This window comes from Vigna radiata, chromosome 5 (genome assembly GCF_000741045.1).
Source record: "Vigna radiata var. radiata cultivar VC1973A chromosome 5, Vradiata_ver6, whole genome shotgun sequence".
In the NCBI taxonomy this organism is placed as follows: domain Eukaryota; kingdom Viridiplantae; phylum Streptophyta; class Magnoliopsida; order Fabales; family Fabaceae; genus Vigna; species Vigna radiata.
Window position 1 is genome coordinate 27,574,189 of NC_028355.1, and position 67,043 is coordinate 27,641,231.

A 67,043-nucleotide genomic window follows, 5' to 3' on the forward strand; every position below is an offset into this window, starting at 1 on the left:
GTTGATTCATGAACACAATGACTTTTTACCCACTTTGGTAGAGCCAATGATATCATATCGCTTGATTCAAGATTAAGGATAATTTAAATATAACTTCATTTCTTATCCTTTAAAACATCGTTTAGTAACCTTTGTTTATTTTCAAGCATGTATTATACATGTGGAAGGAAAAGCGAGTGACCAACACATTTGTTTCAAATGATTAGAGATGATTTTTGGGCATGGAAATGTGAAAGGAAATGGATGGAGCTCCCTCATACAAGGTAAGAGAGATTCCTAGAAAGAAATGTCAACAACTACGAAATGACCTAATTACTCTTCATAGGAGAATCAATTCGTTTCCCTCTTTTCTTATTTTAATTTGTCTTCAAAATCGATTTTCATTGTTGAAGATGATCTAAGAAGGCTCATCTTGGATCATAAATTGGTGGAGTGTCTTGACTTAAGTCACTGAGTCATTGTTACTAACGTCATTAATGAGTTGTCGTTAATACATAAGAGATAAGCCTAGCCATAAAACAATTGATTCTCTTGTATCTAAATTTATTTTAATTATTATCCAAAATTAATAATAATAATAATAATAATAATTTATGAACGTAAAATTGTAATCATCCAAATTTATGAATTAAAATATATTATTAAATCTATAAACCCATCATTAACTCTTGTAAACTTCCTTTTTAATTTTTTATTATTTTTTCTTAATCCAAATAGTCTTATTTTTTACAACTTTTCTTTCAAATTTACTTTCTCAAGTCTCTCTTCAAATCTAAACAAAAGTTAAATTTATGATGAAATTTCAAACTTTAAAATAAATAACATCTCAAATATAATGATTAATCTTAATAATATTATTTTGACCTACTTAAAATAAGAGCATTATTATTTCATTGGTTCTAACCTCTTTTTGGTCTCTAAGTTATGAGCTGATATTCAATTTAGTCACTGCTTTTAAAAATGTAAACCTTTGATTCCTAATTTATAAAAAATGTATCAAATGAGTTCTTTTTTTATGTTCACGATCAAAGTACAAAAAGCAATCTACAATGTTGTTATTATTAAGAAACAAATGAGAACAATCTAAAGATGTAGCATTTGTTAAGAAACAACCAAAAACAATATTTCAAGTCAAAAAAGGACTTATTTTATACATTTTTTTTATAACTTAGGGACCAAAGATTTATATTTTAAAAAACGGAGACTAAACTGAACATCCACTTATAACTTAGGGACCAAAAAGAGGTTTAAACCTATTTCATTTTAAAAATTTAAATAAATTAATTAAGTTTTTTAATGTTTAAATAAAATTAAATAAAAAGTTAACTAATATAGAAAAAAAAAAAGTCTTTTTCTTTTCAAAATGAATGGTTGAGCTGTATCGTCTGTATCATCGTACCGGGGCCACCATACTCTGCTGTAAAGAATCCAAAGGCAAATAATGAAAACATTGAGACCTTTCATTTCCCTTTTTACTTTTGTCTGACAATGAAACGAGGATTATTGTCCTAGGTAGTGGATGATGCAGGAGTGGCTCTGCCTGCTCTTCCACGACTTTCAATTGTACCAGAAAGCTTACGACCACGTTATTTCTGTCCGTATTCATAATAATTGCAACTATGGATGCAACGAGTCCGGTCTGATACTATCTATGATGCGACAAAAAAATAAAGTACATATATTTGTTTAAAAAATATTTATAAATATTTTAAAATATGAAATACTCACTAAAATTTAAAAAAATATATTTTTATAAATTATTAAAATAAAATTATATAAAATATAATATAAATTAAATGAAATATAAATTAAAATTTAATTTTAATTAAATTTAATTTTGTAAAATATAAATTAATTTTAATTAAATTTAACTTAGTAAAATATAAATTAAATTTTTATTTTTACGGATAACAGATATTCGCAATACGGATAGTATAATATCTATACCCGATCTGTTTATAAGTCGATATTAAAATATTCGTTATCTGTGAGTTATAATATCTACGGATAACAACTATTTTTCACGAATTTTATCTGAAGATATTCGCTGCACGGATTTTCTTATCATGCCTAATTGCTGGACAAAACTAAATCTAACTGTGAAGTACTTTTCTTTTCTCTGCATTGAATTTCTATTTTTTATTTTATTCACTCTTATACGCGAAGATGAAATTGTGAGATTTTACATGTTCGTTTGACGTAATTTGAGAGCGTACGAAAACGAAAATTTGAAAGAAGAGAAAGATTTGGAATCCTTCCTGTTTGCTAGAATTTTCAGTGATTTAGGATGAAATAAAGAAGCCGTGTATTTATTTCACAAAATTGAAGTTCTACAGCGTGGAGGTTGCAAGTGCAATCGATTTCTAAGACAACGTATTTGATTCCAACTCTGCAAAAAGAAACACAATGTAACATGCATATCACATGGTTTATTCAATTCCAAAAAACATATTCGGTTCCAAAAAAATATGGTATTGGGTTCTATGTTTATCTAAAAATTATAATTCGAGATCAAACAACAAGAAGAATTAATAATAATAATAATAATAATTTTTTCTCTTCTTATAACAATTTTTTCAATTATATATAATATTTAAAATTATCATTTTATATTATTTATACTACTAAGGATATTTCTGTAATCTTAAATTTCTATCAATTAAACTATTTTTTTTATCTATCACATCGGTTAAATCCTACACTAATTTTTACAAATCTTATTTTCAAATTCATTCTCACTCAACTTCAAATCTTTTTTTTAAAAAAAAAAAACAATCAATTCACTCTCAAATTCCTTCAAATTCATATATTTTCCGTCTCTCAAATTCATATTTCAAAACGAACCCAACCTTAAATGATATTATTTAAAAAAAAATGTAGTTTAAAATTGTTTATAAATTGTTTTGAGTAGGTGTAGTTTTTTATTTTCAACTTAAAAGTATTAGATAAATTGTTCCATAAAAGATTCAATATCTTTTCGACATCATACTACATTGATTGTGAAATTAATCTAGCACATACTTTAAAATTGATCTAATAAACCTATTTTACACTAATAAATATTTGTTATATAACATGTTAAGACCTATATTAGAGTTAGTTTTCTATTAGTAGTTGTTTGGTTTTTCGAGTGTTTTCCCGTTCCCCTTTCCTAACCTTTAAAGGTTAGGTTTTCCCCTTTTGTTCATGTGATTTAGAACTCAGTATAAACAATAATTGTAAAATCATTTTCTCAAGATATGAAAAGTTGATGTTACTTACCTTTCCTTGTTCCTCTTCCTTCGATCTATCACTTTCTCTCTTCCAGCGTCTGCAACGGAGGCCCTCAGACGCATCTACGTCAACTTCTCTTTCTAGCTCCAAGGAATCACACTTGCTTTGCTTCTCTCTCTACCATCATTGAGGTCAGACTGGGTTTGGTAACTTCTGGAGGAATTTTTACCTATGTGGATATTACTCTTTTTCATGTTTTTGGTAGAAAAGAATTTTGGGCCTTTATTTGTTTTACTACTGGCCTATTTCAATATGGTGTCAGAAGTGCAACATGTTTCTTGAGTGTTCTTGGCATCTTGTTTAGTTCTTGCAATGATAGAACCCAACACAGATCCCACCACTAATCCCTCAAGCCCCTATTATCTTCATCCTGGAGAAAATCCAGGCATTTCCCTCATTTCTTAGATTCTTAATGAGTTTAATTACTCATCATGGAGCAGAAATTTAAAATGTGCTTTTCTATCAAAGAACAAAGTCAAATTCATTGATGGCAACATCAAGAAGCCTGCCAAAACAGACAAGTTATTTGAAGCATGGGAAAGATGTGATACAATGGTTCTTTCTTGGATCATCAAGACCCTTTCACCTCAGATTGCCGAAAGTGTTTTTTATGCTGATACTGCTCAAGAACTTTGGAAAGAACTCAAAGACAGGTTTTCTAAAGGTGATTATTTCAAGATTTCAGACCTTTTACAAGATATTCATTCTATAAAGCAAGGAGAACGAAATATCAGTCACTATTACACTGATTTAAAAATTCTTTGGGAAGAACTTAAGTCTCTCACGCCTATACCCACTTGCACCTGTGATCTATCAAAAATCTCTCAGATACAGAGAGACTGAACATGTCATTTGTTTTTTAAAAGGCCTCAATGACACCTATCAAACTGTTCGCACTCAAATCCTTCTCATGGAGCCTCTTCAACATCAGGACATGGGAGGTCAAAATGACACCTTCAAGATTTTAGCCAGCACATTTGACAAGACAAATTGGAGAGGTCAAGGCCGTGGCACTCACTCCCGTGGCCAGGGTAGAGGTACAAGGAGAAATCCCAATTTTGGGAAAGAATGTTCCCATTGTCACAACCCACACATCAACACGAGGCTATCCAGTGTGCTTTGTCCTCACTCACACACTTTCCAAGAAAACTTCCCGGAAGGTCACCCATCCCATAATTACTCTAGGCTAAGCACGCTTTATCATGGAGTTTTTATGAGTTAGGCTACCGAAAAGCAAATGCATTTGTTGATATGAGTAGCCAAATCAATTCCTTTAAGCTATCCTTCAACTGTATAGTCTCATACCTATATAGTCTCTAGATCCCTCTCATTTCGGTGTATGTTCGATTCGTCCACGTGTCTCTTCCACTGTTAGTAGTTGTTTGGTTTTTAGAGTGTTTTCCTGTTCCCCTTTCCTAACCTTTAAAAGGTTAGATTTTCCCCTTTTGTTCATGTGATTCAGAACTCAGTATACACAATAATTGTAAAATCATTTTCTCAAGATATGAAAAGTTGATGTTACTTACCTTTCCTTGTTCCTCTTCCTCCGATCTATCACTTTCTCTCTTCCAGCATCTGCAACGGAGGCCCTCAGACGTATCTACGACAGCTTCTCTCTCTAGCTCCAAGGAATCGCACTTGCTCTGCTTCTCTCTCTACCATCATCGAGGTCAGACTAGATTTGGTAACTTCTGAAGGAATTTTTACCTACATGGATATTACTCTTTTTTGTGTTTTTGGTAGAAAAGGCTTTTGGGCCTTTATTTGTTTTACTACTGGACCTATTTCGATATATATGTTACTTATAATATGAGATGGCCTATTGCCTAACACCTAAATTGTAATAGTTAAGTTGGTAGTGTAAATATTTTAAATTTAAATGCTAAAATTAAAGTTTAATAAACAAATATTCAAAATAAAATGAAAGTTAATTGCTGGTTTTAACTTTTAGATTAATTAATAGATAGTTAAAAAAAAGTGAGTGAGAGAAGGAGAATAAAAAAAATGAGACATGCGAATTTAAAAAACTTTACAACTTCATATCAAAACGTAGAGTTATTTAATAAGTCTTTTAAACTTTTCCTCTACTTACTTATTTTATGTCAATTTATGAATTTATTGATAAGAAATAAGATTTTAATTTTTAATCTACCTTTATTAGGTAGATCACCCTTTTATTAATTCATGTTAACTTAATTTAGAAAAAAAAAACAATATCCACTACTTGCAACATGTTGATAGTAATTATCTGCACATACTAATTATTTATATGTGGATGCGGATTTTACTAATATCTTCATAAATACGATTACAAAGAATTTATTCATTTTAATAATTTAAAGAAAAAACTCCTTTAATAAAAAGAACAGAAAATAGGAGAGATGTTTTCGTAAACAAAATTCATAACAAAAAAAAAATAATATATATTTTTTTTCTTTTTTCCATTCAGCTTCTTATCTGTGTTTCCTTCCACTACTATCTGAAACACAATTTGCAATTTCTTTTTCTTATGTAGGGACAATTTAATGTTTCTTTTCCGAAAAATATCACGTAATTTTAATTAATTTTTGTGTGTTGAAAGATCAACAAAATATATAAAATAAACCAATTAAAAGTTAAGAAAAATAAAATTATATTTTTTATGGGGAAGACACTAAATCAGTTCCTTTGTTGTGTTTGATAATAACAAGACAAGTAGAGACATGTAAAGTTATTCCGTTATTTATCAAATTCTTATTCTTCACGTTTATTTTAATTTTCTTAAAAGAAAAAACTAAACCTACCAAAATAAAGTAAGCATAGGTGAAGCATGATTACGTATTCAACACCATGATGATAATCTTCACTTTCTTTTTTCTCTTACCCAAAACTACGTATTAAGAATGAAGATATCAATTAAACAATGGTATCAATACATATTTTTAAATTCATTTAATATGTGTTATAAGAGTAAAATTATTATAAAAATATATATTTTTATATTTTCTAAAAAATATAAAATGTAAATAAAAATAATATCTAATAAATAGAAAAAATTTACCTGTGTTATATTATATTTTTCATTTCAATTATCTCGAGACAAAGATTTTTGGGGCCCAAGGTAGAAATACAAATAGGATATTTTGTTCCCTAACGTATGAACATTTATTTAGATTTTATTTTTGTTAATTTTAGAAAATAATTATACACTTAAATCTAAAAATCTACCTATTACATGAGGTTCTTAAGAAACATGAATGTATATATCTACTTCCGTGTCCCACGCAATAACTAAGGATGATTGGGACAAAAACGCGAGATCTGAGAATACCAGTATCGTTGAGCCACGTGTCACCGACCTTATCCATTTTCCATTACTCATTTTATTTAGAGTATATTTGGAAAAGAAAAACTAAAGTTTTTTTTTTAATTTGAAATCGTTCAACCACATTTTGACACGTGTGTAGTGTCAAAATAGTATAAAAAAGTTAGTGTTAAAATATCATTTTTCTTTATTTATATTATCACATTATCATTAGAGTAATAATATATAAACAACATTTCATTTGAACATCATCACGTGTGTCATTGTATGATTGGTTCAAATGACACATTGATACCATCATATACCAATTACACAATAACACGTATAATAATATTCAAATGTTATAAAAAAATATTCTCTAAGTATCTTTGTCCTTGTCATTATTACTCTCATGCAACCAGCCAAACTGCATTGAACTTCTGACGTCAATCACGATTCACGGGTGCATTATTTATCATCTTTTCTACAACTAAAACGTGAATCACGAGGGTTCCCTATTTACACTTTTGTCCTTCTCATATTATGTATAAAAAATATTTTTTTTTATCCATGTAGTTTTGATTCTCAGTTTGGTTCGGCATATGATACGAAATTTTCGCACCATTTAATAGATAATATTATTAACGGTTAATATGCTTTTAGTCTTGAAATTTATAGAATTTTCTTTTTGTGAAACATGTTAAACTTATTTTATGATAAGATTTAAGTAATTTAATTTATATTTTTATTTCAATTGTTAATTGAAAAATGTATTTAATATATATCAAACCCTCGTATTCTTCTCCTTTACTCCTTGAAATTGCACCTCTCCTTCTCTTAATCTCTCTTTCCGTTACTTCCTCTAAGCCTCGTATTTCCTCCTAGCCGCACTCACAATTCTTTTTTTCCCTTAGGGCTTTTTGAAAAGGATAAAGATACTTAGACAATATTTTTTGATAACATTTGAACATCATCATACGTGTCATTGTATGATTGGTTTATGGTAGTATCATTGTGTCATTTGGACTAATCACACAATAACACATATAATTGATGTTCAAATGTTGTCATGTCTATATATCATTACTCTTTTGAAAAAAAAAAAGAACACAAGGATAAGGAAGAGAGAACTAAGGAAAAAAAAAAGGAAACAAAGAAATGATCTTCCTAAATTTGATCCTGCCAGCCTTCACGGCTTATGGGCTTCAAAATCTAGCCCAAAAGAAAAATAGGTACGTGCAAAAATGCAATAAAAATAAAAATAAGATATATGTTAATGACATTATTTTCAATGAAAATTTATGCAGAAACTTATCGATCATGATAAAAAAGAGTTCGAAATGAGCATAATGGATGAGCTAAAGTTAATTAGAGTCTAATTATATTTCAATTTTTAAAGATCATAAAAACTAATTTAGAAACTGATATTTTCAATAACTATAACAGGTTCTATATAATCTCTCTTGCGAGTAATACCGTTTCTGTTTCCAAATCAATTATTGCACTAGTTGAAGATATAACTTATTCGGTATTTTAAACACAAATTCCAATTAAAATGACACTATTTTTTTTTGAAATAGATAAATTGTCATTTTACATTTAAAATATATATAGAAATTGAAACTCTTCAATTTTTGTTGTAATAGCGTATGCTTTCTTTTACATCGAAAAAATCATACTACTACCTTATAGTTTATGTGACATGGCAGAATAGGAAGAAGGAAGGTTACAAGTTACTCAAATAATATCTAATGTTAGTGTTAAACTAATCATTATATTTATGTCTCACTAATTCCAAACATTTAACTTATAATTGAGAAGAAAAAAAAAAACAGTTACAACTTTTTCGTGTTCTAAAGTAACATATAAGTAGTGACAAGCATACTTTGAAAATAACATGAAAGTTAAAAACCTATTTACGTGTCTTAAACCATCTAAAACTAATTATTTCTGTCTTCCACCTTCTTTCAGTTTTTCTTTTCTTAATCTCTCTAATAAACAGTAATGATTTTGTTTGTTTATATTTCTTTTCTCCATTTTCAATAGATTTCTAATCCTATTTTCATAACTTAGTTTTGACATCTCACAAATAAACAGTATGACTAATATATTCTTTTATGAAGATTTTTATAGAAGTAAAATAAGTTTCCCCCATGTATAGAAACTAATTTTGTTTGTCATGTTACTTGGATTACTTTTAATTTACTTATATTTTCACATAATATTAAGAGTTGTAATTAATTTGGAGTTTAGTGGTATGCATAAAAAAAAGATGTTACATTAATGTTATTCGAACTATAAGTTGTGTCTTCCCAACTACAGTTATCAATACTTGAGGTTTTGTAAAAGATTACTAAGTACTCTCTCATCACTTTAATTAGTTTTGAATTACTAAGTATCTTATCAGTGTTTTAATTTGTTTTGAATTACTAAGACATTCATAATTTATTTGATATAGTATAATTGTATGGTTGTTAATTGGCAGTAAAGATAAAAAGATTGTATGTTCTTTTAATATCGATAATATAGTCTTTTCTATATATGTGCTTTGATTTTTATTTGTATAAGAAAATTATTCATTAAAAAGCAAGACACAAATTTTATATTCATATTGAATCATGATATATATGGTAATTGATTTTAATAATACTCTTTAATAAACTTGATATCGCAATAATAAGATCATGGAGTTCAAAATTATATAAATAAAATTATTGACTAAATATTAATTATCTTATACATTTGTTTTTCCGAACGAGAGTTAGTGAAAGAAAAATAACAAAAGATATTACTATCTTACAGAAATATTAAACATGTTTAAATTAATTCTTTTAATTCACAAAATATTTTTCTCAACTTGCAACTATTTTTATTTTTATATGAAAAAAAAAGTTAACATTAGAACATTAATATTCGATTTGAGATATAACTATATATTATAAATCAGTATAGAATGAAATGTTCAAACGACTTGGTTATTAAAAACTATTTAACACAATTTGCTTCAAAATATTTGATAAATAAAATGAATATGATAAGTTATATTAAATTGAAAATTTTATCTAGCCCTCATATTGTAAACATTCACTTAAAAAAAATTGTTTGTGAGAAAGTGAAAGCAAGTTATTTGGTTGTTTGCTTTTATTGATTTGGGTTGATTTGTGAAGATGGATCTAAAGAAGATTGATTTAATTATCATCCTTACATGCTCAAAGAATAAGATAAAAACAACTGCTTAGAATATATTATTTTATGGAAATGTCTTTCACTTTTATTTAAATTCCTTTCCTGATCAATAATAATATTATTAATAATATAAATTATGAAATAAAAATTATTAAAAAAATTAATAATAATGATAATAATTATTATTCTTATTATTAATTAATAATATTACTAAGAATAACAATAATATAGTAACTATAATAATAATAGTTACATTTTATTTTATATTAATTTTAATCATAAGAATAAAATTATAATCTAAAATTTTATTTATTAAATATTTTTTTATCTATCATATCTATCATATCTATCAAATTATTTACACATTTTATTTTCAAATGTCTTCACTTTTATGTCTTCATCTCTTAAAACAAACAACTTAACTTCCTCCTCAAATCTCTTAAAATAGTTCAGCTAAATTTTGAAGAATGTTTTCATTTCAGTTTAGTTTTTTTCTTCCCAAACTAAATTATGAACTTATAAGAAGTTGAGACGAAAATGAAGAACAGAAAGGACATTATATGGGGATGTTAGTTTCTCAAACTCATTAACTATAACCTAAAAAAGAATTAAATGACAATGTTTCAAGTGAGTGAGTGGAGATGATTGAAGGGTACTGTATATTATTTCTCATATTATGAACTGTGATAACGAGCCATAGAAATTTAACAATTGGACAAAAAATCTTCAATTTTCATTTTGTAGGATCCATGCATTTAATAAAAATTATTGTTTTCATTAAATTATAACAGTTGAATGGAATTCAAAGGGATTTTCTTCTACAATCAATACTCTCCAGAACCTCTATATATACAGTGTTCTTCTAAATCCATCCATACAGTTGCATTCATCACACAGAGATGGCCCTTCATTCTTACATTTTCTGCATCTTCTTCCTCTTGTTCAAATTCTCAACCACTTGCTTTTATGCAAGATCACTCACTGAGCCACTCAAAGGAGGTTTCAGTGTTGAACTGATTCACAGAGACTCTCCAAAGTCTCCATTCTACAATCCCACCAAAACCCTTTTTCAGAAACTCAACAACTCTTTCCACCGTTCTTTGGACCGTGTTAATCACTTCTACGCAAAACCAAAAGCTACCAAAAACACACCACAGTCTGTGATAATCTCCAACCAGGGAGAGTACCTTGTGAAATACTCCATTGGAACACCACCGTTTGAAGTGATGGGCATTGCTGACACTGGTAGTGATCTCATTTGGTCACAGTGCAAGCCTTGTGAACAGTGTTACAACCAAACCAGTCCATTGTTTGACCCTTCCAAATCCAAAACCTACGAACCTGTCTCTTGCTATTCCATGGTGTGTCAGACTCTAGGTCAAACTTATTGCTTATCTGATGCTGAACCCAATTGCCAATATACCATCTCGTACGGTGATGGATCTCATTCTCAAGGAAATCTTGCCTTTGACACACTCACTTTGGGTTCTAATACAGGTAATCAAAATGTACCATTTTATGTCATTATCTGATGACAAACTTTTTTCGTTTCAGAAGTTAGAGTTTGTTAATGTTCATTATTTAATTGTTGTTCATTTGTTTTGATGTTTCTTATTAGATTCCTCAGTTGCATTTCCCAGTATTCCCATTGGTTGTGGTGTGAACAATGCTGGTACATTTGACAGTGAAGGGTCTGGCATAGTTGGTTTAGGAGGTGGTCATGTCTCACTTGTCTCCCAGATAGGTCCTTCAATTGATTTCAAATTCTCCTATTGTTTGGTGCCATTGTTTCATCCCAAAAGCTCAAGTAAACTAAATTTTGGAGAAAATGCTGTTGTGGGTGGCCCTGGAACAGTTTCTACACCAATCATACCTGGTTCTGTTGATACATTCTATTACCTTAGATTGGAAGGGATGAGTGTGGGGTCCAAAAGGATTGAGTTTGTGGATGATTCAGTGTCAGATGATGGAAAGGGTAACATTATAATCGATTCAGGAACAACTCTGACAATTTTGCCAGAAAAATTTTATGCGAAATTGGAGTCAGAAGTGGCTGCTAACATAAACCTAGAACGAGTGAATATCACAGACCAAATTCTAAGTCTTTGTTACAACTCTGGAGGACATAATGCAGTTGAGGGTCCAACTATTGTTGCACATTTTAGTGGTGCAGATGTTGTGTTGGATTCTTTGAACACCTTTGTTAGTGTGTCTGATGATGTTTTGTGCTTTGCTTTTGCACCAGTGGCAAGTGGTTCCATCTTTGGTAACTTAGCACAGATGAACTATTTAGTTGGATATGATTTGCTGAGGAAAACTGTATCCTTTAAGCCCACTGATTGCACCAACATCTAATGTCGTAATCTCTCACTTGTTCACTCCTACAAACTTCTACGTTGAATAAATGACTTTATATTTAATAAGCTTAACCATACCCTCTGTGTTCTGATATTTTGCATTCAGTTTACTATTATAATTTGTTCGTATGCATGAGAAATTATATTTTGTTTTGTTTATGATATGAAAATGTAGTAGTTTGTGGTCGAAAAAATGTGCAAACTCATAACTGTTTTTAGAAGGAAAAAGTTTTTTTAACAGTGAAGATTTGTGATAGATCCTTTTATATATTTTTTTAAAAGTAAATTCATGTAGATTAATAAAGTTATAATAAATGTGTTCTGTTGTAAAAAAATTATTAAAAAAATTATAAAATAAATTATTAACATGTCATATTTTTTTTAAAATACACGTTATTGTTTTTTCGTTGATAATGTTTGTTAACCAAAGTCTTACTATTGTATAGTAAAATACAATTTGAACTTTACGAATGATGTGAAAATTATAAGTTAATCAAAATTTACTAATATAATCCTTTTTGTTACTATTCCCATATCCTTATTATATTAAAGCATTTTAGGACAATCTATTCTAGTTTACTGATACTTTAAATTTTCATTTTGAGTTTATAAATATCTTAAATTTATATTTTTACACTGTTATTTAAAATGATGATGTCTAGAAGTACTAATATAATACAAAAATAGGTATATTAATTGTTATAAGACCAAATATCTTACATATTTAAAAATATATTAAATAAAATATAAAAATACTGTATTATATTCTCTTGATGTTATTGAAGGAATATTTATATTAATCTCTGTTTATATATTTCAATTAGAAATTGAACAATCAGTCTACAACTAATTAAATATTTCTTTTAGACCGATAGCCACCAAAATCTTAATTAGTCTCTATAATTATATTTTACTTTTTTAACGATCCTAAAAACTAATTTAAAAAATTGATATTTTCAACCATTTCTGTATTAAATTATTTTTATCAATTTGTGAAAGAATCCCAAAAGATGAGTATAAAGAAGATTTATTACTTTAAAGTTTTTTAAGAATAAAAAAAAAAGAGTACACACACCTTCAAAACACGAGTTCTATTACAAAATCTGTTTTAATGTTCAAAAATGATTTCCAAAGAAGCTCTAACCCTTATTTTAATCTAATTAGAAATAATTATCTTTTATCTTCCAACTTTTAATTCTCTTCTCAATCTCTCTTAAAAAGTAATCTTTTTACTATTTCTTTTTGCCATACTTTATATATTTATTTTGTCGTTTTCAATAGATTTCTCTCAAATCCTATCTATATAACTTAGTTTTTGACATTTCACATATAAATAAGCGGTGTGACTAATAAAATTTCTTCATGAAGGTTTTTACAAAACTAGAACAAGAAAAAAAATGAAATTTGATATTATTTTTCTTATTTCTTCCGTTTATTTAATTGTTCCAACGTTTGTCATGTTACTTGGATGAATTCTAGTAATTATAAATTAGTTTATGCTCAATTATTAAGAGTTGTAATCAATTTCAAGATTACGTTAATGGTATGCATAAGAAGGATGTTACATTAGTGTCATTCCAATCAAAGTTGCGTCTTTCCAACGGCACTTATTAAATGATTGAGGTTTTGTAAGAGATTATTAGCTACTTTGCACCTTTTCTTTTTTTTTCTTTTTCAGGTAACTTTTCTTAGATTCCAAATCATGAAGTTAAAATTAATATTGCTTTTCTTGTGAGAAAATTCACTTACACAAATGAAAACTTAAGATTTTTTATATCAATTTTTATTTATTTATCTAACTAACTAACAAAATATATATACTCTCTACTGTACGGTCAAATTCTCAAAGGATATAGTACCACTTAGGTCGACCAACAAGACCATCAAGCCGACCATCTAAATCGAAGTTAAGCACTTAGGCCGACCATCAAGCTGACTACTGAGGCCAACCACCAAGACTGACTACCTAGGCCGACCACCGTTTTGACTACTCAGGCCGACAATCAAGCCAACCACCATGTTGACCACCAGGCCAACCACTCGAGCAATATGGCCAAACAACATAAATTATCATATTATCAATAATAATGACTCATGAAACCCCTAGTGTAGATTAAGATATCATTAGGTTATTATTAGGTTAATGACATGTAAAGACTCGTTACAACTACTATAAATAAAGGATCTAGGAACCCTTCCACATATTCTAGATGAGCGGAACAAAATGTATATAAGTTTCCAAACAACTCAACCAATCTCCTTAATAACTCATACAGTATGCTACAGTGATTGATCAGTCTCTTGTATGTCCTATCCAGTCCTACTACAGTGTTTGGTTAGTTTCTTGTACATCTTACTCGATTTGTTACTGTGTTCGGTCGATCTCTTGCATGTTTTATCTGATATGCTACAATGATCCTCAGCCATTTTAACTTAGAATTCAGCCTACAAACCCCACTCCCGAAACATACTCCATTTTAAATAATTTGAATATTTATTTTTGTATTTTAAATATGAATACAAAACATATAGAATAACTTTTATTGATTATTTTCTCAACCTCTTTCTCTTTGATTTCTCTTCGTATAGTATGTCTCCTACTTCTCTCTTCTTTCCAACTTCTCTTATTCTTTTCTAACAGAGTGTTGTTTATATTGGAAAGATCTATCAACATATAAGGATTTGAAGCAAAAGAATTCTTCAAAAACTCTCCATGTTGCTCTTGGCCAAAGTTAAAAACAAGAGAGACACAAAAAGTATAAATGATAAAGAAAATGGATCAAAATATGGAGAACATACTATCTTAAAAACATCAAGGATAAGAGTGACATTGAATAATCTCTCCACAATAAAACCCTAAAGTTAAGAGTATCAAACTCTCTAGACACAAATTTCACAAAAACTCTTTATTTCATATAATTGTAATGTGTCTTGTTCAAAGAAAAAGAAAACAAAACAACATAAATGAGACAGTGACTCAACTAAAATATTAATTCTTAAAGGGAAGGGTATTTACATAAAATGAGTGTTTGTCTAACATTTTCCATTTTCTTTTACATCTAGTGTGAGTTAGAACAGGAACCGAATTGACAAAGCAACTTGAGTTGCTTTTAAGAAGTCAATGGAGTTAAAACACTCGGATGTACTTTTTTTTTTTTCTTTTATAAGTTTTGTTTTCACCGGTGAGAGTGTAAAGGGTGAAATAAAAATACCCCTTTGAAAAATGTCATATTTGACAAATTAAACAAGAAAAAATCTAGCAAGTGAAAAAAGATAAAACTAAAAAGAGAAGAATTGGGTCCCTTTGTGGCCCTTGTTTACAAGCTACTTTTTGCAAGTTCGCAACCCCTAATTGGCAATTAAAAGCATTATGTTATAATAGCTATTGGTTTTTCTTTGTGAAAGAGTATAGAGAAACACTATATCTTATCCAAGTCAGTAGTCACCACAAACCTGTAATCAGTTAAGTTAAAAAACTATAATTATAATTTATCCATGTAGTAGAAATACATAACGTTTGAGAATACGTCAACGTAGCATTTGTGCAGTGCAACCACTCGTTCAAATTTGTAGCACAAAGCTTTAAATTCAAGCTCTGAAGTCTGAATGAATGGGTGGGAGTACAAGAGGGCGCTGGTCCAATCAGACACTGGCCAAATAACACAGAATAAAAAGTAATGCACCAATCTTGTAAAATGGAAAAGAATACCGTCACCCGAGAATGGTTTTAGTCCAAAGAAAAACGTACCATTTCCAAGCATGATCCACACACAAAAAAAAAACAAAAAAAAAAAAACAAACGCATCAATTTAAAATACATAATATATAATGGTTTGCATTCATTTTACTTCTCAGTGTAGACCAAAAAAAAAAAAGTTTCGGTGCAATCACATGGTATAGATCCTTTAGAACTTTCCCCACAGTTAAAAACCAGCCCAGCCAGCTGGTTGAGAAGTTGGTTTGCTCTCAAAGGTCTTTGCCTCATCAAAGCCCTGAGACTTACCTCCGGCACTGCTAGATCTTTGCATCTGTGAGCTGCCAGTAGGTACAGCACTGAAGCTATCAGTTCCAAAACCCCATGAATCAAAATTAGTAGCCAGTTGAACAGGTTGCTTGTTCTGCCTGCCATTATTTGACCTGACTGATTTGGTAGTATTTCCTGCTGAAAGGGACTTTTGTTGTTGGGGTTCCTCAGGAAACGCTTGCCATGACTTAGGTTCTGAACTGGGAGTTTTCCATTCAGTTCTATCCTGCTGTCGCAGTGTAAAACATATAAGCATATATACCAGGAACACAATCCAAAACAAAATCGACAAGAAAAATTATTTGAGAGGAGAGCACCAATTTTTATTACCATAGGTGCAGATGATGTAATTGCAGTAGAGGTTTTCAAACCCTCTCTGCTTGGTGAAGGAGTCCGACCTGCCAGTGCTTGCTTGAGATCCTGCAATTCTTGCCTTTGGGATCGGCAGATAGCAGAAAGCTTTTCAAACTTTGAGGTTATTTCAGCTTTTTCCACGTTAGCTTCCTTCAGCTGCTCTTTGAGTTTCTCCACTTCAGCCTCCAATGTTTGTTCCCTTTCGGATTTGTTATTAAGTCCAGTGTTGAGCTTAGTGGTATCGAACTCAGCAACAAACGAGTTAAAAGCCTGGTTCTGAAAGTTAGCCGTATTCTCCATTCGATCTTTATCTTGGAATAAGTTTATTTCAAAATCCTTCGAGGGTTTGGTATCAGGCTTGTTTAATTTTCCATGTGTACTGCTTTTCACAGTATGAGTTTGTGCATTAACCACTTTGCTAGTACTAACATTTTTTGCTAATTGTTCATTTTCAGGACGAAGTCTATCATGTTTCAGTGGCATATGGTGACTGGATGGTTCTTCATCAAAAATTGGCTTGCTCTTGTCCTCAGTGACAAGTGGATCCTTTGCGTGCTGACTGGACCAGAAAGCACCAAGCTGCCCCCCACTGCTCCCTCCCCTAGAAGCAAGGGATGGCTGTGGTGTAGTCTTCGGTTCTCCGGATAAAGGCGGAGGAGGTGGGTTCCTACGAGGCATTGGAGGTGATCTGTTTGAGGGCATTGAGATACCTACAAAAATTTAGAAACAAATCAGTTTTCTGAGAAACATTAAGGCGGGAAATTGTATGTACAATCCAATCTTCTGCAAAGAAATTTTGGCCTCTAATTCATCAAGGGTAGCATTATGACCTTCATGATTGTTGGGTGAGGGTGATTCAGGTGGCCTGTCAGGTAATGACTTCTGTAGATTAATGGGCAGTTGCTCGTTAACACGAAACCAGACCTGCCACCATGGAAGAAAATCCAAAGTCAGCGATTGATTGCCCTAATTCTAGTACCTATGAATGCTATTGATGGATGATCTATGACCAACCTAAACTGATGGAGAAGAATGGCCAATCAAGCAAAGCGCTTGCCTGCGTGATATCTGGTCTGTCATCTGGTCTAGCTTGGAGCATGTCTCTTATCAAGTCCGTGATAGATGAATTGTATTTCGGTAAATCAGGAATACGGTAGTTTCCATTTAAGACTTGAAGCTTTGATTCCCCATCAAATGCACTTTTGAAGTAGCATATTCGAAAAAGAAGACATCCAAGAGCCTAAATATTCAACCAGAAGCATTATTTCTAAATTAGAATAAAATGATTTGGCAAATAATATATTGAAAACAATGAGTTTTAGGCATGTATGACTTACCCATATGTCTACCTTCTCATTAATGACCTCTCTCAGGAACAGATCCCACATCTAAAAATTCACAAAACAAAATGAACATTTCTATCACACTTGACAATTAATTTTTAGATACAACAAAAACTAAAACATTTGTGTATCATTCACAACAACACATGCAACCTACACCCAACCATTAGCAGTGGTGTCCAGGGAAATAGGTACACACTACTTAACCTAAGAAAGAACCAAGATCAAACCCGTCTGGTGTCCACCACATGGTCAATCCAACGATAGAACCCTGGCACATAACTTGGCATAGGCGGTGGAACTTTCACCACAACCTTCAGTTGAACCCTAATTTTATCTACTGAAGACAGATCTCAATTTACCTCAGGGGCTCTGTAGGCTGGAGTTGTATACTTCCGGATATTGTCTTCCTCAATCCCCATTTCTTCTGGCTTTTCAAAACGTTTGTGATTAGTGGAAGTGCTTCCAAAATCACATAACTTCCATATGCCATCTGAACTTAATAAAAGATTCTCCGCTTTCAAGTCTCTACGTAACACAAGAAAATTAAAAGCAGTTTATTAATGATAAAAAAAAAATAAAAAAAAAAACCACGTATGCTTCCGTTAGATTTGCCAAACATTTCTAATGATGTTATGAACAAGAAGACAAAAGTCAGTACCACGAAATAGAAGGGTTGAAATAAACATATAAATCACATGTGAATAAATTACGATTTTAATAAAACAGAACATAAAGACAGCATTTGTGTCTGAAGATGTAAAAGTCATTTCGTTGTCTGTAAATATATCTGAAGCATCGGGGCTATGGGCATACTATCTAGCACATACAAATGAAAAACAAAATTAGCAAACAATGATCTTGAAGAAATCACTCGTGGTAGAGACACACAACATCAGAGTTTCGTAATAGAAAAAAAAAATATGAAATTTAGAAGATAAAAAAACAGAATACGAACATAAAACTTTACATGTTTCAAATGATTGGACGCAACAAAATAAATAAATAAACAACTTAGAAGAATACAAAGAGAAACATCATAAATTTGAACACTCATTAAATCTTTTAGCTGTTGTTGTTTACCGGTGTGCAATAGGTGGGGACAGGCAATGCATAGCAAAAACTGCATTACAGATATCCCTGAAGATCAAAAGAACCTGTGTCTCATCAAAATAACCAGCTCCGCGGCTCTCCAGCACATTGACCAGAGACCTTTCACAAAATTCCATCACAAGGAATGCCTCCTTTGTCCTACCCATATCAAAGATGGAATGTGCATGAAGTGTGACAACATTGGGATGTCCTACCAGCATCTTAAGCACAGATATCTCCTTCTTTACCAATCCTAGTGATTCCTCATCATTGCATATTATGTGCTTCAAGGCATATTGCTTTGACATATGTACAGCATCACGAGCTAGGTAGACACAAGAGAACCCTCCTTCCGCAATGGCCTTAACAATGTTTATTTTAAGATTGCCAACATCTACAGTGCGGCCTTCAAGGCCAGTCTGCTCTTTGTGGCCGAATGGCTTAAATCTCCACATATTTTAGGCAAAATAGAACAAGAAGCTGCATATCCAACTTATACAATAAGTTATAACTTCCACAGTTGTAAAACAGAACAGGATGCTGCATATACGCATGATAAAGTTTATATTCCCATGGAGCCGACAGTACAATTTGACTTTACCATCCATATTAAATGATCAAATTCATTCATACTCAAAAAAGAAAGAAGGAAATATAACAAAACAAACAATGAATGAATGATCTCTAAATAAGAAAAGAAAAAACTACACTTAGGCAGAAACGCTTTCATAACAATAGCAATGCAAAACGCAATTTCAAAGCACTGTCCAATACGGTAAAACTAAATGGTTAATCAGGGTTACATGTATTAACAAAAATCAAAGAGCTTTCGTAGATCATGACAATACACTTGCAAAAGGGAATAACATCTAATAATTGTCGCACCCAGATGAAACTTATCTACCTCAATAAAGCAGTTAAGAAAATATAATTGCTAAACTAAATAACCACACCATAAGATCCAACAAGAAATAACGCTAGGTCATCATTAAATATTAAATCATCACCTCCGTATCCATAAGATCCAATCCAATCATAACAAAATGGCAATCAACAGAAGACCAAAAAAGAAAAGCAAGCATTATAAATAAAATCTAAAACAAAAAAGCACAATCAATAACCTTACCTAGAATTTTCCCGCTTTATTGCTCCAGAGAATGAGATCCTTCGATCAGAAATTCAACTCAAATAAAATAGACCACGCCCTCGATCTGCAACCAACTCAAACACCATTGAAGATCAATAACTCAAATCCCAAAAAGAATCACAATACGAATCTTCCACAATTCATGAAAAGAACGAACTTTAAGAAACTCACTATCAAATCTTGGGATTCTACCTGTTCACACCAGAGTGAGGGATCGATAATTTTGTCGAGAATTCGAATCGAATCTAACAATCCGCCACTGACTCAAGGGATTGAGCTTTAGCTTCGGCTGGTAATGTTGCTTCTTCAGATTTGGCCAACTGAAAAAGAAAAGCAATCTGTGAAGGATATTTATATATAAGAGGCGAATAAGGAAGGCTGAATGAGAAGATCTGTACCGTGAAAGTTAGGAGATTGTGGGTCCTGAAAATGAACGGTAAAAGATGAGGTTATACGATGAGCTGACCGCAGAGAACAAACAATCCTTTCATTCCTCTTTCGGTGAAAATTTACGTGGGGTACACGCGATTGTGACTTTACTGCTATATGCAGATGCAGAAGGTTTTATTCTAAGTGAAATATTAGTCACATTTTTAACACATTTTTAAATATATTTTTTATCAATTTTTGACAAATTTACTTTTTACTTAACTGTTACTGTATTAGATTTTATATTTTTAATAAATTCTAACTAATTATTAAATAGAGTAAATGATCAACATGATAGGTAGGTATGTACTAATTTAATGTTTAAAAGAAGGTGAAAAATTTTCAGATTAAGTTTAAATATTACAGTTTAATGATCAAATTGGCTAAACCCTAAATTTAAATGTTAAAATAGTCTAAAAAATCTAAAAGTGACAAAACAATTTATTTATTTTTCATTCACTCATTTCTCCATCCACAAGTAAATTCGTCTATTAAAAAGTATAAAATAATGGATCTTATCAAATTAAATCAAAATTAATCTAACCAAATTTTTCATAGTTAAATTTTTCTTAAGCTTACCTTATAAAATATTTCCTTTTAAAATTTGTTTTACAAATTTACTTTTGAATTCTTTTTAAAACTATTTTTATGAATGGATTTAATCCAGAATAAAATTACTAAATGGGTTATATTTTTTTATTAATGAATAGGATATTTTATTAAATTATTAACCTATCAAAATAGAGTAACAGTGTTTTTCATTTGTAATCTAATATAAAATTATCCCATTCGTCCATATAGTCACCCTCAAAAAACTAATAATATAATTTAACGACATGTCTTTTTTCCACATTTATGAACTAAAATAAGTATTTTATTTACAAAAGACTAAATTACTATGTGTTTGACAAATTTAATGATCCAGTTGGTTATTTATTTTATTAAATGTACATTAAAAATAGTCTTAATCACTTTTTATCTCATTATTTATTTATTTTACTATTTAGACTGAAACAAGGACATGTTTGAAAGAAAAAAAATCAAAGTTTTTTTTTAATTTGAAATTGTTTACCATATTTTGATACCTGTGCAGTGTCAAAATGGTGTAAAAAAATTGGTGTGAAAATATTATTTTCCTACTATTTATTTAAAGTTCCATCAACATTCACTATTTTTCATCCAATTAATGGAGAAATCATTAATAAATACATATTAACAATTTTAATTTCCATATAATGTAATTTATAACTAATTTAACATCATTGATCATATTTGAGCATATCAAGAAAGGATTGATCAAGTTTCCTGTTGAAAAACTTGCTGAAATACTCTGCATTTGTGAATTTCTTGTATACAGCTACCTTCCCTTCACCTATAAGTTGGTCAGCAGGTCCAATGTTCATATCAGGGCTTGGATAGCAGAATGTCACTATAGAAAACCTTTCCTTCCACTTATTTACTACAGCTCTGTGCTCAGGTGCTTTGTATATCCCATTGCTCACCACCTGCATAATGGAAAAACATGCAACATGCAACATCAAACTCAGCTTTTTTATTTTAATGTTTTGGTATATAATGTTATGGTAAGTTTGTTGATTTAGAGTTACCACTTACAAGTCACAAAAACAATGATTTCTGATCATAGTGTAAATTTTTTTTCTTTTGAGCACAAAATCTGATGTCAATTATTGCTCAATATAATGCAGACTTGTTTATCCATGATTGAATGTGCTGTCTAATGAGTCACAAGTACAAACCTCAATAATTTGGCCAATGTTTACAACAATGGCCCCTTCTATAGGCTCAACATTGACCCATTTTTGATCTTTGAGGAACTGCAACCCAGAAAAATCAGCACAATCAAGCAAAAGAGTGATCCCAGAATTGTCAGCATGGGGCACAATCCCTAGAACTCTTTCAGGCTCTGGACAGGGTGGGTAGCAATTCATCCTTATATCATATAGTCCTTCTCTGAAACTTTCTGATATCTGTGTATCTTGAAGCTCCAAAGACATAGTAATGAACTTCATAATTGCAATTGTAACTTCCCTTATATCTTCAGAATATCTCTCTAATGTTTCCCTGATAATCAAGTGCAAAATGACACCCTTACAAGCATCAGAATACAAATTCCACATTAGAATTTCTTGAATGAAACAAACAAGAGAGGAAAATAAGAACAAGGAAACAGCTAAGTAATTAATGTAATGTAGATCCTCTCTAAGTATCATGATATTGATATAAACTGATCAAATATCCCAAGGTCATCATGCTGTATTATTCATGTACCTAAACTCAGGAGGGTTTTGTGGCCACAAATCCAATTTTCTGTTCTGAATGGGGAGGCATTTGAGAAAGATCATGTCATTCCAATCCAGCTTTTGATCTTCTGAGGTTACAAATGCTTGGCCATAGCCTTCAAGGCTTCCTGATCTCTGCGCCGATCGCTTCTTCTCTTGCAAAGGAAGCTCAAAAAATCTCCGAACTTGATTCTCCATATTCTTAATTGAAGTATTTGAAACTCCGTGATTTACAAGCTGGAAGCAGAAAAGAAAGAAAATCAGGTACCAAGAAAGTACAAGAAATGCTGATAATCTCTCCCTTACCTTTTGTTGTATAAGCTCTTGATATAACGTATGAGTCTTTTCAGAGGAGAATTACCAAAGAGGAAGTTCATTGGATAGAAACAACACAAATAAAACATGAGCTTAATCTATGTAAAGATTGATACTATTTTCAATCCAACGAGTACATGAGTCTTTCTTACATGATGCTCAAATTTAGACATACTTGAATTCCAAAAATGTTCGGTTCAATTAGCTTTCTAATACCCAAAATGGGAAAGACACGAACTTTCATACCATCAACTAGAGAAAATTCTGAATTTACTATAAACAGCATGAATGCTACAAAAGAAATATTCTGAATTGAAATCAAAGGTGAAGGTTTTGTGGTACCTGAAAAACACCCCAATCTCTGCATGCGAGGAGAAGCTTTTGAAGCTCGAGTTGGTGTGTGTCGGCGTTGACCAACTTTGCCATGTCTATCAAAGGTACACGAAGAGATGGATCAGAAGGGTAAGGGCCAATGACGTCATCACCATCTTCATCTCTTACGTACCTTGGTGGCACTTTCTCTGGCCTCTGAAATGCTAACTCTTGAACACTTGGAACTGAAACGGATGATTCAAGGTTCATTGGTTTCGAATCAATCGCCAAAGTCCCTTTGGGCTAATCAAGGGAGAAGATGAATGCACCACTCCACGCAACCGCCATATAATAGGTCCCATTTTTGACAAATTTAATATTTGATTATCATTGTGTGTTTTTGTCTTTTTCTGTTCACTGTGCAGATATGTTTCAAGCTTTTGAATTTTTTAGATGCATCTCCCCTTAGTCTTTTATGGTTCAAGCATGTGCATTTTCAACTTTCTTCCTGTTTAATCAACATGCTTTCTGCAAAAGTAGGGTTTTTTTTTTCCACATTGCAGAAAAGTTTGAATCTCCAGCCTCAGATTCAAAGTTTCCAATCCAATCCAAATTGAATCATATCTTTCGGCTCCAACAAATAAATCTAGCAAGTAATAACTTAGATGTAATGGTTAAACACGTTTCACTTATAAATGGATAATATAATATGAGAAATTCATATTAAATTGTAGCTGTGTATAAAATTCTTTGGAAGCAGTACTTGTTATAGTATCCTTTCTAACAGGAGAATTATCATAATAATTAGTTGTTTCATAAGTTATGGAACATATGTTATATGTAAGGTTTAATTGAAACTTTTTAGGTTTGTGGAATGATATGGTATAAATTTTGTTTGTAATTTTCATCATGTTTTTAAATGTATTTGTTTTTTTTAACATGATTTTCATGTGAGTATTAAAATGGAAAAAAAGTCATTTCACAGACATGATAGTATAATATTTAACATTTCATCATCTTTACGATTTTTATTTGTCACTTTAATAAGAAAATAGAATTACATTCTATAGGTTGATGTAAATCCTCTATAAGGAAGGAAGAACTTTAATAAACTTAAGAGGTAAATGAGAAACGAAACTATATGAAAGAAAACAATAAATTGTAAAAGGAAACAAAAAGTAGTTTAAGGAAAAAGTTCAGAGAAAACTCTACTTTTGAAAGAAACTCACAAATATTAAGTATAAAAAGCATTAGCTATTTGAAAAACTTTTCAAAGATAAAAATCAAAGTAAAATACTCTAAATATTCTCAAAAGTTGTCTCACACAAAGTAAAGTTTAGTTGATCTTAAAAGGTATTTTTCAATAGAGGTTAGACTCTATTTTATAAACTACATGTCATGAATAAAGAGTGGAAAATACACTTAAGCATAGGCTAATCAATAATCATGATTAATACTTATTTAACTTTTAATCTAGTTTAACATATAAGTAGTTCCTTACAATTAAGAAAAAGGTACATGGACAGTTACTAAATTTAAGAAAAAACACGTTGAGTTAGTTAATACAAACATATATAGTTTCTAAAAGAAAAATATATTGTGCAACAATTATATATATAGAGAGAGAAATAGCATATTTCAGTGTCAAATTTTAACTATAGAAGCTATACTTGAGAGAGCCACCTACAATTTCTTTTATCTTATGTTGCGTTTATTTGTGGATGAATTACTATTTATGAAAATTGTCGCACACAGATTTGAAAGCAAGTGAAAGTGATGATTTGCACTCAAGTGTGATGATTTAAGGGCATTTTCAATGAAAATCTATTTTTACCTTGAGCTTTTGGTTGACATGTGTGGCCAACATTGCTTTGAGCTTCCCAAAAGTGGTGTCGAGTTATTAATATAGCTTTCACGGTAGTCAAAAAGACGACGAGGTTGAAGATGAAGGAGAGGAAACCAATTCCATATCAAGTGTAACCAGAAAGCCTATAACTGATTCCAAGACTTATGGAATTGATTTTCAGGAGTTTGGAATCAATTCCATCATGTGTGTACCCCATTATGCTATGCTTTAAGTGAAATCACAAGAAAACACTAGAAGGGGATGAATAGTGCTTTTAAAATTCTTTCATAAAGCAACATCTAACAAGTTGTAAAAGACGTATAATTTAAGTGAGATGTTTAGACGTTGGTTTTTATAAAGTGCGTGTATGGAAAACGTTTCAAAGAGTAAGATAGTAAAGCACATATTTATACTGATTCACTTAACCTAAGCTTTGCCCAGTTCTCCCTTAAGAACTCTCAAAGGGTTCCACTGATCTTTCACAAGATTACATGAGTTTTACATCTTCAAGTTTACCATGAGTATTAGCACCATTCTTTGTTCACCTAATCAATATGACTAGTCTGAGTTTAACCATTCTTGATATCCAAGTATTTTAACTATTTCTGGTCTCAAATATTCTAACCACTTATGATCTCAACCCTAGACAATTATATAGACTATTTAACTCAATTGAACTAAACACTAAGTGTTTTAATTCTCTTTAGAATATACAACACAATCAGTGTTATGAGCAAATACAAATTGGTAACTCTTAAAGAGAGGATAAAATCAATACAATGAAATTTGAGATATTGCTAAGGTTTCTTTCTCTAGAAAATTTTGGATCAGATGATATATGAGCAGAGTAACAACAAGCTTGTTAAAGTGTTCAAATGATCTCTCTATTATCCTTCTTATTTTCCCTTCAAGCTTTCGTCTACTTATAGCTTTTCTTGAGAGATGACACTTAGACAAAGAGGTTGACTTCATGTAGAGTTGGTAGCCTTTCAGGTGAGAAGTCAAACTCAAGTCTACTTTGTAGAGGTACGTGCTTTGTCGTAGCCTTTAGCAAAATGTAGTTTGTACGATGTGTCAAAGCAGAAGTTTTCAACGGAAACATTTTCAAAATGTTCTTCATCTCTCTCAACATCTTTTTCATAGGTGTAGTGATTCTGATCAAGTCTTTTTGCTTTTGTGATCTACACAAATATCAAGAATAAGGTATACAAATATCGAAACACTGTATCATACATGCATTAAATATTTTGAACATTGATAAACGTTAAGATATGTAGTGTGTTCAAAACAATTTATCATATGTCAACTCTTTAATAAATGTATCGTTTGGTAAAACATTTAACATATGTGATCATCATATGGTGTATGACATTACATGCTTTATCAAAATCTGTTTGTAAATGATAACGTTTAACAATCATTCTTTAGACAATTCATTTCATAAGATGTTTGCTTAATTTAACATTGTTTTTGAATAAAACATGCTTTAAGCTTCAGTATTAACAAATAGATAGATGCTTTTGTTCATAAAACGCTTGCTTGTAAAATTGTTGTTCATTTTGTTGCATATACCGTCTATTAAATGATTCATTAAGAAAAACATTTTCTTTTATTGGACATTGTTTACAAGATTTTGTTTATAAGACGGTATAGTCTAAAAAATGTTGTTATAAGCTTGTCCTTATCTATTAAAAATGTTTCAAAATTTTTTTTTTTCAAATGTTATTTCTTTAAACAATATTTCATACCGAATATTTCGTTTAATGTTTTTATTAAACTTTAAAATCTGAATGACTAAATAGTCTAGTCTCTAAACAATCGTCTTAATGTTAAAATATTACTATGATAAATAAAGTTATTTTAAATTAAGTAATACTATAATGAAAATATTTAATTATCATTTTTCTTTAACTAAACAATCTTTATTTTTCACATATTTTTCTTTTTTCCTCTTTTTAATTCTTTTTTCTTTTCGAATAAAAACTTAAGTAAATATAATTTTTATTTATTTTAAATATTTTAAAAGATATTTTAAGATGTGTTTTTCATTTGAAAAAAAAAATATAATAATTGAAATTAAAAATATAGTTAAAATCATTATATACTAAAAAAGTATTATATAAATAAAAGAAATTCAATCCTACTTATTATTTATTTATTAATTTTAAATTATAACTTTTTAAATAACTTTTCCAATATATAAATTATTCATAAATATTATTATATAATTAAAAATATTACTATTATCATCAAAGACAACTTAATAATTTTTGTTTTATACAAATTTCATTTCCAAATTTGATCACCTCCGATCCAACTCCTCCTAAAAAGCACATTACAGACTTTAATCTCTAAATGACTCAAATTCGATATAAACAAGTGAAGACAACCTTAAACTTTTCGTTCCTCTATTCCTCGCTTGTTGTCGCCCACTTTGCTGCGATATTTGCTTCTGCGTTTTTTCTCCTGAATCTTGGACCTTCGATTTCGCTGCAAACTGGCTATGGACTACGAACCCTACGATAGTAGTGGTGAGTTTCAAGTTTCGTACTTTTCTCCTATCTGTGCCAAAATCTTTAAGACTTGTTTTAATTATAGATTTAGGGCGTTGTTTTTATTCTCACTTGACCCATTTATGTTTTCTTCTTTTTGATGAGTGTGGAGATTTCAATTGGCGCCAAATTGTTGGGTTTCATATGCTTGTGGAATCGGAGTATGTAAAAGCGAGTAACTTTAGAGCAACTGAGCGTGTTTGATTAATGGGTATAGCGCCAACGCTACGTGTTTTGTGGCTTGACCTAAGGGAGAAAAGGATTAGTGTTTTAATTTAATAGGTTTGTTCCATTGTGTGTTCTAGGAAATATTTTTATGACATCGATTGAGGTAAAGAGAAGGTAAATTGGTTAAGGTGGTTTGAGAGCATGTGTGAAGGGGGCCACTGAAAGGACTAGTGAGAAGAGTAAATTGCATGGTTTGTTTGTGAAAAGGGGGAGAGGGATACCTATTAAAGGAAATTTTTATGCGGGATTTCATGGTGAATAATATTCTTGAGAGTTTGGCCTTTAATCAGCCTCACTTAGTGGGATGCAAATTTTTTGTTGTGTTTATTCCACGAAGAAGGTGGAAATATTCATGTCAATTTACTTGTTAGCTTGTCTTCCTATGGACTTTAAAGGAAGAAAAGGGTGCCCTCAGAACCTGGGCATTTTAGTGACTCGAGAGGCACAGGAAAGCAAGCCTTTGCCTCAATTAAGAAACGCATTAGAAAGAAGAAAAGAAAACAGGAAATAATTTGGTTGTTTTGCATTAATGTGCCATGTAAATTTAACTACTTAAATTAAGCCTAACATTTTTTATAAATGTAATAAGATAAAAAATGTCGTATGGAAATGTCTATCCATTTGTTTATAAGGACTTCAATTTTTTTTTTTCTAAATAAAATGTTTATGCTCTTAAGTTCCTTTATTGCCAACTCTTTTATACTCCCTTTGACATCCTCTTTTTTTGGAACTATTTGTACACAATTCTCTATATGATACAGTGTAATGCTGTCATGTATAAGTTGCATTATTCCCATGAGGAAATTTTGGTGCTTTTAATTATTTATCTTCTCCCTTTAGATAGTGTCTCTTATCAGTTAATTGTTATGGTCAGTAATTTAATATTAATGGATTGTGTCATAACTTTTTCGAATTAATAAATGTATGTGTGCTACTATTGATGTTCAGAATTATACTTACAGGCTGTTTCTTGAGAATCAGATAGATATTTCACCAATACCAAAAAAGTCTGGTCGATACCTATTTCAAGGATTCATTTGGCCTCACATGTTATACTTACATTGCATGCATTCACTTGATTGCAGGAACTGATGATGATCTTCCACCAACTCACCAAAACAGAATCCCCAGAGGGGTACATCCTGCAAGGAATGGAAGATCTGCAGGAGCTTCATACCCGATGACATATGGTGAAATTGATATGGAAACTCAAATTCACATGCTTGAGAAGGAAGCATACAGTTCAGTTCTACGAGCCTTTAAAGCTCAAGATGATGCCATTACTTGGGTATATTCTGTCATTTGATTTTCTCGTATGTGATATATTTATAATTTGTGAGATGATTTGATCAGGTTTAAATGAATGCTAAATGGCGTGTATTTCTTCAGGAGAAGGAAAGTTTGATTACAGAACTTAGAAAAGAACTAGGATTATCAAATGAGGAACACAGAGAACTTCTAGGTCATGTTAATGCAGATGATGTAATACAAAATATAAGGTCTGATAAAAGTTTCAAACATGGTTTCTTTCTGAACTATGCTTCAGAAGTGAGATTTCCATTGTTTTTTTCCATATATCCAATTTTATTTTCTTAATCAACACCTTACTGAACATTATTTTAGGGACTGGAGACAGGCAGGAGGCCATCAGCCTAGTATGTTGAATATTGAGCAAGCTATTCATGATTCAATTCCAAGTCCCACTGTCTCTGTATCTCGTAAGAAGCAGAAGATAATGGCATCCACTCCTTTAGAATCTTTTGGTGGACCTTCTCCATTTCACCCCCAACCACCCCTTCAGCCATCTTTGGTTGCAAAACCAGGATCTGTTTCTGGATCCAAGGGCAAGAAGCACAAACCTGTAAGCAAATGATAAATTTTCTTAGTGCTCTTCCTTTCTGTATTGCTTTACTGAGTTTGGGTTTGTCTCCTATGCAGACATGGATTACACTTTTTTGTACTAAGGAATAATAATTAAATAATGTTGCCCTTTACTTGCAGGGCCAAGTATTACTGGGTGTATCTTCAATAAAGAAATACCCTTCATCAGGACTTAGTGGAAGGAATCAAGTACCTAATAGAGCTCCTTCTGGTATTGAAACGGGTGAGCTGGCTAAGGAAGCATCACTGGTTTCACTAGTTGGTAGGAAAGTGCAAACACGATGGCCTGATGACAACAACTTTTATGAAGCTGTTATATCTGACTACAATCGAGCTGATGTACTCACATTCCCCCAATTAACTAAGATTTTGTTTCAGGTAGTATATAGCCGAGATGCCTATGTTTACTTCTAACTTTTCAGGGTCGATATGCTCTGGTATATGACATGGGGACTGCAAATGAAACGTGGGAATGGGTTAATCTGTCAGAGGTATTTCTGCTACTGATTACTGTTGTGAAAGTCTTATGTGTTTATGATTAACACATCATCATCACAATGTTATAGCTATAAAATTATGGTTGAAAACATGTTTGGGTTAAGAAGTTTGAAATGGCAATCAAGCAGTAAGAGAACAGTCAGACATTATTGTTCTCTTCACACCCCCCACCCCTAAAAAGGGTTGCTGATAGTGTTCCATTTCTTCGATAAAAATAAGAGGTTTATAGTCTTCTCTAAAGGTGATAAAGCAAGTATGTTGTGGCATCAAAAGGTTCATCTTTAATCAACTAAAGAACATTTTACCAGTGTTAATATTTTATATTCATAGAAACAAATAGTTTAGCATTGCCAAAACGGTCTATTATATTACTTAGGAATATAAACAGATTCCTTTTTATGTCATGGTATTGTTATTTACATTTTGGGGATATCAATGTTTAATTTAATATCTTTGACTATAGTTATAAAGAGTTTGATAGGGACTTAGGTGTTGACGGGTGCTTAAATCTAGCATCAAGCAGAATGGGATGCATAGTGGAGTTTTAACTCTAGTTCTATCTCCTTAATTGCTATCTTTTAAGGGTGAGTTCTCCAAGACTTGGTACTTATCAATTGGTATCAAAGCTCATTGTCGATGTCTCAAAAAAAAAAGAGCTTCCTAGATAGTGTTATGACTTACGAGGAAATTGAGTGGAGTGTCACGGTGAATGAAAGTTCCCAAGGCATCATCTCGTACAGAAGGTATAGGGACTTGAGTATTATGTGGCACCAAAGTCACACATAAAGTAGTTTGGTATGTTCCATATAGAGTATTTAACTGTTTGGTTCTTTCCCCTTAATGTCATAAAGAAAATAACCTTGTGCTGCTCTTTTTTCTTTTTAGTTTATTTAATTTTTGGCATATGTTGCAATCCTTTCATTTTCAGTATTGAAATAGAGAATGAAAACTGGCTGAAGAGAATTGTATGATGCTTAATACTTCAAAGTTAATGAATGCAGCTATTGATAGTATATGAAATTGAATTTGTTGTCCAACATATTTTACACTTTCGTTTAAGCCCTGAATTGTAGTAGTTATTTGAAAGCACTGCTCTTCCATGTAGCAAATGTACAATACTATGCTGTGCATTGTTAGCACTGCACTGTAATGTCTTTAGCTCATGCAAAAATATTATTGTTACTGCAGATCTCTCCTGAAGATATTCAGTGGGTTGGTGAGGATCCAGGAATCAATCATGGTGGGGGTCTTCGTGGATCTGGTAATGGGATGAGTAGGTCTGTAGGACGTGGCAGTGTTCCAGGAGCTGTAAGAGGTAGGGGAACCACAAAGGGGCAATCCAAAATGGATTTCTTTCCATCACAGAATGGAATTGGAAAGAAGACTCTAGATGATATACACATACTTCACACAGACACGCTAGTGAAGAAGGTTACTGAAAACACTTCAATCAGAATAGTACTCTTTCAGATTGTTTGATCTTATTTGACATATTCAAGTGTCTGATGAACTTGACAGGTAGAGAGGGTATTCAATGCTAATCATCCTGATGCACTTGAAATTGAACAAGTCAAGAAAGTATTAAAGGTAAGGGGGCAGATACATGTGTCAGTGTGCCATTTCATGTATTTTCCTTTAAATGGTGTGTGTTCAGATAATTCATGTGAAATAAACGCAGGATCACGAGCAAGCTCTTATTGATGCAATTGCAAGACTTGCAGATCTTTCTGATGGCGAAAGTGGTACTTTTCTGATTTGATTCCTTTTAGCAATACCATCTGAAAATTGATGAATGGTCTTCTAAATTAGAAATTAGAATAATTTGGACATCAATGACTCTAGTTAGTGCAGATAATTATGAATAAAATACTACTATTTGCATTCTTTCAGCATCATATTTTTTATGATGCTGGCATAATATGGTTTGCAGTCACTTTCAACTTACTTCCATGCTGCATTAAAGGAGTGGCCACAATTTTTGCACTGTGTTCAATCATGTCACTAATTTGTTCTACTAGCAAGTGTGAAGTAAATTATCATATCATATACCAAAAAGAAAAATATTCCATACTTTCTTGCTTCCGTGTTTCTCCTATTCAAACAACCATATCCTATGTATTTATTGATACATTTTTTCTATTAAAAAGGTTATATCATTCTTACTCAAAAATGAAGTGATGAAAAGGCCATATTCTTGATGTTCTTATTGGTTATACAGATGAGGATGGCCACCATTTCGCACATGCTCAACCAATGGAAAGATGATGTGGAAAACCATCTTTGTAAAATGGGAAGAGTTGGCATTATTATAGTCGCAAAAACTTGGAAAATCTGAAGTTCTCTTATGCTATGAAGGTAATTTCCCTGACAGACAACTCTTGTGCATGTCATTTATTTTGACTAGGTTGAAAATTAGGTAGTTTATTAATGATTATTCACTGAGGTTTTAAGATTTGACACAGGATACTCTGATGCTTGTACACAACCATGATAGTGTATAAATTCTTGTATTTGTTGTGTATTATGTATGGATTCACTCTTCTGTTATGTATTACTCTCTGACTTCTATACAAGACCATGTTCATAAATACTCTCAGATCCTTTTTAATTATTTGTCGAAACTTTTGTAAGTGAGTTTGGTTTTGCTAAGGAAAGAATGATATTTTGCACTGAGAATCCACACTTTATGTTGCTACGTTAATATTTTATTTTTTGGATAACTATTTTTATTATTATGAATTATTCTTCATTAAATATGGGAATTAATATGTTTTGAAATTCTAGGAAAGTTCAATTAAGTGGATATTCTCTATTTTTTTTTTTTTGTATTTGTAAGATGTAAGAGAAATAATGAATGAGTGATTATGTAGATCTTCTCTCTCATATCACCATTTAAAAAATACTTTTAACATTCATTTGAAAATAATGCACCAAAAACATACAAGGGCAACAATAATAAGAGTATGAATAGTAGTAATGTTTTACATAATTTAACGTGTTTTGAATTACACAATTTAAAATTATTATTTTGTTAATATTGTTGAACAATTGAAATCGAGAAAAATTTAAGAACGCATTATGAATTATATAATATAGAAAAATATTTTAATTGTATAATTAAAATTATATTACTAAATCTAAAATAAGATCTGGACTAGTATACGTAATATTGACTTTGGGTAATTTCTTTTAGCACCTTTATGCCTTTTCTTCCTGCACCTTCATAGGTGTAGAAAAAAAAATCCCAATAATCCATGGGTTGAAAACATTTTAGATCCTGCAATTTGGAATTTAAAAATATGGTTTTTTACTAAAATTGAAATATTATAAAAAAAATTGTCTAAACGTTCTAGTAATTAAAGATTCCATTTATGTAATAATGTGTATTAAATTATTTATTCACTACAAAAATGATGGTTATAAATATCTAAGTTGAACTAAATTTGGCAATTAGTGTTGACATAGTGGTAAAAAGTTTGGAAAAAGACATGAATTTTTAAATTCCGTCTTTAGGATTATTTTTGTACACTGGATTTTGCAATAGTGTCTAAGTTCTCTTATGATTAATAATATTTTATTTATGAGTTTATCTTCAATGTATAATTTTCATCAGAAGTTTGAAACATTGATAATTTCAAATTCAAACGCTTATTAGTGTGTACCAATCGATGGTTTTTAATTGAAGTGGCCTTCATAATTACTGAAATTGCGAGAAATTACGAATAAAAATTAATAAGTGGTAGCTGTATGGAGAGAAGAAAAAGGATTAAACATATTCTCCATAGTTTTTAGAAAAAGAAAAATACGAAAGGTATTAAAATTAAAGTTTAATCATTTAGAACATTTCTATTTCTGTATAATTTTCTCAGTTAGGTCTTCGCATTATAAAATTTCTCAATTATGTCTTTAAATGTGAAAAATTAAATCAATTAAGTGTTTGTCGTTAATTTGAGTAAACGACGTTAAAATTAAGGGTGCGGAATGATACTTTAACTAATACTTTGATATCTCTAAATATATTCTTTTACTCAAATATATGTCAATTTTCTTTAAAATCAAATAATGTTAACCCTTAACCACATTTTTTAAAATCAAATATATGTCAATTTTCTTTTTCCTTTATTTTATTTGGTTTTGTGAGATTTGAATTTTTTTTAAGAGTGTGATGCTTTTATATTAGGTTCTTATATCAGAGAATTTATTTAAAAACTAAAATTACATTTATCTTTGGTTTTATCAAGGTAGTATTTTCTTCGTACTTCATCTAATTTATTAAAATAAAATATTATTACAAAATATTTAATTTTGTTAAAATAAAATATTCCTATTAAATATTTACGTGGGTTCCCACATATTTGAATCCATTGTCACAACTTCTCACTCCTCGTTTGCTTTCTATAGCTGCTCCATCTTTTCTTTATGAAACCGCTCATCTTTTGACTTCTTCCTTGTAGTCAGGTTTTAATAGTAAGTGAAGTTGAGATCGAGTTTTATCAAGTTTCGTTTACTTGAATTTAGATCTATTCATTCTTCTGTTAAAAATCTGCTTTCCATCCATTTACATTTTAATAGTCTCTTTATAGTCTTACTTTTGCTATTCTGTTGTTAACATTTTTGTTTTACATTTCTTACTTTTTCAAAGTGAAACATAAAGTAGAAAATTCGTGAATAATAAGACCTGAGGCATATGTGAAGTGGAGATTTAGTTTGGATGAAGATGTGGCCCTATTAAGAGCTAGAGAGTGGTTGTTTGATTCAAATCTTATCCAAGAGGCTTTTGGGGGAACAAAGAAGAAAGACAAGGGTGGAATGGATGAGCTTTTGACAAATGACAGTGGGATTCTAGATCGAGAGATTACATTATCAAATTTTAAATTTAAAATATGGGAGAGGTACAAATTCCAAACATATAGAGACACACAACATACGTTTTCTACTACTAGTATAAAATAAAAATATAACACATTTATAACTTTATTAATTAGATACACGCAATATTGGTAATTGTATGAAAAATAAAAACGGTGAGTATTAAAATGATAGTTACCCTTTGGTTTAATAAGTTCGGAGGTCCTTATATTTGAGGGTTTGTTTCAATTGGGTCCTCCAATTTTGGAAGTGATCAATTGGGTCTCTGATTTGATCAATTTAATTCAATAAGAGTCTTTCCGTTAAATGCAGTTAACGACATTAACTTTTTTTACATGTGTGAAACTGAGACATCTAAGTGGCACCGTTGGACTGTGTAAGTCAATAATTTAATATGTTTAGTTTAAATAATATTAAATATAGGTTTGTAAGTGGGAAGAGTGGTGGGAAGAGGAAGTGGAAATGGCGACGACAACTTACTTCTTGTGTCCGTCTCCGACGAGTTTCAAAGGCACTGAGATGCCGATAGCAAGATTCAGATGCTGCAGCAACAGCAACGACAACAACAACAGTGTCTCGCTCAATACTCGAACGGAGCCCGAACCCGTAACCACATTCATTAAAGCGTTTGCTCCTGCCACTGTCGCCAATCTCGGTCTCGGCTTCGACTTCCTAAGTTGCGCCGTCGATGGGATGGGGGACATTGTCTCTGTCAGGGTCGACCCACAGGTTCACCCAGGCGAGATACGCATCTCCGACATCACCGGCCACGCTCCCGATAAGCTCAGCAAAAACCCTCTTTGGAACTGCATTGGCATCGCCGCCATCGAAGTCATGAAAATGCTCTCCATTCGATCCGTCAGCCTCTCGCTCTCCCTACAGAAGGGCTTGCCTTTGGGAAGCGGTCCGGGATCGAAAGGTTTCTTTGAATCGGGTCTCTGTGTGATGATTGTTGGTCCTTTGCTTTTTTTGATTGCAGGTGGTCGTGCGATGGAGGATGATGCGATTTTGAGTTTTGTCACCATGTTGCTGGAAAGGTGGTCGTGGTGGCAATGCGACATGGTGGTGCTTTGTGGTGCGACGCCGATTTGGGCTGATGATGCGCACAGATGGGTTCGATTTTGGGTTCCTCTGGATTTGCAGATCTGGCGCAGAAGAATGGCGATCCTGGACAACTCTGCGACAACGGCTTGGCGAGTGATTTGTGAGGATGGAGGCGCATGGATGTTGGGTGATGGTGGCTACCGGCGATGGCGGCGTGGTCGCTTATGGCGTGGTCACGCGATGATGATGAATCCCCCAACCATTCTTTAGATCTGGAAAGTACATGTGTCGAATCATCGTGATGCTATCAAACCCACTTCATTGTTGTTTGATTCTTTTCTTGTTTTGATTTCTTATGCCAGCAAAGTCAGTGATCAAATCCGATGACCCAAATTGGTTTTTCTTCAGTTCTGTGGATCACTTGGAAGGATTATGATTTGTTGCTGTTGTTGGGTGTTGTTTAGATATGTTTTGTCATAACACTATGAATCCCATGTTTTTAATTTCGTCAGTCTCTGGTCATGACCTAATTTTCTCCATTTGGCCTTGTTTTGATGATGACGAAAGAGGCATTTGGAGCTTCTGGAGGTGGCGTTGTTGCTCTTCCAAACCGACAACATCTTCCCAATCGCCGATGAAGGTCACACCACCAACACTAGCCGGAACAACGAAATCTACAGTTGTTTGGGATCTCGCCATGGAAGCAGATTTCGTCTCTAACAGAAACTCATGGGTGTTATATTCTGAATAAAATCACCGGAATTGACCTTCGTTTGTCCATGAAGACCATAACTAAACCCAATAAAATGAACTCATATCCACAAATTTTCATCCTTTTTCTCTAACATACAGAAACCAATTCAAAAGCCCAAAACAAACCCATTCCTCCTAACAACAGGCTTAACAAAAATGAGAGATGGGAGGCACGAGAGGTGCGCCAGACAATTGGATTGAGGGATGGGCGTGGATGTAGATGTTGAAAAAGTGGGTGTGGAAGGGTGAGAAGATTTCCTAGAGAGGAGAGAAGGTGAGGAAGAGGAAGGGGGTGAAGGTTTCCACACGATAATATTTTACTATGCCACGTGTGATTAAATGCCAGATCACCATGTTATAAGACAAAAAATTTAACACGGTCTACTAAAATTAACGGAAAGACTCTTATTGAATCAAATTGACCAAATTAGGAACCCAATTGATCACTTTCAAAATTGAAAGACCCAATTGAAACAAACCCTCAAATATAAGGACCTCCAAACCTATTAAACCTTACCCTTTTAAGGGGTTATGTTATCTATAACTTTAAATTTGATCAATGATATGGAGGTATATGAAAAAGTTTCTTAGTTTCCAGTTGAAAAACGTTGAATTGGACACAGAATGCTATATACGTGGTGGAATGGACTGGTTGCATCAATTGGGGAGTAAAAAGTAAGTGGTGATCAAAACGAGCACATGCACCTGGCACTGATTATGCTTTCCTGTTAAACCAAAAAATCAAGAAAAGCAGTCCGCGGAAGGACAATGTTGTTTTGTTACAAGGTTTACCAAATCAAAATACTGTTACATGTACCGGCCAACTGACTACAAGCTACAGCTGATCAATAAATTAGCAGTATAAAACAAAAAAAGAAACCCGTGCTTTGAAGATAAAATAATAATAATAATAATAATAATAAATAATAATAATATACAGAGAAAGGAAAAGAGAGACTAACTATGAAACTTGAATCATTTCTTGGAACGTTTCTTGGGTCGCTTATCTTTGCCAGCACTAGCACTATTTTCCCTCCCACGCTTTGAATTTCCTGCATTTGTCTCTGCTGCTTTCTTTGGAGGTCTACCAACACTCCTCTTCGACTGAGAGCTGTTCTCAATGTTCTTATTATTCCTTTTATCCGCAGACCCTCCAACGCTATGCCTTGATGCCCTTTCTTTCCCTTTATCCCCCTTTACATTATTCGCCATTTTCTTCTGCTCTTTGGCACCAACACCACCACCTCCACCTCCCTTGCTGCTGCTACTACTTCCTCCTCCACCTCCACCACCACCTTTCACTGCGTCCACTGAAGTATTTCGCTTTATCCGTTTCAAGAAATCTGCAGCAGCACTCCTCTTCTTGTCTGCCCCTCCCTCTGCTTTACTCTTCTCTGGTTTAAGACTCTCCGATGGCTTGTTACCCGAGGACCCCGCTTTAGGAGTGGAGTTAGAGGAAAGTTTCTTATTGTTGAGGTTCTTGTTGCTCCTTCTCAGGCTTCTCACTCCAGTCACAGGCTTCTCCTTGGCCTTGGGGGGCTCTTCTTCGTCTGTATCAGAACAAGGTTTCGTAGGAGGTTTTGAATCAGAAGGTGCCCTTTCTTTCTTGTCGTTGAAGATAGGTTGCTCATTCTTTTGGCCAAAACTGGTCGAGGAAGGTTTCGCTGACATTGAACTGCGTTTGCGGCAAACCAATATGGGACCAGAGGCTTTGTTCTTGGACAAGAGAGAATCAGGTTTGGCTAGTGGTATGTTTGGAGGGAGTGAATCGCTCTTCCGGGGGATAGGGTCGGATTGTGCTTGGGTGTGGTTCTTCATCTCGGTGGTGACAAGGCGGTGCAGCTGCCGCGCCGCCTGTGACTCCGGAGAGTCATGGGGGAAGATGACGGTGGCGTTGGTGAACAGGAGGAGGAGGTCGCGGAAGAATGCACTAGTGCATGAGAAATACTGACCTTTCTGGATTCTTAATTGTATGGTTTCCATGTCCATTGGCTGTTTCACTATGTCTTTGTATCTGTCCGACTCCAGCTGCCACAAGAGACCACACCAAAATATGTTCACTAAATTTTCATAATTGCACGAACCTACATCTAATATCCATTCAAGGATAAATTTTAAACATGCGAAATCATCGGGCTTTTCGTGCACATGTACAAATACTTATTTTTTTTATAGCACACGTGTACATATAATGTCCACTCAGGAAAGATATATGAGTTTCTAAGGTCAGATTAAAAATTGAATTATTATAAAATAGATAAAAGAGTTTAGTACTTGCAATTAACTTTTGGGATATATTTAGCAATAAAAAGATCTTTAAAATAACCATGAGAGAGCGCACACATCTATGACCGCGCTTTTGCTGTTTCAACGTGAAAGGACTAGCACAGGAACAACCAGGGAAAGAGCACAAAAAGCTACCGCACATTCGTATTTCCACTACCGTACAGATTTTCTTTTTTATTATCAAATCCAAACATTAACAGCTTAGTGCCAATTCGGTAACATTCCCATCCCGTCCAATCTAGACATTCCATGAGACAAAGAACATTAAATTCATTACATCTTTTTAATGAAATACTAATCATAATTATATTATTATATTAACTTACTTGATATTTACATTTTTATATAACAGTCATCTATATCCACTTTTTATCATCATCATTAAAAAATATTAAAAATAAATACTTTTTATGATTTTATTCTACGCAATTAATTAAGTTTAAAAATAATTACACAATTTAACGAGGAAAATAATAAATTTATTCATAAGTATAATTTTATTATATATAATTCATTAAAATTTAAAAGTAATTATAAAATTTAAAAAGTAAAATAATAAAATAATTTACATTAATAAGGGTATTAATAGTAATAAAGATAAAATAGGTAAAAACATGTAGACAAAAAAATTGTTATGAGGCAGTTACAAAACTAATAATATCTATTAATAGGTATGGATGCATTCTAAATGGATAAATAAATATCATTACAAAAATATTACTATGTCTGTCGAAATTCCTTATTCATAAATATATAATTAAGGAAAATTGATGTTTAGAAAGGGAAAAAAAAAGTAAACAGTGAATGAAAAATGCAAATAACTTGCAATAAACACAAAATCAGAAAGTATCCAAATTTAATATTCAGGGTAGACACAGTTGGATGACAACGACTCTTGAACAAATACGTCATCGCCGAGAAGGATGGGCGCAAGAAAAGGGACGAAAAAGAAAAGTTTAACAAAAAATAATAATTAAAAATAAACTTGGTCTTGGTCAACTTTTTTATTTTGGGTCGTAGTGAATAGGATTTAGCCCAAAAAACTTTCTAATAGTGGGCTTAGGTGGATTCGCTCTAAAATAATTTGTGAGCTCGTTACATGTAGCTGCACTCAAATACTGGGCTCACAAAACTGCATATGATAATATTGATCCTTACTTTCTTTCCAGCATTTAGGGTAAAATAAAATAATCTTCTCGTGGGAGAAAATTAAATTGGCCCTATTGATTCTATTTTGGCCATGGGATAATGAGATGTTATAATAAACATCTTCCAAATTAAAAGACTTGCATGTTTCACATTGAGACACTTTGACGCATATGAGAGACCCGACAGATTATTCTTCCCTTGTTCGTAATAATGGATGAGTGTACAAAGAAATTGATAAAATTATTTATCCAAATAATGTAATTAATTTTACCTTCTGACATATTAATGATATTAAAAATTGATCTCTTTCTTAAAACAAGTGCCATGAAACAATACAAACACGGCCATGTGTCATGCTTATCTACCATTTTCGGCCGTGGAAAACCATCAAATCTTTAACTTCACTTTAGTCCTAGAAAAAGAAACTAGAAATGGATCCTCTCATTCGTTTTTCTCTTTATGATGGAACTCAATATATTATATATATATATATATATATATATATTCAATTTTTATTATCGATTCGCTCTTTTTATTCACAAATTCCATACCCATTAAAAACCAATCTGTTTCAAAAGTGGTCCCTTCCGTTGGACAGTCACGATTTTAAAACCTCTTGCTTGCAATTAAATTTTACTTATTTAAAAAAATGTATACTTAATTGCTTTTAGTTAATTATTATTGTAGGAAACATTTTGTATATATTCAACGTGCATGCATGTATTAAAAAAAAGTAATTTGTTTTAATAATAAAAGAATGAAAGATTATTATTATTATTATTTAAAATTTGAAAAAAAAGTGAATTACCAGTTTTATCCACAGAAAGAAGTAGATGGAATACCTGGCTCTCAAGACGACTCTCGATTAATGAACTGTGTTCATGTCCCTTGATTAACTCCAAAATACCAACCAACGGTTCTGATTTAAGCATCGTTACCTCTTCATTCTCCGGCAGTGTAGAAGTGTCACCTCCGCGACCGTCGCCACCGGAAACATCTTTTCTACGACGCGTCTTCCTCTTCCTCGTCAAGCTAGCTGAGCTCTGCACTTCGCTGCTCTCTCTCGTCCCTCCCTCCCCGGAGTGAGCCACTGAGTCGTGCAACTCAGACGAGTCATCATCCTGCTCCACCTTTCTCTCGTCACTAGGAGGCACCGACTCACACGTTGGCACCTTCGCCAAGGCATCGTAGCTACCATTATTCGATTCCTCCCCAACCGGTTTTCCCTTCCTTGCAACCGGGTCCACTTCTTTTGAACCGGTCTGAACCGGATCCGGTTCGACTCTTAACTTTGCATCACCTTCTCCGGTTTTATCAAACCTCGAACCGGTCGAGTTAGACTCGTTAACTGATTGATTCTCCCGGTCCGATTCGTCGCCCGCTGTTGGCAACAGCTTGTCAGCGTTTGCGGTTCTCTCCGGTCCGGAATTAGCCGGTCCAACCTCTTCGACTTCTCCGCCGGTTTTGTCGTTTTCCGGCCGCACTTCGCCGGGAACCGCCAGATCTGGTTTCTGGACGTCTTTACCGTCATTCTCTTTCGCTTTCTCCTCCTCCAGCCTCTTCACCTCCAACTGCAGCGACCTTGGTATAAAAAAAACGAACCATTAAAAAAAACAAAAATTAAAGAAAAAGGTAAAATTAGATCTAAAACCTAAAAAGAATAAAATAATATCAAGAGAATTTCGGAGATTTACAGAATGGAATCGTCGCGCCGCTGGACCTCGCGGCGGAGCTCGGCGACACGGAGTTTACGCAATTCGTCCAGCCACGGGACGTGATCGGAGTTGTCCCCGGCGGCTTCGGCGTCCTGTTGCGGCGGCGTAAGACCGTCGTTGCATTGGTCGGCGAATCGGCGGCTGAGATCGTGAAATTTCTGCTCGCAGTGGCGCGCCGTGGCGAGGAGGCGCGTGGCCCGCGACTGAACCTCCATGGCGACGGTGTCCCAGTCCTTGAATCCATGGCGGTTGACAGCGAAGGCTAGCAACAACTCCTCCCACGTGCCCCACACCTGGTTATTGTTTTGGTTTTGGTTGTTTTCTCTGTCAGGTTCTGCCTCTCCCTTGTGGTTTTGGTGGTTTTCCATACGCTAGGAGAAAGAAGAAGAAGAAAAAAGAAAAATATGTTGTGGTTTAACCATAAACTGGCTCCTCTTCAAATCCAATATCTTAATTATTATTTTTTAAAATAATATTTATTTTGAGAAACTAAATTAACTTTAATTAAATAAAATTAAAAGCAGTGATTAGGGTTTTTTCTGCTTTTTCCATGGCTTAAGGCTCCTAACAAATCCTTTCTATGGAATTCATGATGCCATGGCTTGGGGGCTGGGGTTTTGGGCGAGGTGCTGCTGCTGTAGTGTTTTGTGTGTGAAGGTTCCAGATTATAAATTCTAACGTACCAAACTAACACTGTGCACTAACGTCTTCGGTTCCACGCCTCTTTCTTATCCAATGAAGCACTGAATTCAATTTTCCTTTCTACTTTCCACACTCACCCTTCAAATTGAATCGCCAATTTCTCCCCCCTCCTTGTGCTTCGGCTTCTCTTCCAAATTGGACTCTTGACCCGCTTTTCGTTTTTCTTCTACCTTCTCTACTGTTCACTGGCCCAATGTTAAGGGTCTAAAAGCCCTGTTCTAATTTAACTAAAACACCAATATATATATATATATATATATATATATATATATATATATATATATATATATATATATTTATTTATTAATTTTCCATCTATAATTAGTATACATAGTTCACTTTAAAACTAAGTTGGTTACTTAACAAAATAATTGTACCAGTGTTTAAAGTTTTCCTATAGTTCCTATTTTCAATTGTGTGATGTAATTAATGGAAAATTTAGGACTCACTAAATGTAAACGGAGTCACTTAAAATTATGATAAAAAACACATCTTAAAAAACAGTAATTTATAATTTTGATTTTGCTTTTCCAATTGCAAAAGACAATGAATGTTTCATAAAAAATCTTTTCCTTTTCCATCTTTGTCCTTTCTTTTCTTAATTTCAGCAAATATTATAATATATTAATTTAATTTTTTAATTCTAAAATTTAAAAAATCTATATCACACACGTTTTTTTTATATGTGTCAGTGTCATCAAGCCACGTCACACATTAATTGATCTATTTGATGAAATTGATAGAAAAGACATATTTACATCAAATCAACAAAAATAATGACCTAATTGAGACGCTAAAAAAATAAGGAACTTTTTTGAAATTTTGGACAAAAATAAAAATCTATTGAGACATTAAACTAATATTATATCATGCCATGAAACTTTTGAATGATAACTTGAAAAGGAAGTGGTGTAAGCAATGTTTTTTGTTCAAAATATAAATACATTATTTTAACTAAAAATTAAATATGGTTCTAAATTTTGTTTATTAACAAAAGTTCAATTTATATTATTATATTTTTGTTTAGGATTTTATAAATATAAAAAAATATTATTGATTTTAGCAGTTAGTTCATTATTATAAAAATCAATATATATATATATATATATATATATATATGATTATTGGTTATATTATTAAAAATTAAATATAAATCAATAATCAAGTATTAGTTATATCAATGGATTAATTTTATATTTTAAAATTCTTAATCAGTCTTCTCTCTTATCTATACATGTATACTTTCAAATTAACTAATTATATATTTGAGAAGTGTTTTTCAATATTACTCCAAAATATAAAATGATATATATTGAACATTTTTTGTTTGGAAAACTTATTAATTGAGTATTACAGTTGATACATTTATTAAAATTTTATTGTAATAGTTTAATTTTTTTCTATAATCCAGTGTTAGTTGTAAATCTAATGAAAAAAAAAACAATAAACACTAACCTACCGTCATTCGCACTGTTATTAGAATCTTTTAATACGTTTTTCAATTTTAAATTTTCACTCTTATAAATTTTGATAGTATATTATATTATAGAAGTTAGTTTATTATTATAAAAATCAATGGTTAAATATATTTTTAATCCCTTAACTTTTAATAAAAATTAGAATTAGTCTCTCTTCAAAACTTTGGCCTAATTTAATCCTCCAACTTTAGAAATGTAAATGTACGAATTTAGTCCTTTTAACCAAATTTTGTTAATTTTATTTGATGTTTCGAACGCATTTTTCAGTTAACATTAAAGTAAAAATGTATCAAACCGTGTAAACAACCCAAATGGTATCGTTAAACGTGCTTGAAACATCAAATAAATCTAACAAAATTTAGTTAAAAGAACTAAATTCATACATTTCTAAAATTAGAGGACTAAAGAGAGACTAATTCTAATTTTCACTAAAAATTAAAGGATCAAAAACATATTTAACCCATATATATATATATAATTGATTATTGGTTATATTATTAAAAATTAAATATAATCAATAATCAAGTTGGTTATATCAATAGATTAACTTTATATCTTGAAAAGTCTTAATCAGTCTTCTCTTTTATCTATACTTATACACTTTTAAATTAACTAATTATATATTTAAGAAGTGTTTTTCAATATTACTCCAAAGTATAAAATGATATATATTGAACATCTTTGGAGAACTTATTAATTAATTATTATATTTGATAAACTTATTAAAAAATGCAATAGTTTAATTTTTGTTGAATTTTTGTCCTATCATCCAAAGTAATATCATTTATATGTAAACCTAATGTGAAATATTAAATAAGGACTAACTTATCGTCATTCTCACTATCATGAGAATTTTTTATTGTGTTTTTCAATTTCAAATTTTCACTCTCATATAAATTTTTGATAGTACAATGATTATCCAAAATATAGAGTACCTCAGAAATTTTTAGAGCTTAACCAATTATAGAGTATAATAAATTATTGTAAATTTTATAGAATCAAGGTATCAAAATTCATGTAACAATTTTAATAATTGATTGACTAAATGGACTATATTTATGAAAATAATTGATTTAACTAAATATCTCATATGATCTTGCATATTTAAGAAATTGTCAACATTCTTCCACTTAGTCCATTTATCTCATTATTAATCAATACAAAAATATAAATACAAAGATCATGACGACAGGTCTTTTAAAAAATAAGTATTATCTTCCATGTATCATAATATATCAAGTCTCTCATTAATGACTCTTAACTGTAATGAATAAATCATACGTTTATTTTAGGTTAAATGAAAATTCTCAAAATAAACAAATATGTGTACAACAAAATGAAAAAAATAAAAATCTGAATAAGAGTTTTATCAAATTAATTATTGTCACATCATGAAACCAGGTCTCATTTGTACTGAATGGCCCTTAAAATTCTTTAACAGCATGTCTTTAGTAAACGGATCAACAATCATCAACTCAATGTTAATTCAATGACCATTTAACAGGTTTTCTTATGGCTAGATGTTTGATATTATTGTGCTTACTTTGACCTTCATTTCTATTATTCTTAGCCATAAATATGGCAACAGATGACCTAATAATTGAATTCACAACTCTAAGCCCATATATAAAATTTTTCAACCATACATCATGTGAGGTAGACTCAAAACAAGAAACGAACTCATTCTCTATAGTGGAAGTAGTCGTCAAGGTCTGGGTTTTGCTACTCTAAGATATATCTCCAATAGTTGGCATAAAAAATAACTAGATTTTGATTTTTATTTTTGGTATTAATGCAACCAACAAAGTTTGAATCGAAGTAGTTTGTCACCTTCAAACCATTAGTTTGTTTGTATATTATGTGCCTCATATCTATCAACTTTTATTAGACTTGACTGTAACGTTTATTGGAAGATGATGTAGTTTAGAACACATGTCAACAAGTTCACATGCACTCTACCACCAAAACAAAACTTCTCAACTTTATTGGGTAAGCATACTAAACAACTTATAAAAACCAACCTCGCAAACTCAATCCTACTTGCCTTATAAATACCATCAGACAACACACTTCAACCACAAACTATCGTCGTATTGCAGACCACAATAAACCTAACCATTTCCTTTTCTTTATAAAACCCAACACAAACACTTATCATTTTTACATGAATGAAACAAATAACTATTCAAATTCATACCTTGAAGTCTTACTTACAAATGGGAAAATCAAAGAATGTGAAGATGGTGGGTAGTTTCAATGTTAAAGTCTAAAACATTTTTGCATACCACACAACTACACATAAAACTTCTAATCAATAGATCCATCAACAAGTTGTACTTTTGAACCCACATTGAATGACCAAAGAGGCATTACATATCATGTATCTCAAATAACAATAAACCATGATGTGACACCCGGGCACTGACGAGGGCGGGGAGTGATCGCCGGTGCAAGAAGCATGGTGCATGGGGCACGGACAAGGAGCGGCTCTTGGCAGGCTTCAAGTGGAAGGGGCACATGGACGAATCGAACATACACCGGAATGAGAGGGATCTAGAGACTATATAGGTATGAGACTATACAGTTGAAGGATAGCTTAAAGGAATTGATTTGGCTACCCATATCACCAAAATGCATTTACTTTTCGGAAGCCTAACCCATAAGAACTCCATGGTTAAGCGTGCTTAGCCTGCAGAAATTCTGGGATGGGTGACCTTCCGGGAAGTTTTCCCGGAAAGTGTGCGAGTGAGGACAAAGCACACTGGAAAGTCTCATGGTGATGTGTGGGGGCAGTCAACAGTCCCTGTAGGTTGCCGGGGAGTTACAATGAAATCAACAATCAACGCTAGTAAGAGTAGTTAACAACCACCTTGTGCATGATATTGCTGACACTAAATTTGATAATGATGTTGCACAAATAATCGACCATTTGAAAAGAAAACAAATCAACTTTACAGCCATTTGTGCAACATGACCACACTTGGCGCAACATTGAACTTTTCATCCAAACCACAAATATACATTCACTAACTTTTGTCGAAAAATATCATAGATGATATTAAGGGAGAAAGGCCGGAGCGGAGGAGATACCCATTGCAGCAATAAGGGAAAGAAACATGGAAGCAAAGAGAAAGCTGAAATAAGTAAGGGAAAATTGAAATTTCTTATAGATTTTATGTTACTAATTGTTGTTGTTACATGAAAGAAAAGGGGAACCCTAGTTTATATAGGGCTCCTACAAAACAGAGAAAAAATGGAAAAGTCCCAAAATCTAACTAGCCGCGAACTTTAACAAATTAATTATTACTCTTAAATGGTAATCTCAACTAACATAACTGTATTAATAGTCTCCCTCAAGTTGGATGGTGTATATTGACTAATCCAAGATTGAGGATGATAAATCGAAAGCGAACATGGTGAGAAAACTTTGTGAAGATGCTAGCGAGCTATTCATCCGAGCAAATGAAGAGAAGATTCAGGAGATTGACTTAGATCCTCTCGCGCACAACGTAACCGTCCAAGTCAATATGTTTCATCCTTTCACAAAAGCTTTGGTTGTGAGCTATATACTTGGCATATTTATTATTGCAGTAAAGGGAAACTGTGACAAGTCTAGATGTGAAGGTCTTGAAGAAAACAGTGAAGCCATTGTATCTCACATACGATAACAGCTAGACCATGGTAATCAACTTTATTGGAAGACTTAGAAACAATATTATATTTTTTAGAGTTCCATGAGACGAGGAATTACTATCAATATCAATTTGTATTTCGTTTTTAAATATATTTTAAGTTGTGCATAAATAATTTCTTTTTTCACTTTGTAATTCATTCCATTATTATCTACTTATACCTTATTTCTTTCTAATATGTTATACATTATATGACTAATATATACATACCTATAACCACTAAAAAATTAATTACATAATCAAATACAATTTACTCAATTTTTCACATTAGAATTTCCATTTATATATTTTTTATAAATAAATTCTTTTCATAAATTTCAATACCTATTCTATTTTAAGAATTTAAAAAATTTCTATTAAAAAAATTGATATTTTGCTATATTTTAAATTTTTTATTTTTATTTCTAAAGCCTTTTTTCTAAACAAAATTTTTATATTTCAAAAAAAAAAACATAAGAAAAACTGTGTATATAGTAGAAGAGTATGGTTTAGGTGCATATTAAAAAGATGAGAAAGAGGCTACTGAAATAAATTAAAAAAGAAATCTTTTATTTTAATCCTCTTATACCGAATCATATTAATTTTAGTCTTTCAAATGTATTTAAACCACTTCTCCTAAAAAAATGTGATATATTTCAAAATTAGAGTATTAAAATAAGACATTTTTTTTTAAAAAAAAAAAAACCTATAATAAATAGGTTAAAACCCTTTTTTGGTCCTCATATTTGTATGGCAATCTCAATTTGGTCACCATATTTTTTTTTTGTCTCAATTTAGTCCTTTAATTTGTAAAAATGAGGCAATTTAGCCATCACCTTAAATAAAGAGTAACGCCGTTTCCTACTGATGACGTGGTGGACAGATAAGTGGGTGAGTTATAAATGATTTAAAAAAAAAGTTAGTGACGTGGAAAATGATTTTATAATTTCGTTTTATTTAATAATGAGAAAAGAATAAGTGGGGGAATTAGGGATTTAAGAGAATTGGGAATTCCGTGGGTACCAGAAATCAAAGTTAGGGTTCGCATTCTCCATTTCTTCGTCGAAGTTCTATGTGCTCGTGGATGCAACGAATTCAGGTTGGATGTTAGTGAAGGTAAGTTCCCTATGTTTTTTGTCTACGAATATGTAATGGGTTTCGTGTGGTCCCAATTATGATATGTTGTTGGTGTGTTTATGTTAGAATATGTTTCGTATGTTGTTGCTTTGTTGTTTTGTGATGGGTATCGTTTATTGTTTGTTTATGTTTTTGATTTCTGTGATATGTTTAAAAGCAGTGCTCCCAGAAATTCCTGTTTGTGTGTTGATGTGTACAGTTACGTGGTCCATGTGTGCAGTGTCGTGGTCAAAAAAATTGTTCCTTTACTTCTTTAAAAGTAGTGGTCCCCTTTTGCTGGACCAGTGTTTCCTTAGTGGGGATGTTATTTTATCCCCTGTCCCTTCTTGTGTTACAGTTGCTTAGTTAGTACTTTATCCCGTCCCTTTCATAATATAATTTTTCCCCCAATGTACAGGTGTTAAAAGGTTCTGTTTGAATAGTAGTATATCATGGATGACCGTATTAAAGTAGTGGTCCATCATACAGGACATTTTGTTAGTGATGATAATGGTAATTTAAAATTTGATGGAGAGATAACACAATGGTCTTGTGATCCAGACCTCTTCTGCTATTTTGGAATAATAACATCAGTGAAAGAGTTAGGTCATAAAGACATTAAAAAAGTTTGGTACAGTTTAGGAGGTCAGTCAGTGGTACCAGAGAGATTAGAATTGTTGACTGATGATAGGGGTGCTTTGCACATGGTTAATATTGCAATGTTAAATGGTGAAGTATATTTGTACGTTGTTCATAATAGAAATGAACCAGAAATAATTGAAATGATTGAATGGGTTGATGGTGCTGTTAATGATGAAGTTCATGTTGAAACACAAGTTGAGGGTGAGGGTGAGGTTCAAGTTGTAACAGAAATGCAGAATGGTCATGGTGAGGGTGAGTGTGAGGTTGAGAGAGAGGTTTACTGTGAGGTTGAGAGAGAGGTTTACTGTGAGGTTGAGGGTGAGGCTGAAGTTGTAACACAATTGGCTGAGGGAGAAGTTGAAAGAGAGGTTGAGAAAGAGGTTGAGGCTGAGGTTGAGGGTGAGGCTGAAGTTGTAACACAATTGGAGGAGGTTGAGGATGAGGTTGAGAGAGAGGTTGAGGCTGAGGTTGAGGGTGAGGGTGAAGGTTTAACACAATTGGAGGAGGTTGAGGTTGCTGATGCGGATGAGGTTGAGCTGGAAGACGTAGAAGATGAGGATGAAGATGAAAATATAGAAGAAGATGAGGATGAAGATGAAAACGTAGATGAGTCTAGTAGTGAAGAAAGTCTTGTTGATGTGACCATTCATTCTGATAACATTGGTACATCTAAAAGAAGCTTGAGTGAAGAACAACCATGCAGTTCATGGACAAGTGGTAATGATGACATCAATGATTTATGTGGTATATCTGACAATGAGTGGGTGTCAGATCACTTGCACAGTGGTCCAGAAAGTGAGGATGAAGGTGACATTCCTAGAACTGTGTTCCCCACATTTAGCATGCCTAAAATTCTAGAAGAATATAAGTGGGAGGTTGGGACTTATTTTACTGATAAAAACGAATTCAAAGAGGCCATTGGGACATATGCACTAAGTAATGGTCGAAATTTAAAATTCTTAAAGAATGACAACAAGAGGATTAGTGTAAAATGTTGTGGGGGCAATGGTAAATGCAAATGGTATGCTTATTGTGCCTTTAGTTCTCGTTCCAAGTCATGGCAGCTAAGAAAAGTGATTGATGATCATACTTGTAGCAGAGATTTTAATGTGAAGTGTATCACTTCTAAGTGGTTGAGCAAAAGGATGGAAAAAGCTGTTAGAGAGAACCCTAACATGAAAGTCATGGATATTAGGGATAAAGTGAGTAGGAAATGGAATGTTGGAATCTCTAGAAATATGGCTTTTGGGGCAAGAGCCATGGCAAAAGATAATGTTGATGGTTTATTCAAGGAACAATATAGAAGAATCTATGATTATGGTCATGAGCTTCTCAGGTCAAATTCAGGTTCAACAGTGAAAATAAAGGCTGAAAATATTAATGGGGAGTGTATCTTCAAGAGAATTTATGTATGCTTGAAAGCATGCAAAGATAGTTTCAGTAGTTGTAGACTCATCATTGGGTTGGATGGATGCTTTCTCAAAGGCAAGTATGGAGGGGAATTACTAACAGTAGTGGGAAGAGATGCAAATGAACAAATTATGCCCATTGCATATGCTGTTGTTGAGGTAGAAAACAAGGACTCGTGGACTTGGTTCTTGGACCTTCTGATTGGGGATCTTGGTGGGGAAGCTATATGTGGAGCATGTACATTTATTTCAGACCAACAAAAGGTCAGTCAACCCTAACAAAGCTTAATTACAACCTATTTAACATAAACCTCATCTGACTTCATTATTTAAACTTGTAGGGTCTGCTATCAGCCTTTGCTGAACTTCTACCTAAGGTAGAACAACGCTTTTGTGTTAGACATTTGTACTCAAATTTTAGAAAGCAATTTCCTGGAAAAGACCTCAAAAGGTTGATGTGGACAGCAGCAACAGCCACATATCCACAACTATGGGAGGCTGAAATGTTGAAAANTAAAGAGATCAATTTAGAAGCCTATAAGTATTTGATTGGAATTGCACCAAGGTATGTGTTCAGCTTACTCTACGTTATTATTGTTGTACTTGGACATTTATACTTATTTNNACATATATTGTTTTCCCCAGATNTTGGTCACGATCTAGATTCACTTCTAGATCACAATGTGACACTCTTGTCAACAACATGTGTGAGGGATTCAACAGTGTGCTACTTCACACTAGGACTAAACCAATTATCACCATGTTGGAAGAGATTAAGGTTTACATCATGAAGAGGTGGGCTAAGAACAGGACAAAGATGGCACTATATCAAGGTAGTGTGTGCCCTAAGGTTCTCAACAGATTTTTAAAATAGTCATGGTTAACCAGGTATTGGTTACCAAGGTAAGTTCAATACTTCTTCCAAAGCAAACATGGTCATCTTTTTTTTCTTTCTTTTTAACTTTGTTCCTAACTTTGTTTCTAACTTTTTAATCATGACAGATGGTCATCAGATCAGTTATTTGAAATCATCCATATTTCACAATTTAGGGAGCAATATGTTGTCAATCTTGACAAGCAAGAATGCAGTTGTAGAAAATGGTTACTGACTGGTATTCCTTGCACTCACGCCATCACTGCAATGAAGTTCTTGAATGTAAATGCAGAAGACTATATTGGTACTTGGTATAGGAAGTCAACGTATGAAGAGACTTACAACTCCATCGTTTACCCTATCAATGGTCAAGTTCTTTGGGAGAAAACTCCATATCCAGATGTGTTACCCCCAAAGAAGAAGCCAATGCCTGGCAGGCCCAAGAAAAAACGAAGGCTAGAGAGTTGGGAGTTGAAGAAGAATGATACTGAACTAAGAAAGGGTGGAAGCAAAAAATCATGTGCTATTTGCAAACAACTTGGACACAACAAAAGATGTTGTCCACAACGACCAACTACAACAACTATTCCAGTTGACCAACCTCCTGCTGCAGAAGCTACTGAGCAAGCTACTCAGCAACCTACTGAGCAACTTACTGATCAAACACCACAAGTGACAGTACCTCCTCCTGAGCAACCTACTGGTCAAACAACACACGTGCCTGCTGCTGCTGAATGAAGTCATATTTCACTTTATTTTGGAACTTTGAAATTTGACCTTATATTGGTTACATCTTTTAATTGTAATGTCAGTTGTATTTTGATGTACTCATTAAGACAATGTTGCTATCAGATCTTTTTGATTATTAGTGTTATCTGGTCTTTTTGGTGTATTGCTTAAGACAATGTCTATGTTTAAGGCTCCACTTTGAGTAATAGCCTTAGTTTGTGGTCAATGTGTATTAACTCTATTGCTTAAGACAATGGTCAATGTTCATTTTAATTCATTGGTGCTTCTTCAAGAGTTTTTGGTTTTTATTGTATACAAATTAANTGCAGATTGAATGTTTACAATTCAATGGTGCTTGTTCACAGATCATTATCACAATAATTGTCACACCCTAAAGATTGAATGGCATATTGTGTCTCTTTTCCCTAAAGATCATTATCAAATAAAACAAATCAAAGGGAAAATTTTACAAGATGAAATTAAACACAGGAACTTTTATAAATATGAAAGTACTTGCTGTTAATATGAAATTAGATTACATACTTTCAGAGACCTACTTTCATTAACATACTTTCATCAACCTCCTAAGAAATCAATCTACTTTCATCAACATCGAAATCAAAATTACATTAAACACCCAGGTAACAAACATCATCCCAATTAACACCTTCATGCCCTTCTCCAAAATAACAACACTTTTCTCCAAAGAAGCATATTTCAGATTTTCAACATCTCTTTCTTCCATCTTCATCATACTTCCACCCACTTCGTTGTTTCTCACACTTGCACTCCTTTCATCAGGAATCGTCAAATTTCGTTCATCAAACACTTCTTCATTGCACCACTGAAAGAAGTTGCATCCACCCATCTCTCCACTCCCACCCTGTACAAGAAGAAAGCACACCCCCTCGTCAACGAAATCAAAATTCAAACAAATGAAATCACACAAATTACCTTGAAGTGAGGGCAACCCCAAAATCGTTTGNCCTTGTTCTTAGCAGTTTTGGCCATGCGAAACACNGCTTTCGAACCACAATAGCAANTNGGTTTTGCTCCCAACCNNCTCCCACCACCAGTACTCTGTTCAAAGCCCCAACCACCCAAGCATTTGCACGAAGAAGAAGATCCAGACATTTGGTCACCTGAAATGAACACTTCTTCCAAAGCTTTATCTTTGTCCACTGCTTCCAGAAATCTGTGAGGATGTTAAGTGTTAGGGTTGCTTAAAATGTTAAGTTTTAGGGCATCTTTAGTGTTAGGGCTAAGACCATAACACGTGTATGCCATGTGGAAGACTTCATTACACAACCAACACCCATATAAATTAATAGATATTGCCACCACAGTTAAAAAAAATTACAACTCATCAGTAAGAAACGACGTTACTCTTTATTTAACAGTGATGGCTAAATTGCCTCATTTTTACAAATTAAAGGACTAAATTGAGACAAAAAAAAATATATGGTGACCAAATTAAGGAATTTTAACCTAACAAATAAGACAAACATAAACAAATGTTATGCATCCTAGGTTTTATTCCAAACAAAGAAACAAACATTCACCGTTGACCCAGTGAATAAACCAACTGCTGCATCAGCTTCTTTTGAACGCCAACCAAAGCTCACTCTCTTTTGTTTCTTCCTTCTGTGGTTAATTCGCAACAATACCCAGAAGCCATGATATTCATTGAGGGCCATTCATTCTCTACTCCTTCATCCTCACCATCTCAACCTCAGGTTCCTCTTTCTTCTTCTATCTGTCTCTAACCCATTTCCCTTTTTGTGATAATGTAGTGAGAAAACAAATTATGTCACTGCATCATTCTCTACCCACTTTTCTTCTGGCTATATATGTTACTAATATTTTTACTTTTTAATTAATTGGTGGAATTCTCTGGTTGACACTCTTTGTTTTGGTATTCACATTCTTGTTGACTTATTCTTCTGATTAAGTTTACTTGCTTTAGAAGGAGCACAATCATAGAAGAAAACTGGGAAAGTGTGAGTGAGATCCATTTATTTAGGAACTTTTGCGATAGATGTCAGTTTTAGGTTTCGATTATTTATATTTAGTTTTGTAATTTAGAGTCTTTTTTTTTTTTTTAAATTTTAGTTTCTAAATTTGAAGTCCAAAGCACACAAATCAGTCACGATTTGTAATTCGGAGTTAATTGGGTGAGATGGAGGTGGCCATAGTGGGGGTGGCTTTAATGGTGGTTTTTGTTTTGGATGGGTCTTTTTCAGATTGGTAAAGTACGTTGAATGGCTTACTCCCAAAGACTGAAAATCAAAGCTACCTTTCAGTTAAAGGAATTGAATTAAAAGTGTTTCCAATTTGCATTCAAAAAAGGCAAAAAACTGAAAACTTATGACATCCCTGAATAGGTGTTAGCCCAATCTTCTTTAGCAATTGTCTATGTTGTTTACTGGACAACTGGGTTGAATGATATTTGGACCAGTGATATTTTGTTTAATGGTATGATTCATTCATTAGTTTAAGATGGAGAAAATTGAAGGCATGGTGATAGATGAACTTGGATAAGCTAAAAATATCAAAAAATAAGAAACAGGCTAAAATTGCATTTCATTTGTGTCCTACACTTGTACAGGCCTGATTGTACTGGATGAAGGCCTTTAGCCGAGAGGGCCTTTTGAGACTTCATTTGGGCCTGTCTGCCTCTTCATTGGGCTTGGTAACACATGTACATATAACAATTTTGTTTGCAAGCTTATTATTTCTTAGTTTATGTTTCAATGCATAGCTCCTGAAAAAAATGCATGACATTTTAAGTTGTTGTTTGCATGATTGAAAGTTACAAGGTTTGTGATGCAAGTATAAATTTGATTTTAGTATCATTTCATAAGTATGTGAAGACCTGCACTCTATGCTTACGAACAGGGAGATGATATTCTACTTGCTTTGCTGGAAAGTCCCAATCTGATATCAGCCACAAGTTCTTTTAAGGCTAACCCAGAGAGGAAGTTCTTAGCATCTGATGAGTCTGGTTCAGAGAGATCAAAGTGGGTTTATATATTCCAGAAAGAATATGCTACAGTTGACCCTGCCCTCGTTGATGTAACTTTTTAACCCTCTGTAATGTCATTAAGATATTATAGATTACTTCAAATGCGACCATTTCCTGTTTACTTTAATAACGTGTAAAGTTGTAAATTTAATTTTATACCAGTTCACCGTCCATTGTTGTATGCCACTTACAATCTTTTGCATGCAGGCCATTCATACTTAATTTGAACTGTAAGCAACATCATCTGTGGAATTTCTTTTTCATATCCTGAATATTCTGAGTTCTTCCTTGCATTACATCCCATTTTGTCCATTTTTTGCTTTGTGTATTTCTTTGATCTTTAAAATATGATGCTTTAATTCATGTTTTAGTCTTTATATTACATCAATAACCTCAGGCAGATACTTCTTTCGTAATGTCAATGTTGTTAAATAGCTGCCATAGTGGTGCCTTAGTGCTATTGCATTGTGGAATTTCTTGGATCTGCTGTTGTGGCTAATGTGTTTTGCGATTGTGACACTCATCCTGCTTTCTCTTGTCATTTCTGACGAGTCTCCATCTAATTGAACTTTGAATTAATAGTGTTATTCTTTATGTTTTTTATTTTTATTTGCTTACAACTTAATTTTGTAAGTATATGGGTGTGTATGTATGTATTTATATGTGTGTATGTATATGTATGTGTGTATGTATATGTATGTATATTTCAATTACTATGTGAATTCTGCTAATTTGCCTTCAATTTTGTTTGTTATATGACATGGCAGATTATTTTCCGTCTTTTTTTGTGATCTTCTTTGATTACACTGAGTAATCTGAGGAATCGGCAAATCTGCCTGTATGATTGGCAATTTATAGTTCAATTCATTTTACACGATTTTACTATTCTGTTTCAAAAATGTTATTCATGTGCTTCATTTTCCTCCCATATCTCTAGTTTGTTGGCACTGATGAAGCAACAACGTGCGTTGGCCTTGTTATTCGGAACAAAAAAACTGGAATGTAAGGACTAGGAGTTTGTGGCTAGACTACTGTATATTAAGTTTCACAATTTTATTTTATTTTATTTCTTTTAATGCAGGACATCAGTTGCTCATATGGATTCGCCAGAAATTGTAGAAATGGGCCTTTCCCAAATGTTATCATCACTTGTTGCAAACAGTCTGGAGACCGAGTTCGAAGTGCTTTACCTTCTCTTGATCTCTACTTTCTATAGTGGCTTTATGTGATCAATATGTTCAATGACTTCTTTTTGACTTAGATTATCTTCTGTAATAAAAGTTGCTTTGTCCCAACTGCAGGTGCATCTCATAGGGGGGTTTGAAGACGTATCACTGCAAGTCTGACCAGGGTCTTCTGCTTTGTTAGTGAATTTTCAATTTCTAGTTTCCACTCAGACAGTATAATTGTAGTTGGATCGGTTGAACTTTTGTGCAGCAAGGAAATGGTAGTGCAATATCAGAAAGCCCTGCATATTTGGATGGTTATTCCTTTCCTTTGTGTTCAAAGATTGTTCATACTCTTTGGTCAAGAGATGAGAAGTTTCACCTCCAAACGTTCTGTGTTCTTGGACATAATACCAGAAGAGATTCTGATGGAAACACATACCCCTTTTTCAATGGATTTGTGGTCAGCTTCTGCTTTAAACTTTTGTCATTATGTCTGGTTCATTTGCAGTATGTGATAAACCTCTTACTTGCTGCTACATAACCCTTATTAAATAAGAAACCACTACTTAAATCACTTTCTTAACTAATTGATTTTTTTAATATTTTCTAAAGATGTTGTGAAAGCTGTTGTACACCTTTTAGTGAATAATTACATATATGTTCAAACTTTTGAATGGGATCTTTGACTTCTTCCATTCTATGCATCATTTCAGGTGGAGACTGCATCAGGTATTGTCATCCCAGCTATTTTTGATAGAACTTCTAGATGTCCAGATGAGCTTGTCAGAAGAATACGAGTATCTGTTTCTTATGAAGATGCCAATTGGAAAGAGAAGTTACTAGAAACATATGACTGTGGCTCTGATTGTTTCAAAATTGCTCCTTGTCGCTGGTAACTAATGAAATTTTGTGAGTTCATTTTCAAATCTTGCAGGTGGAAAATACTTGTGAAGCCAATGCAGAAATAAAATAATATATGAAGGAACTCCTTTAAATTTATTATAGTTTATAGAAAAATAATTTGTCCTAGGTCATTCATGATGTTTAAAACTGTTTTCTTGGGAAGTAAATGAATTAAATAATTTCTCTGGTTTGATTTGATATTGATTCCCAAAATCCTTTCTCTTCCATTCTGATACACTGATGCTTGCTGGTTGCTTATCTAGGACTCTTCGTCAATATCATATTGCTCTTTCACTTCTGAACTGTTCTGATTCGGAAATTCTTTCAACTTGTTCAACTTCACCTACTGCTGAGGCACCAGACTTTGTGGATAATTTACGAAGGTAAAACATATGGTTGATTCTAACTATATGTATTTCAAGCTATCATCGTATTTCAAAATTCAATGCCATCATCCAATTAGTATATGCAACCTCACCTAGTCGAATGAAAATATTGTCGTTGTTGTCTTCAGATGATAGATTTTACACAGTTTTAGGAGTCATAGTTTTTAAGATTTTCTTTAATTTATACTTAAATGAACAGTCTAATTTACACTCTAATTTTTTCTGACAAAAGAAAGAAAAAAGAATCTTGTTGCTGCAACTGGAAAGCTTCATATTACCATTAATTTCAACTGTAAAACTTCAAAAGCTTTTTATTCATTGACTTGGTTAATCTTCATTTGTCTTTGAAGATGTTGAAATTGAAACTTTTGGCTTTATTTCTCTTATCTAATGTATTCTCTTCTTATTTCCTAGACTGTCATATTTGCATGAATAATAATAGTAATAATAATAATAATAATGACGTATTCAGACAGTGGAGTTATTTGATGGAGCATCCACACTGGACAGAAACTTTTCCTATGAAGCAGCCTCGCACTTTTGCTAGAAGTTGTGATGGAAGGTGGATAAGGTGTTAATGACATTCCAAGGTGGCTAGGGCTAATCCTTTTCAATAATGCTTTAGCTTGTTATTGAACGTTTTATTTGTCATTCATGGAAGTTATTGAATTGCAGGCAAGTGGTTTATAGTGTCTTAGTTTTAAAGTAATATAGTATGTGAAATTAGCATTAAGTTCCTAGAAACTGATAAGTGCAACAAAAATGGAGATTAGCCATTAGTTGTGAAGCTCTATCGTGAGCTTAGGATATGGTATGAAAACCATGTTCTTTAATGCATTATTTCAGACACAGTTTTCTATTGAGTGAAATTATTAGGACTTCAAATTTTTTACTCTCTTTTTATTTTAAATTCTAGATTAAGGGGCAGGAAGAAACTATTATATATCACGTGTATCACATGCTTGTAAGGAAATTATTCGTAGAGGTATTTGCTATTATCAATAATGAATTCAGGTATATAATTAAGGATATACATATAATCCCACGTGGAAATAAAGGAGATAAATATAAATGCTAAAAATAAAATCTAACATAATATTTTAATAAGTGAAAATAAATAAATAATATCATATTGATATGATAACATAACTTTTTTATATATTACAAATTTATAATAATTTTTGGTTTAATTTTATTTTATAAAAAATCATATTTTAATTATTTTTAAACTTTTATTTTATAATTATTTTTAAATATATTCAATCACATTTATTACAATTTTTCAAGTCAAATTCAGGTTTCCTCTCAATTCAAACAATCTTATTTTTCAATTTTTTCCCTCATTTCCATCTCCTTTTTCACTCCATCAAATTTATCCCTTCATCCAAATGAATATCTAAAATTTAAAATCTTCATCATTAATTTCCGCCCTGTAGTAACTCGTCAACATGTGTTGTATTATCCTCAGCACATCCTCACCACCGCACTTCGGAACAGCCTCAGAAGACGGCGGCTTCTAGGGACGAGGATTGTCCGCCAATCGACCCTTTGGTGCTCTCGTAGTATAGTGAGGCGCGGATTGCACAGTAACATGGCTGGGCTGAGAAAACTCAACTTTGATGTCCGGGATAGGGATGGTCGTGGCTTCTATGCGACCACCCTCCTCTATGTTATGCTGTCCAAGGATAGCATTTAGATCAACCTCTCTGAAGATTTGATCCTCTCCCCCGGCCTCAGCATCCCCACCGGCATTCGACTCGCCATCACCTCCTTTTTCCGAAGGCACCACCACCGCGCTTCCCCAGCTTCTCACGCGTGTGCAGCTTGTGCAAAGCCTCTTGACCATGTTTCGTCTTGAGGAAGCTGAGGAAGTCGTAGAACTGACGGGGTGTGCATAAAGCAAAAGAGTGAAACCACATCTCGCGGATACCGATAGTGCAGACCTTCTCCAAACGATCTCGGTTATGAAGGTCGCCCAACTGATGCAACAGTGAGGAGAAAAGACGGGGTGTATACCCATTGCTAAGATAATTATTACTAGCAAAGAGAACGGCCCGAAAACCGAGAGCGGTGAGAGCAAGGGAAGCACTTTCGATATATACTTCATGGCGACAAGGAGTAGCGCGCAACTGACTATGGCTGAGGAAAGAAGAAGCCATGAGAGAAGAAGATCAACAACATACGAGAAGAAAAGAAGTGGGCATTGAGAGTAAGGGAACCCAAGTTCTATGAAAATATTTATCCTCCCACGACAACGCTTTGGCTTCCGCGCCTTACACTTCTCAAGACAACGCTTCGCATTCATCGTCATTCCTTTTCTTACAAGCCAACTCTTTCATGTTTCTCACTTATCCTACCGTTTCGATTTCTGGACCACATTTATCCCCTCCTGCTCACATTCATTAGATACTAGATTACATCAGTCAAACCTACTTGCAACGTTTTCGGATAATTAATGTTAACTATGAGCATAATGTTTATAATGTTTATAAATATGAAATCAATGACAAGATATTTTACTTTGAATCCACTTAATCTTCAAGGTCTTCTCTGCTTAAGTGGATTTGAGGGAGACTAATCGAGAAGATTTGAAGATAAAATTTTTTTTGTTTATTTGAATAAATTTGGAGATAAGAGAAAGTAAATTTTTTTAATAAATAAAATCCTTCACTGATTATCAAAAACTTTACCTCCAAATTCACTCTCATTTATCTCCAAATTTAATCAAATAAACAGCAAAAAAAGTTATCTTCAAATCTATTCAATTACTCTCCCTCAAATTCATTCAAGTGAACAAGACCCTAGTGATCAAGATGACTTGAACATCGGAATGTTTCCTTGCAAGTCTTCACTATTTGTGAAGATCTCTTAGACACACGAGTTGACTGACCGGAAGGTAAAAGAGATAAGGACTACTCATCTTCAGACTCTACTAAAACAAATATTAAAAAATATATAGATACAATTACCAACTAATCATCTTTTTTAAATGTTATCAAATAAATAAACTTAAAACATTTTTGAAATGATGATAATGTGTTAAAGTGAATTTTCTTTTTTAATTTTCAAAATTTACAAGTTACTATATTTTTTAAATGATTTAGTAATATGTTAATAATGTTGTTAAAACTCTTTATCCACATATTTTAAACTGCATTTGTAAAATAAAATTTATATGGTAAATTTTTTTCCATACTGTTAGAACCCAATAATCTTGTAGATATGTAATATGTAAAACTTTTTTTTCTTCTTTTTTAAGCACTTTCAACCATTTCCGTTATGTTTCTGTTCGCTTCCTACTATCTCACAATTTATGATAGGTTCTTATTAGTAGTAAAATAATTTATTAGTGGAATTAACAAATTTTAACAAAAGACAGTTTGGCCGAGTGGTCTAAGGCGCCAGATTTAGGCTCTGGTCCGAAAGGGCGTGGGTTCAAATCCCACAGCTGTCATTTGAACTTTTAAAAGAAAAGTTTTTTTTTTCTTTGCAATTATTGATGTGCTTTTATTATCGAGAAGTTTTTACATTTTAAAAGGAAGCTTGTAATTTTTGCAAGAATATATGTTCAGTTGTGAAAAATTTAGGAGGACCATGTCTTGTGGGTGAGTTTGATAACAAAATGTTAATGATTTTCTAAAGTGAGAAACTTCTCTATGAATATATGTGAGAAAAATAAAATATACAAAGCCTTTAAATATATGTTTTGGTCCTTATATTTGTGTTTAATTCTTAACTGGATTCTCATTTTTTTATCCCAATCGAATATAAATATTTGTTAATTTGAGACAATAAAGTCATCTTCGTTAATTTGAGACAATAAAGTCATCTTCGTTAACTTTCCACTGACGTCGTCCAACTGTGCTGAGTTGTATCAGACATTAATTAGTCATTTTAAGTGATTCCATTACGTGAAATTTATATTTAAAAAATATAGTTTATGATAGGGATATTTGTATAAAGTGATTTAACTTAAGTTGCATTAGGAGATTAGAGATTTCAATATGGTGAACCAGGGATTTAACTCGGGGAGTGAGTGAAAATTAGGGATTGAAATTCCAAACAAAGTTAAAAACCGTGACCTGACCACCAAGAGTCCAACAAATTAAATGCAAAGGCTTTGTAGGATTCCACATGAATCTGACTTCATCTCGCTTCAAGAATCTAATTTCATGCTTCAGGTACCAGTGGTTATTACAAAAACACCATATCCTTACAGCATCATAACTTTTGCTTTCAACAACATCGGCAAGAAGATCAGAACTGCAATTCCATTTTAGAAACTTTACTTTTGCATCAACACTAAACCTGCTTCTCTCCAATCCATTCCTCTAAAAGAAAACAATAGAGGAACATTCACTTTCATCTTTCCCATCACAAACAGCTGCATCTTTAGCATCGCTGGCATCCACTCCAAAACTGCCCTAGCAAAATTTCTTGGCTCCGAAAAATCAAGCAAATCCCCTTAATCTCGATCCCAAATTTTGGAACACAAATTTTCACTCACTCCCTGAGTTCAATCCCTAGCTCACCAAATCCCTAATCCCCTAATGCAACTTAAGTTAAATCACTTTATACAAATATCGTTATCATAAACTATTTTTTTTTAAATATAAATTTCACGTAATGGAATCACTTAAAATGACCGATTAATATCTGATACAGCTCAGCACAGTTAGACGGCATCAGTAGGAAGTTAACGGAGAGTACTTTATTATCTCAAATTAACAAATTTTTGGATTCAATTAGCACAAAAAAAAACATGAGGACCCAGTTGAGAATTAAACACAAATATGAAGACCAAAACATATATTTAACCATATATATATATATATATATATATATATATATATATATATATATATATATATATATATATATATATCAAAGTATGTTTTGTTTGTCTTTATGGTATATACAGTTATTAAGAAGTAGGGATGACAAAAAAATCTGCGCTCGCGGATATCTGCAGATAAAATCCGTGATGGATAGTTGATATCCGTGGATATTTACTATCCGAAACCCGCGGATATTTTAATATCCGCTTATAAACGGGTCGGGTGTGGGTATTATACTATCCGTACCCGCAGATATCTGTTACCCGCAAAAAATAAAAATAAAAATTTAATTTTTATTTTATTAAGTTAAATATGATTAAAATTAAAATTAATTTATATTTTAAAAGGTTAAATTTAATTAAAATTGTACTATATGAAATATACCGATCGAAATTAATTGTCATTTATTGACAATTAACCGGTATTAATAGGTTAGATTGTCTTACTCTTTACAAAATATACGGTATTGATTATTGGGTTTGATTGTCTAAAAGTATATTGTACTAATTAATAAGTCAAATTGTCTTACTCTTTACAAAATATACGATATTAATTATTTATTATTGGATTTGATGCCTAAAATTATACTAAAGTAATAGTTAATCAATGAGCTTGCCTGTCATAGGCTCTATAAATATACAATTGATATCTAGGTACAATCTTCCTCTTCTATCCTAATAAAATTTACACTTTTTTATATCTTGAGTGTGAGAGTGTCTTCTACACGTCAACAACCCATCGGAAATTTAGACTTTTTTATATCTTGAGTGTCAGAGTGTCTTCTACACGTCAACAACCCATCGGAGTGGATGACATTCTCAAGAAGGATTGAAAATCAAAAGAGAACAAAGCAAAGAAGGACGACTGACCATCGAACCAATTAAACCCAAACAAAAATTAAATTTTAATTTATTTATATTATATTTTATATATATATTTTTTTTGTAATTCTATTTAAATTTTATTTTAATAATTTATAAAAATATATTTTTTAAAATATTTGCCGGTATCTGCGGATATCCGCGGGTTTTAAAATATCCACGGATTTGTTTTAGACAGATATCTGACGGATAGCGGATCAGATTTCGGATACATTTTTATCCAGCGGATCGAATTCTGATATCATACTATTTGACCCAAACCCTACCCGTTGCCTTCTCTATTAAGAAGTGAACCAGATTAAATTTTAATGTTATATTAAAATGCAGCAGATTTTAACTTTATATCAATTTTACTTTATTAGTAAAAAGATATTTATTTCATTTTTATATATTTTAATTTCACATTATCTTTAAGTGATGAATACTATCTAGTTTTTGGAATCATAAACTTTTTAAAAAACGCATCATGTTCTTTCTTGAAAAAATATATCTACAAAGTTTTAGATTCCTAAATGAACAGACTAATTTATAGAAATGTTTCTTTTTCTGATCATTAAAAACCAAAAACACCTTGTAGCTGCTATTGAAAAGTTTCTTTTTTTAATACTCTTAATTTCAAACTTTTGGATCTGATCCAAACGGGCTCTTTGGAGTATGTGACATTGACCAATATCCTATATTTTTGCTTTCTGCACCTCAGTTTTTTCATGTACTTCAAATTTTTGGATAATTATTTTTTTATAGAAGATCGATAATATAATTTTGTAAGTATGCACACTATGTTATTTTGATTAATTAACGATAATACAAACTTGTAGTATGAAAATGAAACTTAAAATAACCAACCTATTGATGTTAGGTAGGAGACGTGGGTTGAAATAATTATTGAGATAAATAAATAACTTTATTCCTAAATGTTTGGGTGAGTAGGAGACCTTTTATTTAAAAAACCTAGAAACTGCAGTTTAAAACAGAATAAATATTTATGGACATTCTCTCCCTTAAACTAAATGTTGAAGAACAATTTAGTTTACTTCAAATACTTCAATCACACTTAACATGCTCCTAAGTTTTAGGAATTGCTTTAGTTTTAAAGACTTAGTCATTATATTAATTATTTGATTTTGTGTGCTGCAATAACTTAATTCAATACTTTCGACTCTAACAATTTTTGAATAATTGGATAGTTGAATTATAATCACATAAAACAAGAATTTTATTTTGATATTTAAAACCGAGATCTCCATAATTCTCTTAATCCAAATACTTTGACAAGCATAGGCAACAACTGTTATGTACTAAGCTTTAGTTGTAGATAATGTTACCACCGGTTGTTTTTTGGATGACCAAGAAACAACTCCAGACCCTGAAAAAAATACAAATCCAAATGTACTCTTCCTATCATCAACATCTCCAGCAAAGTCGATGTCTGTATAGCCTACTATGCTAGTACTCTCCCCTTTCTTGTAGTAAATTCTAAATTTTGTAGTGTCTTTTAAATATCTTAGTATTCTTTTAGCAGCTAGCCAATGATTCTCTGTAGGATTAGTCATAGATATGCTAATTAGACTTACTCCATACATTAGATATGGTCTTGTAGTAGTCAAATACATGATACTTCCAGCCACTTGTTTGAATAGAATGACATACACTTTGGTTCTTGCTTGATTTCTTAACAGTTTTGTTCCTAGCAAAATAGGATTCTAAACTACATTGCACTTCTTCATACCAAACCTTGATAATACATCTTGAACATATTTCCTTTGACACACAAAAATTCCATGTGTATGCTACAAAATTTCTATTCCAATGAAATATCTTATTCTTCCTAAATTTGAGATATGAAATTCTGACATTGAATTTCTAAAATCATCACACATGCTCTCTGTAAGACCCAAAAAAAAAAAATAAAATTGTAGGGCTTAATTATAAAACTGTATCTTGGTCTACCTTTAAGGTTAGTGGAAATTCATGTCTGTAGCCCATTAGTGATAGCTCCTTTTGGAGTTAATGATTTTTTTTGGTGCTCTAATTTTGCTGAATAAATAAATAAATTATTTGTTTTATTAATTTACTTTTAATGTATATAGTGTGGCCTGTATTTTCATATATGTTTTGTTTGTTTGGCTGTTATATTTTAAATATTTATTGTAGGGTCACTTAGCTCATTTTAAAATTTGGGTAACAGTATAATTAAAATATCTTAGGTGAGTTTTGGAACCAACAAATAGGGGTTAGTGGATTGAGTGGTTTATTTAAGGGAGGGGCTCTGGAAAAATTGGGGGAATGCAAAGTTTAACGAAAAGAGGATAAAGTAGTGTGTGTAGTAGGAGATAGTAAAAAATCAAAAGAGTATTTTTGGAGTTTTCTTGGAAGCAAGAACGGTAACGTGAAGGAGGTGAAAGTTTTGGGTTCTCAATCTTGGGCAAAGAAAGAAAGCTAGGATTTATCTAAGGTAAGAGAAGCTGAACTTGTTTTATGTTTTACGAATTGCGACTTCACAAAGCATGGGTGGTTAATTGTGCATATGATACTGTTTGGATTATATTTGTTTTTGGGTTGTTCCGGGTTCTTTGATGAATTTTATCTGTTGTTATTGGCTAGGTCGAAGATAGTCTGACGAAAAATCGTATGCTTGTATTGGTATAGGACAGAATTCTACTTTTTCTGTCTTCTTTAACGTTTAAACTGAATGCAGAAATAGCTTAAGCATGCATGTGAATTTCGATTCTAGTCTGGGAAATTTAAGTTCTTTGGTACAGGATGATAGTTATTAATGGTACTCTAATTTTTTTTGGTTGATCATATATGTTGTTNTCGNGTGCTGTATTTAACTTACGTTTAGAAGATTAAATACATGCAAGAAGTAAATATGCAGTGACTGATATTGAGTAGTGTAATGAAGATTCTAGTTTAGTTGTGGGTTCATATTTAAGACCTGTATGTACAACAGTTTTGAATAAGTAACTTTGAATTATGTTGAG

The 67,043-nt window shown here is 32.4% G+C and overlaps 7 protein-coding genes and 1 non-coding gene across 15 annotated transcripts; 5 read left to right on the forward strand and 3 right to left on the reverse strand.

The window, feature by feature from the left end:
* The first annotated feature begins 10,524 nt into the window (after positions 1-10,524).
* LOC106760559 (aspartic proteinase CDR1-like) lies at positions 10,525-12,097 on the forward strand. Its single transcript, XM_014643980.2, has 2 exons — positions 10,525-11,239; positions 11,361-12,097. The coding sequence occupies exons 1-2, from the start codon at positions 10,642-10,644 to the stop codon at positions 12,095-12,097; spliced, it is 1,335 nt and encodes a 444-aa protein (XP_014499466.1). The 5' UTR covers positions 10,525-10,641.
* A 3,470-nt stretch (positions 12,098-15,567) lies between these two features.
* LOC106762439 (probable serine/threonine-protein kinase DDB_G0280111) lies at positions 15,568-20,597 on the reverse strand. 3 transcript variants are annotated; one of them, XM_014646351.2, is made up of 10 exons: positions 20,458-20,597; positions 20,252-20,379; positions 20,039-20,123; positions 18,904-19,392; positions 18,183-18,348; positions 17,815-17,865; positions 17,535-17,717; positions 17,308-17,401; positions 16,454-17,187; positions 15,568-16,349 (listed from the first exon to the last, which is right to left on the reverse strand). In XM_014646351.2, exons 4-10 carry the CDS (start codon positions 19,365-19,367, stop codon positions 16,023-16,025), a joined length of 2,019 nt encoding a protein of 672 aa, XP_014501837.1. In that variant the 5' UTR covers positions 19,368-19,392; positions 20,039-20,123; positions 20,252-20,379; positions 20,458-20,597; the 3' UTR covers positions 15,568-16,022. The 3 variants fall into 3 exon arrangements, with proteins under 3 accessions (XP_014501837.1, XP_022637000.1, XP_014501836.1); XM_022781279.1 differs by having other exon boundaries at positions 15,568-16,352; positions 20,458-20,595; XM_014646350.2 differs by having other exon boundaries at positions 15,568-16,352; positions 20,231-20,379; positions 20,458-20,595.
* Positions 20,598-21,644: 1,047 nt separating this feature from the next.
* Positions 21,645-23,772, reverse strand: LOC106761157 (protein SRG1). Of its 2 annotated transcripts, XM_022781280.1 has the most exons (5): positions 23,446-23,772; positions 23,095-23,130; positions 22,778-23,025; positions 22,246-22,570; positions 21,645-21,993 (listed from the first exon to the last, which is right to left on the reverse strand). In XM_022781280.1, the coding sequence occupies exons 1-5, from the start codon at positions 23,683-23,685 to the stop codon at positions 21,748-21,750; spliced, it is 1,095 nt and encodes a 364-aa protein (XP_022637001.1). In that variant the 5' UTR covers positions 23,686-23,772; the 3' UTR covers positions 21,645-21,747. The 2 variants fall into 2 exon arrangements, with proteins under 2 accessions (XP_022637001.1, XP_014500160.1); XM_014644674.2 differs by lacking the exon at positions 23,095-23,130 and having other exon boundaries at positions 23,446-23,770.
* Positions 23,773-27,588: 3,816 nt separating this feature from the next.
* Positions 27,589-33,010, forward strand: LOC106762855 (protein EMSY-LIKE 3). Of its 4 annotated transcripts, none has more exons than XR_002667972.1 (11): positions 27,590-27,792; positions 29,127-29,329; positions 29,431-29,540; positions 29,665-29,902; positions 30,043-30,261; positions 30,345-30,413; positions 31,609-31,851; positions 31,939-32,007; positions 32,099-32,162; positions 32,639-32,775; positions 32,872-33,010. XR_002667972.1 is itself a non-coding variant. In XM_014646945.2 (10 exons), exons 1-10 carry the CDS (start codon positions 27,765-27,767, stop codon positions 32,683-32,685), a joined length of 1,290 nt encoding a protein of 429 aa, XP_014502431.1. In that variant the 5' UTR covers positions 27,590-27,764; the 3' UTR covers positions 32,686-33,010. The 4 variants fall into 4 exon arrangements, 2 of the variants coding, with proteins under 2 accessions (XP_022637002.1, XP_014502431.1); XR_001375841.2 differs by having other exon boundaries at positions 32,883-33,010; XM_014646945.2 differs by having other exon boundaries at positions 32,639-33,010.
* A 2,079-nt stretch (positions 33,011-35,089) lies between these two features.
* On the forward strand, positions 35,090-37,650 carry LOC111241696 (homoserine kinase-like). Its single transcript, XM_022781283.1, has one exon. It carries the CDS (start codon positions 35,752-35,754, stop codon positions 36,601-36,603), a length of 852 nt encoding a protein of 283 aa, XP_022637004.1. The 5' UTR covers positions 35,090-35,751; the 3' UTR covers positions 36,604-37,650.
* A 136-nt stretch (positions 37,651-37,786) lies between these two features.
* On the reverse strand, positions 37,787-43,085 carry LOC106762478. Its single transcript, XM_014646419.2, has 3 exons — positions 42,216-43,085; positions 41,364-42,102; positions 37,787-39,114 (listed from the first exon to the last, which is right to left on the reverse strand). Exons 1-3 carry the CDS (start codon positions 42,602-42,604, stop codon positions 38,062-38,064), a joined length of 2,181 nt encoding a protein of 726 aa, XP_014501905.1. The 5' UTR covers positions 42,605-43,085; the 3' UTR covers positions 37,787-38,061.
* An 11,327-nt stretch (positions 43,086-54,412) lies between these two features.
* On the forward strand, positions 54,413-59,355 carry LOC106759882 (protein N-terminal asparagine amidohydrolase). 2 transcript variants are annotated; one of them, XM_014643259.2, is made up of 9 exons: positions 54,413-54,593; positions 55,756-55,932; positions 56,820-56,884; positions 56,964-57,063; positions 57,184-57,222; positions 57,320-57,511; positions 57,765-57,943; positions 58,218-58,337; positions 58,813-59,353. In XM_014643259.2, the coding sequence occupies exons 1-9, from the start codon at positions 54,534-54,536 to the stop codon at positions 58,916-58,918; spliced, it is 1,038 nt and encodes a 345-aa protein (XP_014498745.1). In that variant the 5' UTR covers positions 54,413-54,533; the 3' UTR covers positions 58,919-59,353. The 2 variants fall into 2 exon arrangements, with proteins under 2 accessions (XP_014498745.1, XP_014498744.1); XM_014643258.2 differs by having other exon boundaries at positions 54,501-55,549; positions 58,813-59,355.
* Positions 59,356-61,714: 2,359 nt separating this feature from the next.
* On the forward strand, positions 61,715-61,794 carry TRNAL-UAG. Its single transcript has one exon. It is a non-coding gene; the product is annotated as a tRNA-Leu (tRNA).
* Positions 61,795-67,043: the final 5,249 nt, after the last annotated feature.

Excerpts from the sequence above, each read along its gene's own strand:
- LOC106759882 (XM_014643258.2), top strand. The coding sequence starts at position 55,481 with ATGAAGGCCTTTAGCCGAGAGGGCCTTTTGAGACTTCATTTGGGCCTG. Across the intron at positions 57,223-57,319 it reads TTGAAGACGTATCACTGCAA|CAAGGAAATGGTAGTGCAAT; the intron begins GTCTGACCAGGG and ends ACTTTTGTGCAG. Across the intron at positions 57,512-57,764 it reads CCTTTTTCAATGGATTTGTG|GTGGAGACTGCATCAGGTAT; the intron begins GTCAGCTTCTGC and ends GCATCATTTCAG.
- LOC106760559 (XM_014643980.2), top strand. The coding sequence starts at position 10,642 with ATGGCCCTTCATTCTTACATTTTCTGCATCTTCTTCCTCTTGTTCAAA. Across the intron at positions 11,240-11,360 it reads CACTTTGGGTTCTAATACAG|ATTCCTCAGTTGCATTTCCC; the intron begins GTAATCAAAATG and ends GTTTCTTATTAG.
- LOC106762439 (XM_022781279.1), bottom strand. The coding sequence starts at position 19,367 with ATGTGGAGATTTAAGCCATTCGGCCACAAAGAGCAGACTGGCCTTGAA. Across the intron at positions 18,349-18,903 it reads TCCCCACCTATTGCACACCG|AGACTTGAAAGCGGAGAATC; the intron begins GTAAACAACAAC and ends TGTGTTACGTAG. Across the intron at positions 17,866-18,182 it reads CAGCCTACAGAGCCCCTGAG|ATGTGGGATCTGTTCCTGAG; the intron begins GTAAATTGAGAT and ends GTGAATTTTTAG.
- LOC106761157 (XM_022781280.1), bottom strand. The coding sequence starts at position 23,685 with ATGAACCTTGAATCATCCGTTTCAGTTCCAAGTGTTCAAGAGTTAGCA. Across the intron at positions 23,026-23,094 it reads AAGAGCTTATACAACAAAAG|CTTGTAAATCACGGAGTTTC; the intron begins GTAAGGGAGAGA and ends TTCTGCTTCCAG. Across the intron at positions 22,571-22,777 it reads CAAAACCCTCCTGAGTTTAG|GGAAACATTAGAGAGATATT; the intron begins GTACATGAATAA and ends CTTGATTATCAG.
- LOC106762478 (XM_014646419.2), bottom strand. The coding sequence starts at position 42,604 with ATGGAAAACCACCAAAACCACAAGGGAGAGGCAGAACCTGACAGAGAA. Across the intron at positions 42,103-42,215 it reads CGGCGCGACGATTCCATTCT|GTCGCTGCAGTTGGAGGTGA; the intron begins GTAAATCTCCGA and ends TTTTATACCAAG. Across the intron at positions 39,115-41,363 it reads AGAGTCGTCTTGAGAGCCAG|CTGGAGTCGGACAGATACAA; the intron begins GTATTCCATCTA and ends CTCTTGTGGCAG.
- LOC106762855 (XM_014646945.2), top strand. The coding sequence starts at position 27,765 with ATGGACTACGAACCCTACGATAGTAGTG. Across the intron at positions 29,903-30,042 it reads AGGGCAAGAAGCACAAACCT|GGCCAAGTATTACTGGGTGT; the intron begins GTAAGCAAATGA and ends CTTTACTTGCAG. Across the intron at positions 32,163-32,638 it reads TCTTTCTGATGGCGAAAGTG|ATGAGGATGGCCACCATTTC; the intron begins GTACTTTTCTGA and ends TTGGTTATACAG.
- LOC111241696 (XM_022781283.1), top strand. The coding sequence starts at position 35,752 with ATGGCGACGACAACTTACTTCTTGTGTCCGTCTCCGACGAGTTTCAAA.